Source organism: Loxodonta africana, chromosome 8 (assembly GCF_030014295.1).
Source record: "Loxodonta africana isolate mLoxAfr1 chromosome 8, mLoxAfr1.hap2, whole genome shotgun sequence".
Taxonomy (NCBI): domain Eukaryota; kingdom Metazoa; phylum Chordata; class Mammalia; order Proboscidea; family Elephantidae; genus Loxodonta; species Loxodonta africana.
In genome coordinates, this window is record NC_087349.1 from 118285875 (window position 1) to 118357963 (window position 72089).

The window sequence follows — 72089 nt, forward strand, 5'->3', positions numbered from 1 at the left end:
TCTCTTTTGTTGCAATTTTCAATTTCAAAACTGTCTCTTTACAGGTGTTGTTAGTTGCCGTCAAGTCGATTCCAACTCATGATGACCCCATATGTGCAGAGTAGAACTGCTCAATAGGTTTTTCAAGGCTGTGACCTTTTGGAAAGAAATCTCCAGGCCAGTCTTCCAAGGCACCTCTGGGTGCATTTGAAACACCAATCTTTCAGCTAGTAGTTGTGTGCTTAACTGTTTGCACCACCCAGAGGCTCCAAGTCTCTTGACACTGTCTCTGAGATGAACCCTGACGCTGTGAATGGGATGTGCCCACAGTGGTGAGACTGAGAGAGTGGTCTCCTAGGCAGACAGCCTTAGCCATGGTCCTGGCCTCACCACTTACTATCTCTTTAGCCAAGTGGAGTTATTTAACCTCTGGGCACCTTAGTTTCCATATATGTAAGATGATTCTGTGGCTGTTTAGAGTTGTCATCAAGTTAGCCCTGATTCATGGTCATCCATTTACAACTGTCCTGCACCATCTTCAATATTGATATGCTCCAGTCCATTGTTGTAGCCACTTGGTATTTCAAGTACCTCCAACCTAGTAACTCATCTTCTAAATAGTCTGTTGTGATCCATAGGGTTTTCACTGGCTAATTTTCAGAAGTAGATTTCCAGGCCTTTCTTACAGTCTGTCTTAGTCTGGAAGCTCTACTGAAACCTAGCGTGAGTGAGCTGGTATTTGAAATACCGATGGGATAGCCTCCAGTATCATAGCAACATGCAAGCCACCACAGTGAGATAAACTACGGATGGGCAGTATATGTGTAAAATATGGATGATAATAATAGTCACTCACTTCAAAAGGTTGTTATGAGGATTAAATGGATTCACACATGTAAAACATTAAAAACACTAAACATTTGCTATGGTAATGATATTAATGGTTAATATCAGTCCACTGGACTAGAAGTATTTTATTTCTCCTCCAAGTATAATAGTGTTTTCATACAGAATCAGTACAGCAAGGAGAAGTGCCAAGGAGAAATGTGAGCTTGGGAGGATTCCTGGATTAGCTGGGAGAATGGATTAGATTCTCCATTGACTTCCTCTATTTTTTATTATATTAATTAGATTCTTTAATTTATTTGAAAATATACTGCATTCCTAATGTACGTACCATCATCTGTCAGAAGGACAGGCATTCAGGGAGTTATAGCATGGTCCAGGGTACTGGCAGCTACTTCACCTCTTGCCACAGAAAGACCGTTTTTGGAGAGTATGGGAGAGTCCATCACGGTCTCTTGGGGGCAAAAGAGGCTACACTTGAATTCATCCCTGCTTGTTAAGTGCTTTCTAAGTGTTTGTCACACACTGAGCTAGGGGCAGTTTACAAGAGAAAGCAAACCCAGACAGTTCTCATTTGAATGGGAGAGGCATATGCTAAGAAAAAAATCACACGTAAATGCTAAATGACAACTGTGAAAGGGCAATGGAGGAAAGGAACTCAACTCTCCTGGGGCATGACTAAGAAGTCTGGCCTTGTCAGGGACATGGGAGCCAAAAACTAGAGGGTCAAGTTGGGTTGATTGGGAGAGAGAGGCCAGAGTTGGAGAAAGGAAGTGATTGGGGGCTATTGTTTGCACTGAGAGAGGAAGGTGAACTAGGGGTTCTCATGAGGCCACAAGGGAAAATGAACTTCATGCAGAGGAAACATCATATGCATGAAAAGGCAAGGAGATGAGAGGCTAAAACAGGATCTTCCTAGTAAACTTCCTGGACCTGCTAGTTCCCAGCCCTGCTGATGTGTGTGTAGCTTGTGATTGTGCAGAAGGTTTCACAAAGTACCCTAGGCACTGCTCTGAGCCTGAGAGTAACTGACAAACTCAGCAATTCAGTGATTAAATAGTCATCCATAAAGGACCATTTTATCCTCTCCACATACTTTTTCCACAACAGAAAATCAACTTGAGCTGCCACTTGCAGCATCACACTGTAAATTAAACTCAAGAGTCAGGCAAATTGCTGGCCTAGGGTCTTCAAGCAGAGAGGAGGGACTGATGTTGCAGTCGTTCTGAAAGCTGGAGTCTTACATTATGCAAGGCAAACTAGCTGGAGACTGTCACATGAATGGGTCTTTGTCTCCATTGTAAGCTCTGGTTCCAGGCCATTCATCAACTCAGCAAATGAGGAAAGGTAGAAGAGATGAGCCTATTTGTGGATAAATCCTAATTACCTGTGGGCACAAAGGTCCCTTTTCTACAATCCTCTTACGTAAGGTGACTCAGTTGGCTAGAGAAGCACCCACACATTCACAAGAAGTTCAGATAACAAGAGCCGCTCAGTAAATGGCCCTCTGATTGGGAAACAATGTGCTGGAGATGTAATTTTTAAAGAAGACATTTGAATGTGATTAGAAATCAGTTGTTCTGTTCCAGACAGCATCTTTTCTCTGCAGCTATGTAGAGCAGATAGCCTTTTTCTGACTCAAGTCCCAGCAGCCCTTTGTCTCACAGCTTGTCACTCTCTTTGCAAATCTCCAAAGGCCTGTCTCACACACATTCAAATAAAAACCGAGGCCTACTCTTGAAAGGAGGATTACCAGCCGGAGTGCCATTTGACTCCTGTCACTATAACTTTGAGCTCCAATAATTTTCCCTCTAGGATCAGACTCTCTCTCTCTCTCTCTCTCTCTCTCTCTCTCTGCCTTGGGGAAGGAATTTATGGAAGACTTATTTGAGTCTTTTCTCACAGAAAAGCCAAGAAACCTTTCTCCTTCCTCTGGAATAAAAATCTACTGTTCACTTCGAAGTTACAGGTCTAGGGTTGTCCTGGGATGGAGGCACATTGGAAAAGGTTAGCAGTGGAGTGTGTGGAAGACAGGGGAACGTGCTTGGTTAAAAGCTGTACAACATCACTTACTAGTAAAGGAACTTGGGTGAAATCCATAACCTCTGTGAACCTCGTTTCTTCATTTATGCATGGACATGTAAATGCCTTACAGGACATTCGTGAGGGTTACACTAGATCTGAAATAAAAGATGTGATAAAAAATATTGCTGTTACTTAATACAGTGACATAACATCAAATAAACTTTCAACCTTTTAAAAGCACAGAACCAAGAACCTGCCAAAATAAAATTAAGCCTGTTTAGGAATGCAGCATTGAAGGATGAACACCATCTCTAGGAGACATAAGGAGAGATAGATCTATTTAATAAAAAAGATACAGGCTTTTTCCTGAGGTAAAGAAAAAAGCACCTTTTTAAAGAAAAAATTTTCATAAGTATTCGCTGAGCCTGGTCTTTGGGTCAGCCTGTGTGGAAGAGCAGACCTCTTCTCTTAAGGTATCAGGTGAATGCCTGTGCATAGAGCTAAGGAAGTCACCAGGGTGCATCTGGTCCTGGGGGAGGCTCACAGAAGGAAACTCTGGGAGTTAAAGAAAGAAAATTCTGGGAAGATGGAGGTACAAACGAATTTATTGAAACTCTCCTCCACAGATACAATAAGGAAATTGTGCTTGGCTTTGAGGAACTCTGAATCAGGGAGCAGAGGAAAGCAGTGGGAGACTGCAGGCAGACAAGAATCAACAAAGTGAGTCACACATGGTAGGAAAATTGATTCTCCCACTGTTCCTGTCCATCCCCGAGACATGTGGGCTGCAGGCTGCTGTGAACTGGGATAGTGACCCCAGAAGAAGAGCCTGCTTCCTTAACCACCTGCCCATACGAAGAGGCAGGACACCAAGCTCCTGCTCTAAAGTCAGCAAGGCAGACCTACCTGGGGGTTCATTTGGAGTATGCCAGCACCTCCTCTACCCAGACACTGTTGGTTATAAACCTACTGGGAATTGTTACAGAGGCTCATGCAGTGGAGTCTGCTTTCATAGTCAATGCTCTACCTGTCTCCACAGCATGACACCCCCTCCTCCACCTGGTAATTGTTGGTTGCCAGGCTGTTGCAAACTGCTGCATAAGATCCCCGCAGTAGTGTCTGCTCCCATAATCAACACTCTATCTGCTTCCCTGTGGACCCCATAGTCTCTGAAACCAACAGGATAGATCTCCCTGGGGATTTGTTTTGGTCTGTCTGTTATCCCTTACAGTCAGTGCTGGGGACTGCTAATTGAGGCTGCTGTGCTAGGAAGCAGGCACCTTGAGTGGAGGCTACTGCCAGAGCCAACATACTATGGGATGGACTCTGATAATAACAAGGCAGAACTCCCTGGGGATCCATTCAGTGTCTGACTACCCCTCCCCTAGCCGTTGTCAGCTGCTGGACTGATACAAACTCCAACAGAAAGTTCCCTACAGTGGAATCAGGAGGTGGGTCACCTAAGTGGAGACTGCTTAACTAGTAGAAAAGGTCTGCCTTGAACATTATGCTTTTTTACCATCTATCTGTACGGGATCAAATTGACAAGAGCAACTCAAAAAATTAGATGAAACACTTAGAGGGCAGTGAGTTTATGTTAATGAGAGAGGAACACCTTAGAAAAGGAGGGTGAGAATGGTTGCACAATTCAAAGAATGTAATAAATATCACTAAATTATAGATGTAGAACTGTTGAATTGGTGTATGATTTGCTGTGTATAATCTCAACAAGAACACAATAAATAAAATTTAGGAAAAAATGAACTGAGAAAAAAATATGAACATAAGAAATTAGCCAAGAAACTTAAGTAATTTATATAAATATTGAAAAAGAAATTGCTGCTATGATTATATATTAGAAAAATGTCAATAGAAACATTCTGATTTAATAAAATAATTTGGCAAAATGGCTATATTAAAATTAACTTTAGAAAAGCCAAGCATTTTTCTTTATGCTTGCAACCAGTATCTAGAAGTGGAAAAGGTGAAAAATATTCGATTTACAATAGCAACAAAAATTGGAATATGCCTCCTAAGGAAATTGCAGAAAACTACAAAGCCTTATGGAAGGATATGAACTAACAATTGAACACTGGAAAGACATAAAATTGTAAATCCTCCCAAAATAAACCCATAAATTAAAAAAAAAAAAAAAAGTATGAGAAGAAAATCCATGGAAGGATGAGGTGTTGTGTCAGTTTGTGACAAAAGAGTATAGAAAATACATCCTATTAGGGAAGGACACTGAACACATGATTGAGAGAGCAGGGGCCAGGTCCACAGCAGGTAACAGTAGCCATCATCTGGGATGGATCCCTTCAGCAGTCTGGGATGGAGTGCTGGGGAGGGGTCTGCCCAAAAGTCTCCTCTCTTCTCTCGGCCCTGCACATTTAGGTACAACTTGTCCCCCCTCAGTACCTTGGGAGCTTTGTGGTGTATCAATGGTAACATAAGAAGAAAGAAACAATTTTGGTCACCAAGCCATATCATTTTGTTTTATTTTCATGTTCTAGCTGTTTATATGATGGAAAAAAAGATCAGTTGAATTTGTTTTCTGAGGACCCGGATTCGCACCTCAGGGGATAGGAGGCAGTGTTTGCACAGCAGGCTGACTGCTACAGGCAAGCACGGTATGTGGTCATGGAACACTGGGCCAATGGGCCTGGAAGGAAGCTTCTGGCAGGCCCCCTTCCCACTCCTACATCTGCATCCCCCACAACTGTGTGTTACCTTTCCACGCCAGACCCCGGGATGGAATGTCCTCTACTTAAACCAGGAAACACAAGATGGAAACACAAACCTATACAGCCTGGGAAAAAACAAAACCTCTCAGCTCCATCCAATTCTTTCTGAAACTGATACAACCTTTCCCAATTCATTTATTTTTATTTCCATAGCATTTCCTGGCGATGGCCAAGAATTTATACCAAAATGTTGGAAGACGGTTTCTGTTGGATTCTTGGTATGTCTGGGCCTGACTTTTGGGAAGATGCATCAGTTGGAAACCCCCAGGGTCCTGCTGCTGGGGCAGAGCTGGGGCAAATAATGATGATTGTACAGAGCTTTGATTCCCTTTATTTGCCTTGACATACACCTTTAGAAGTGACATTCGGATAAACTCTCTGTACGTATTAGATTACATTGGATTGATGTACCTCGGGCAACATGTTGAGGGGAAGAAAGGGAGGGTGACTCTGCTGGAGGGAGGACAGGGAGCTGTCACAGAGAAGTGTAAAGAATGTCCTAAAGGATAAGTAGTTCTCCAAACAGAAAGGGAAAAAGAAGTCACGGGGGAGGAAGAGGTCAGCTTGTCCAAGTCATGGAGGTATGATAAGGCATGGCTTTTGAGGAAAGAAAAGCTGATTGGAAGGAGCCATGGTGGTGCAAAAGTTAGGGGCTCAGCTGCCAGCCTAAAAGCTAGTGATTCAAACACACCCAGTGGCTTCACCAGAGAAAGATCTTGCAACCTGCTTCCACATAGATTGTTGTAGTTGTTAGGTGCCATCAAGTCAGCTACGACTCATAACATTCTCACGTGTAACAGAATGAAAATTGGTCCTGTACCATCCTCACAATCAGGGGTGTATTAACCAGAAAGCACGGTATGTATTGTCTTACAGTAAGCAATGTGTGCATGGGCTTAATTGTGTTTACTTACTAATCTGTAGTAAACAATTTCACCTGGGTTTCACCTGCTCATAATCGTTGCTATATTTGAGCCCATTGTTGCAGCCACTGTGCCAATCCATCTTGTTGAGAGTCTTCCTCTTTTTTTGCTCACTGTCTACTTTACCAAGCATGATGTCCTTTTCCAGGGGCTGGTGCCTCCTGATAACGTGTCCAAAGTACATGGGATGAAGTCTCACCACCCTTGCTTCTAAGGAGCGTTCTGGCTGTACATCTTCCAAGACACATTTGTTTGTTTGGCACTACAAAGTATATTCAATATTCTTTGTCAACACCATAATTCAAAGGCATCAATTCTTCAGTCTTCCTTATTCATTGTCAACCTTTCATATGCATATGAGGCAACTGAAAATATCATGGTTTGGGTTAGGCTCACCTTAGTCCTCAAAGTGACATCTTTGTTTTTCAACACTTTAAAGAGGTCTTCTGCAGCAGATTTGCTCAATGCAATACATCATTTGATTTTTTTATTCTTTTTTTTCCAATTTTTATTGTGCTTTAAGTAAAAGTTTACAAATCAAGTCAGTCTCACACAAAAACATGCACACCTTGCTACACACTCCCAGTTGCTCTCCCCCTAATAAGACAGCCCGCTCCCTCCCTCCATTCTCTCTTTTCATGTCCCTTTTACCAGCTTCTAACCCCCTCTACCTTCTCATCTCCCCTCCAGGCAAGAGATGCCAACATAGTCTCAAGTGTCCACTTGATCCAAGAAGCTCACTACTCTCCAGCATCCCTCTCCAGCCCATCGTCCAGTCCAATCCTTGTCTGAAGAGCTGGGCTTGGTAATTGTTCCTGTCCTGAGCCAACAGAAGGCCTGGGGGCCATGACCACCAGGGTCCTTCTAGTCTCAGTCAGACCATGAAGTCTGGTCTTTTTACAAGAATTTGGGGTCTGCATCCCACTGCTCTCCTGCTCCCTCAGGGGTTCTCTGTTGTGTTCCCTGTCAGGGCAGTCATCCGTTGTAGCCAGGCACCGTCTAGTTCTTCTGGTCTCAGGCTGATGTAGTCTCTGGTTTACGTGGTCCTTTCTGTCTCATGGGCTCATAATTACCTTGTGTCCTTGGTGTTCTTCATTCTCCTTTGATCCAGGCGGGTTGAGACCAATTGATGCATCTTAGATGGCCGCTTGCTAGCATTTAAGACTCCAGACGCCACTCTCCAAAGTGGGATGCAGAATGTTTTCTTGATAGATTTTATTATGCCAGTTGACTTCAATGTCCCCAGAAACCATGGTCTCCAAAACCCTGCCCCTGCTACGCTGACCTTCGAAGCATTCAGTTTATTCAGGAAGCTTATTTGCTTTGCAGTTGTGCTGACCTTGCCTGTATTGTGCGTTGTCTTTCCCGTCACATGAAGTAGTTCTTATCTACTATCTAATTAGTGAATACCGCTCTCCCACTCTGCCAACCTCCCCCCACTCAAACCATCAAAAAATATTTTCTTCTCTGTTTTAACTATTTCTTGAAATCTTATAATAGTGGTCTTATAAAATATTCGTCCTTTTGCAACTGACTAATTTCACTCAGCATAAAGCCTTCCAGATTCCTCCATGTTGTGAAATGTTTCACAGATTCCTCACTGTTCTTTACCGATGGGTAGTATTCCATTGTGTGAATATACCATAATTTATTTATCCATTCATCTGTTGATAGGCACCTTGGTTGCTTCCATCTTTTTGCTATTGTAAACAGTGCTGCAGTGAACATGGGTGTGCATATATCTGTTCGTGTAAGGCTCTTATTTCTCTCGGATATATTCCAAGGAGTGGGATTCCTGGATTATATAGTAGTTCTATCTCTAGCTTTTTAAGGAAGTGCCAAATTGATTTCCAAAGTGGCTGTACCATTTTACATTCACACCAGCAGTGTATAAGTGTTCCAATCTCTCCACAGACTCTCCAACATTTATTATTTTGTGTTTTTTGGATTCATGCCAGCCTTGTTGGAGTGAGATGAAATCTCATTGTAGTTTTGATTTGCATTTCTCTGGTAAGCATTTCCTCATGTATCTGTTAGCTGCCTGAATGCCTTCTTTAGTGAAGTGTCTGTTCATATCTTTTGCCCATTTTTTAATTGGGTTATTTGTCTTTTTGTAGTTGAGTTTTTACAGTATCATGTAGATTTTAGAGATCAGATGCTGATTGGAAATGTCATAGCTAAAAACTTTTTCCCAGTCTGTAGATAATCTTTTTACTCTTTTGGTGAAGCCTTTGGATGAGCATAGGTGTTTGATTTTTAGGAGCTCCCAGATATCTAGTTTTTCTTCTGCATTGTTAATAATGTTTCGTATACTGTTTATGCCATGTATTAGGGCTCCTAACGTTGTCTCTATTTTTTGTTCCATGATCTTTATCGTTTTAGATTTTATATGTAGGTCTTTGATCCATTTTGAACTCGTTTTTCTGCATGGTGTGAGGTATGGGTATGGGTATGGGTCTTGTTTCATTTTTTTGGAGATGGATATCCAGTTATGCCAGCACCATTTGTTAAAAAGACCGTTTTTCACCATTTAACTGTTTGGTAGCTTTGCCAAATATCTGCTACTCTTATGTGGATAGTTTTATGTCTGGAATCTCAATTCTATTCCATTGGTCTATGTATCTGTTGTTGTACCAGTCTGTTTTGACTACTGGGGTAGCATAATAGGTTTTAAAATCAGGTAGAGTCAGGCCTCCCATTTTGTTTTTTTCAGTAATGCTTTACTTATCCAGGGCCTCTTTCCCTTCCACATGAAGTTGGTGATTTGTTTCTCCATCTCATTAAAAAATGTAGTTGGAATTTGGACCGGTTTTGCATTAAATCTATAGATAGCTTTTGGTAGAATAGATATTCTTATAACACTAAGCCTTCCTATCCATGAGCAAGGTATGTTTTTCCACTTATGTAGGTGTCTTGGTTTCATGCAGAAGTGTTTTGTAGTTTTCTTTGTATAAGTCTTTTTCATCTCTGGTGATTTCCTCTTCGATGTTCTTTTTGTTGGTGTAGAGGAATCCAACCGATTTTTGTATATTTATCTTGTATCCCGACACTTTGCTAAGCTCTTCTATTAGTTTCAGTAGTTTTCTGGAGGATTCCTTAGGGTTTTCTGTGTATAAGATCATGTAATCTGCAAATAGAGATACTTTTCCTTCTTCCTTACCAATCTGGATGCCCTTTATTTCTTTATCTTTCCTAATTTCTCTGACTAGGACCTCCAGCGCAATGTTGAATAAGAGCAGTGATAAAAGGCATCCTTGTCTAGTTCCCAATCTCAAGGGGAATGCTTTCAGGCTCTCGCCACTTAGGATGATGTTGGCTGTTGGCTTTGTATAAATGCCCTTTATTATGTTGAGGAATTTTCCTTCTATTCCTATTTTGCTGAGAGTTTTTATCATGAATGGGTGTTGAACTTTGTCAAATGCCTTTTCTGCATCAATTGATAAAATCATGTGACTCTTTTATTTATAGATTACGTTAATTGTTTTTCTAATGTTGAATCGTCCCTGCATATCTGGCGTGAATCCCACTTGGTCATGGTGAATTATTTTTTTGATACGTGGTTGAATTCTATTAGCTAGACTTTTGTTGAGGATTTTTGCATCTAAGTTCATGAGGGATATAGGCCTGTAATTTTTTCTTTTCTTTTCTTTTCTTTTCTTTTTGATGTCTTTACCTGGTTTTGGTATCAGGGATATGGTGGCTACAAAGAATCAGTTTGGGAGTATTCCATCCTTTTCTATGCTCTGAAATACCTTTAGTAGTAGTGGTGTTAACTCTTCTCTGAAAGTTTGGTTGAACTTTCCACTGAAACCCTCTGGGCCAGGGCTTTTATTCTTTGGGAGTTTTTTTTATTTCCTTTTCAATATCTTCTTTTGTCATGGGTCTATTTAGTTGTTCTACCTCTGTTTGTGTTAGTTTAGGAAGGTCGTATGTTTCTAGGAATTCATCCATTTCTTCCAGGTTTTCATATTTGTTGAGTACTATTTTTCATAGTAATCTGATATGATTCTTTTAATTTCAGTTGGGTCTGTTGTAATATCGCCCCCTATCTCATTTCTTATTGGGTTATTTCCTTCCTCTCCTATTTTTCTTTTGTCAGGTTGGCCAATGGTTTATCAATTTTGTTGATTTCTTCAGAGAACCAGCTTTTGATATTGTTAATTCTTCCAATTGTTTTTCTGTTTTCTATTTCATTTAGTTCTGCTCTAATTTTTATTATTTGTTTTCTTCTGGTGCCTGAGGGTTTCTTTTGTTGCTCTCTATTTGTTCAAGTTGTAGGGATAATTCCTTGATTTTGGCCCTTTCTTCTTTTTGTATGTGTGCATTTATTGATATAAATTGACCTCTGAGCACTGCTTTCACTGTGTCCCAAAGGTTCTGATAGGAGGTGTTTTTGTTATCATTGGATTCTCTGAATTTCTTTATTCCATCCTTAATGTCTTCTATAATCCAGTCTTTTTTGAGCTGGGTATTGTTCAGTTTCCAAGAGTTTTATTTCTTTTCCCTGCTTTTACTGTTATTGATTTTCACTTTTATGGCCTTATGGTCAGAGAAGATGGTTTGTGATATTTCAATGTTTTGGATTCTGCTAAGTCTTGCTTTATGACCTAGTATGTGGTCTATTCTAGAGAATGTTCCATGTGCACTAGAAAAGAAAGTATACTTGGGTAGAGTGTTCTATATATGTCTATGAGGTTATGTTGGTTGATTGTGACATTTAGATCTTCCGTGTCTTTATTGAGCTTCTTTCTGGATGTCCTGTCCTTCACCGAAAGTGGCGTGTTGAAGTGTCCTACAAGTATTTGGGAGCTGTCTCACTTTTCAGTTCTGTTAAAGTTTGTTTTCTGTATCTTGCAGCCCTGTCATTCCCAATGACATATTTAATATGGTTATATCTTCTTGGTGTATTGTCCCTTTAATCATTATATAGTGTCCTTCCTTATCCTTTATGATGGATTTAACTTTAAAGTCTATTTTCTCAGGAATTAATATTGCCACTCCTGCTCTTTTTTGATTGTTGTTTGCTTAATATATTTTTTTCCATCCTTTGAGTTTTAGTTTGTTTGTGTCTCTGAGTCCAAGGTATGTCTCTTGTAGGCAGCATATAGACAGATTATGTTTTTTAATCAATTCTGCCACTCTCTGTCTCTTTATTGGTGGGTTTATTCCATTCGCATTCAGCATAATTATGGATAGGTATGAATTGGTGCTATCATTTTGATGTCTTTTTGGTATGTTGTTGACAGTTTTTTTCCCACTCAATTTTATGTGCTGAATAGATTATCTTTATATATTGTGCTTTCCTCATATCCATTGTTGATTTTGTTTCTGCTGAGTCACTATTTTTTTCTTGTATTTTATTTCGTTGTGTAGGATAGTTTGTCTCCACCTTATTATTTACCCCTATTTTTCTAAATTTAAACCTAATTTTTATTTCTTTGTATCATCTTATCTTCCTTTCCGTATGGAAGATCTGTGACTACATTTCTTAGTCCTCCTTTATTGTTTTAATGTTGTCTTCTTTTACACAATAACATTGCTGTTAACCTGTTTAAAGCTTTTTTTTTTTTTTAATCTTGATTTATTTTTTTGATTCCCCTGTCTGGGTTGACTTCTGATTGCTCTGCCAAGTGTTATAGTCTTGGGTTGATACCTGATATTATTGATTTTCTAACCAAAGAACTCCCTTCAGTATTTCTTATAGTTTTGGTTTGGTTTGTACAAATTCCCTAAACTTGTGTTTATCTGGAAATGTCCTGAATTCGCCTTCATATTTAAGAACAGTTTTGCTGGATATATGATTCTTGGCTGGCAATTTTTTCCTCCAATGCTTTATATAAGTCATCCCATTGACTTCTTGCCTTTGTGGTTTCTGCCAAGTAGTCCAAGATTATTCTTATTGGCTCTCCTTTGTAGGTGACTTTTCATTTTTCCCTAGCTGCTCTTAAAATTCTCTTTATCTTCAGTTTTGGCAAGTTTGAGTATAATATGTCTTGGTGACTTTTTTTTAACATCTACATTATGCAAATTTCAATGAGCATCTTGGATATCTTCTCATCTTTGACGATATCAGAGAAGTTTTCTAACAACCAATCTTCAACAATTCTCTCTGTATTTTCTGTTATCCCTCCCTGTTCTGGTATCCCAATCACTCATAGGTTATTTCTTTCGATAGAGTCACACATGATTCTTAAGGTTTTTTTTTTTTTTTTTTTTAATTCTTTTATCTGATTTTTTTTCAAATATATTAGTGCCAAGTGCTTTATCCTCAAGTTCAGAAATTCTGCCTTCTACTTGCTCAGTTCTGCTCCTCTTTCTACTGAGTTGTCTAATTTTGTAATTTTATTTTTAATCTTCTGAATTTCTGATTGCTGTCTGTCTACAGATTTTTCCAGCTTACTAAACTTTTCATTATGTTCCTGAATAACCTTTTTAATTTCTTCAACTGCTTTACCTGTGTGTTCCTTGGCTTGTTCTGCATTTTGCCGCATGTCTTTCCTGATGTCTTGAAGATTAACCTTTTGTATTCTGCCTCTCGCAATTCAGGGATGCACTTTCATCTAAAAGATCCCTTGATTCTTTGTTTTGAGAGCTTTTTGAGGAGATCATGTTCTGTTTCTTTACGTGACTTGATATTGACTGTTATCTCCAAGCCGTCTATAAGTTATGGTATTAGTTTATGCTTGCTTACTGTGTCATAGCTGCTTGCTTCATTTTGTTTTGGTATGCCCCTATGGGTTGCTTGAGTGAGCTAGCTTGATTATTTTCACCTTTGGAGCTCTGACGTCCTGTCCGCAGATGACTAGAGCTGTTATCAGGTATATCAGTCCAGGAGTTCATTTACTTTTCTTGTATGAATTCAGCTCAGGTATCCAGGTAGCTGATCATCAAGTGTGTGGTACAGGCTCTGTCTTACAGTCTTAGAGGGGCAGAGGTGATTGGTGTAGATACTGGTATCTGGTTGCAGCAGGGGGTCACACTCTGAACAAGGCAGGGGGCTGAGAATCACTCCCCACGTGTCTCTAAGGAAAGTGTGTCCCTGATCCCTAGAGTGTAAAGGTGGATGTATTCTGCAGACTGACCATGGGCACCCAATGTTTGTGGTTGTAAGGACTGGGAGGTACCAGTTATCTTTGGACCCCTTTCATGTGTGGCTGGGTCACCTGAGTGGAGCTACCAGTCCTTAGGCCCCTTAATTGGATAGGTGAGGACCCTGTTTAACAGGCAAAGTAATGTCTAACATCAAACACCCACTTCTCCACTGCACAGCTGAAATGGTTGGAGCCTGCCAACAAGGGCCTATTCTCCTGAAACAGGCCCACACAGGTCCATGTAGAGGGGAAAGATACTCAAAGTCCACAGACCATTTATGCCTGGACAGGAGCCACTTCTGTCCTGAGCTCCCCTGGTTAGTGGAGCTGGCAAATTATCTTTTCCCCAATTGAAAATTTATTCCTTCTCCAGGAGGATGGCTCTAGATGCTCAACAGGGCCTATCTCAGGCCCAGGGAAGTCAGCTGCTGAAGCCCGCTTGGGAGCAGGGGGGACGTGGTAAAATATTTGCAAGTACTTAGCTTTTGCCAAGAGGGTAGTTCTTCTCTGGTTCGGGAGATGTGAGTAGGCTGTGTGGCTGGCTGCTTCTCTCTGAGGAAACTGCGGCCGAATGCTAGTACCAGCCCACCACCACTGCTCCCGGGAATGGTGCCTGATGGCTCCCTGCGATTCAGGTCCGGTGACTCCTATCTGCTTCTGAACTGTCTCTTTCTCCCCCTGCCCCTCAGTTTGTTTTCCTAGTTTGCCTTTGATGCTCAGGGCTCCTAGTTTGTCATGAATACACTTGTTTCACTTGTTTTTTCAGGTCTTTTTTGTAAAGAGGACTTGCCGGAAGCCTCTGTCTATCCCGCCATCTTGTTTCCACCCCTCATTTGATGTCTTGACTGCTGCTTCCATGGCCATTGATTGTGGATCCAAGTAAAATGAAATCCTTGACAATTTCCATATTTTCTGCATTTATCATGATGTTGTTTATTGGACCCGTTGTAAGGTTTTTTTTCTGTATATTGAGGTGTAATCTATACGGAAGGCTGTAGTCCTTGATCTTCAGTAGTCAGTGCTGCAAGTAGTCCTCTTCCTTACACCAACAAGGTTGTGTCATTGCATATCGTAGGTTCTTGATGAGTCTTCCTCCATTCCTGATTTGGGTTATTTTCCCAGCATATGGATAAAGATTACAGCCAAGAAAATCTGTTCTACTCTGTCACATGGGACCACTATGAATCAGAAATCAACCAGATGCCACCCAACCACAAGCCACTTTGTGTGTCTTAAGCGACCACTGCTGAGAAAGGAGAGAGGCCCAGGACAGAGGGCAGAGGATGGGGCTGCCAATTATTCACAGCATGGAAGAGAGAGAGGGCAAGGTAACAGTCCAGGAGCCAGGAAAGGACTGTTGTTCCTCTCCCATGGTTTGTGTTGGCCACCTGGGTGAGCTGAGCAGGACCCAAATTTCCTGTCATTCAATGAGGTGCCCATGTCCCTCTCCAGCTGTGGTCTCCTAAAAGATCATTTCTAAATTTTCCTGGGATCCAGAGAGTTTTGTTAAAGTTGAACTTGAGTTACATGGATACACGTGGTAATATTTCTCTCCAGGGCAGTGGGCACTGTGGTTGAAACTAGGAATTTGAACAGTTATTTCCAGTTTGAAACCCTACTGAGGATTTGCATTTCCACTCCCAGATATACTGAATCAGAATCTACATTTTAACAAGATCCCCAGGTGATTCTTATGTATAACTTCCTGACAACTTGGTAAAGGACAAATTCTCAGCAGGGAACTTGTTAGAAATGAAATTTCTCAGCAGAAGTTCAGAACAAACAGGTTTGAAGCCCTGGTTGGAACACAGCAGAATTAAAGCCACTCTCAAGAAAAGGCTGAGCACAGCAAAATGAAGAGGAGATGGCATGAGAAATTATTTTAGCTGGCCCTTACATGGATTAAATGAAAAGACCTGCTTCCCCTTTAAAATGTCAGTTTGTTGGTAGCGGATTTCTTGCTTGCCTATCCCAGGAAACGACCAAGCTGAGAGAGAAGATAGTGTGCCACTGGGCAGAGTGATAATAAGGCACATCCAACCCACTTTGCAGACAGGGAAGAACCACAGATGAGTCCCATTCACTTGCTGGTCGCTCCTTTTTCACTAAACACATACCTCCGCCTTCCTGGTGCTGACCTCTAAGGATGCACCCATCGTGAAACAGCACTGCAGAGTTGGCTTTGCAGGAGCTTGGAGTCTATAAGGGCAGATAGTCAGAAGGTGACACCACCACTGAGTAGTATGGTGAAGTGGGACACAGAGCAAAACCTCCTAGTTTATTCCGAAGGGCAAGAGCTGGAAACACTTCCTGAAGGAAATACTTTTAACTAAATTCTGAAAAGACAAGGCTCAAAGGAGAGGGCAGAATTGTGGGTGGACATCTTCAAAAGTAAGGTAGAGCTGAGCTTCTGGGGATTAACGAGGGCATAGCCCACACTGTCAACAAAGGGACAGAGCACCCTTCACCACAGAAGTTAATCAGCTAGCCTTGTGCTGTGATGACTTCTGGATGCCCCACCAATGCACTGTAACCTGTGACTTCCTGGGTGGGGTGCAGTTTTCTCATCACTAAACACGGCTATTCAAGTGGGAGATTTCTGAGGCCTCCAGATGCACAGGTGAAAGCTACGCCATCAGCATGGGCCTAGGCCCCCCTCACACCCATTCCCATGCTACACCAGTGCAAAAATACACTCCTGGATGTGTGCCAACTCACTGTGGCAAACAAGGTGACTTGGCCAACAGCCCTGTGAGGCCCTTCTTCCTTGCCAGAAGAATCACAGCTTTGTCCACATCTCAGCAGTCTTCTCAGCCCAGTCTCGGGCATGATCATTCCGTTTCCTTTACTAATGTCCATTAGTAATGGACACATAACAGAATTCTGGCTTCTCAAACAAGAGGGGAGTTCTTCTGTTTGAAGATTATTCTCTCCTCAGTTTTTGCAAGCAGGGTTTTGATGACAGGGATTTTGGAAAAACTGATACTGTCCCATAACCATGAGGAGAGGAGCAGTGTGACAAACCCAACATGTTCATAGTATGGAAAAACTCTGGTCGTTGGTGATCCCTGAGGGCCCACAAGACCCAAATCTATAACCTCACATTGAATAAGACAATACATCATCTTTATGTGTTATATGAGCTCTGGGTTTCCTGTCACCTGCAGATGAAAACATCTGGACCAGCACGATTTTATGGGCTGAGAGCTTCTTGGAAGCATATATCATGTCTTTTTCATTCATTCTGTACTCTATGACTATTCACAATATACACATTTGATAAATTAAATAAATGAATAAAACATGCACAGCTCCTTTCCTGCTCCAGATTTCTGGGTGGTGTTGAGATGTAGAAAGAGCCATGTGAGGGCAGGCCTGGGCTCCATTGCTACTCCTACTCTGCCCAGACAGTCCTGGAGTCCATCCCTGCTTGGCCCTGCAGAGAAAGTCCTGGGGTTCATACTTGCCCTGACCCTGTAAGAGAAGGCCTGGGGTCCATCCCTGCCCTGACCCTGTGTTTGGGCAACACCCTTGACTGGTCTGAGCCTCAGCTTTTTTCAAATTGTTAAACGAACTAGTTGAACAAGATTATCTCTGTTTCCTTCTAACTCAAATTCTCTAAGTTTTATAGTAATTTAATGTAAACACTGTAGTCCTTGTGGTGGCTTACATTTGATCTACCGGGAAATGGATTGAGAAACCTATGCTTGATTTGAATTACAGAACCCACAATTTTCAAACATAAATACTTGTTACAAATGCATACATATTCCTCAGTAGTATAGGACATTTCTTGATTTGCACTGTCTCACTTGCCCCCCCAACATCTAGTGCAATGGGTACTGTCATTGTTCCCACGTTTCTGATGGTCACTTGACGTCCAAATACTTTAGGGGATTGCCCAGGGTAATGCAGCCAAGAAGGGGCAGAGTCAAAATTAGAAATCAGCTCAATTTGGTCACGTTTCTTGAAGAGTCATACCCAAGAGGGTAGTATTTTATGTTTTATGGTTTTGAAATACTCTTTGGAGTGGTATTATTTAAGTTGTGACATGCTTAATGGATGTTAATAGTGGTAGTAATGCGTGTACTTGTGCCCCAAGGCCTGGTTACCAGGGAAGCAGGTTAAGAAACAAACAAAGCAAGCAGTGTTGCACTAGAGTCAGGAAGGTGGAGAAAAAGAAAGGCATTTAGCGTCAAGGGGAATTCCAAAGCTTGAGTTAAATGGCCACACAAAGGCACCAAGGAAATAATTGAAACGGTACTGAATGGTGGCTTGTTAATAGCCTTAACTTGAACATGTTTAAACGAATCTACAGGAGCAAGGGTCTTGGGGAGCACAGATCTCTATTTTTAATTCAAATAAAAGACAGGGCTTGAATGGCCTCTGGCTTCCTCCCAGTCTGCAATGTGGGGCAGTGGGAGAGCCAAAGCATCCACCACCAGGTGGCCAGGGCTCCTCGGGGACAATGTGAACACAGGCTTGGAGGTCAGATATGCCTAAATAAATAGCTTCTCTCCTCCTTGAGGGTCGGAGAACCCACTGGGCCCGGAAGGCTGGGCAGACCTCAGTGAGGTGCAGACCTGGCATCCCCTGCTTAGAACTGCTGCTCCAGGAGCCCTTCTATTTGTTCTCCTGGCCCTCCACTTATAAACACATCTGCTATCTCTCATGTCCCTGCTCAAGAATCGCAAAAGTCTTCAGCATTTCATGCCTCACCTTGGGCCCCTTCTCTTTCCAGCTCCACTATCCTCTAAATAAAGTGTCCTTGTTCACAACCTCTGCTTTTGCTCAGAAGCTTGCTTCTGGTCTCCTTGCTCCCACTCAGAGGTTCACTTTCTCTCAGAAGCTTTCTTGGATGCAACCAGTCATTCCTTGACTCTTTTACTTATTTAATAAGCATCCAACATGTACCAGGCACTATTGTATTCTAGATAATGGGTGTACAGGCAAGGTTCATCGAGGTTTTGTGAGGAACATGTAATTTGGGGATGAGGGCTGTTTTTAGGAAAAAGACACCATTTATGAATACAGAATTAGGTGCAGGGTCCTGTAAGGGGCCATACCAGTGAAGGACAATCAGCCATGAATCATGAGCTTCATTAGCATCCGGGTCCACCCATCTCTGGAACAGCACTGGACAAAGCAAGGCCCTGCTCTCAGGCAAGTACCCTCCAGTGGGGGAGAACAAGTCAATATGTACTGTCTGGGATAATAAGTGCTAAGGACGGGAAAAGCAAGGAAACAAAAATAGGGGTTCTAGAACTGATTCCTATTTTATAGTGGTCAGGGGAGACTGATAAGCAGACACCTGAGAAATGGCTTGAATTAAATAGGAGTGTGTCATACAGGCAAGTTGGAACACCTGGAAGTAGAAGCAAGCTTGGTGTGCCTGGGCTGACCAAGGAGACCATTGAGGCTGGAGTGAGTCAGGTAGAAGGGTGAGTGGAAGGATGGGAGGGTGTAGAAGTTTGTGGGGCAGGGGTGGGTGAGGCTGGGGGTAGCAGAGCTGAGACATTAGGTCTTGGGACCATGAGGACTTTGGCATACACTTTGAGTGGGATGGAGAGGCAGTGGCACTGATTAAGCACTGGCATATCAGACTTAGTGTTTTTTTTGTTTTTTCTTCCTTTTTTAAAAAATTTTATTTATTTTGTTGATGTCGCTGAGAATATACACAGAAAAAAATACACCAATTCAACAATTTCTACATATACAATTTAGTGACAGTGATTATATTCGAGTTGTTCAACCCTTCTCTCCCTCCTATTCTGAGTTGTTCCTCCCCCATTAACATAAATTCACTGCCTCCTAAAGTTCCTATCTAATCTTTCAAGTTGCTGTTGTCAATTTGATTCCATATAGATAGTGCTACAAAAAGTATAATGCTCAAGGTAGACTTTTTTTACTAGTTAAAATAAAACATTGTTTGGTTTTAAGAAGACTTCAGGGGGTATTTTTCGTTTAAGGTTTAAAGAATATTTCAGGGCAATAGTTTCAGGGTTCATCCAGCCTCTGTGGCCCTAGAAAGTCTGTCCAGAAGTTCATGAGAATTTGAAATACCGTTCTGCATTTTATCCCTCTGACCAGGATTCTTCTATAGGATCTTTGATCAAAATGTTCAATAAGGAAGGTGGGGCCAACATGCATCTTGCCTTCCTTCTACAGCAAAGACCCTAAAAGCTAAGTAAAACAGATACAAACATCATCCTGGAACCCTAAGCATCAAACAAAAGGTTAAAGAACTAGATCAAACACTGAATGGAGGAAGAAACTGAAGGAAAACAGAGAACAAGAAGAGATACAGAGAAGAGGTCCCTGCCAACTAACACGGCACAGTGTCACCACCTTGGAGCACAACCAGCCATGAACTCAGACAGGGAGTATGGGAAGGTAACTCTGCAGAGCTCCCAACAGGAGACAGAACACGTGTTAGCCAGAGAAACATGCTTTCCCACCCCTCACCCTTCTGCCCTGTACACTACCTCCACCCCTTCCCCACAGGCCACGCCAACCTGCCTTGGCTAGAGAGCCACCAGCCCTCTGTGACCCCAGGTCTGCCCCGCCCCTACCCGCTGGCTCCCAATATGCCATTTTTTTCCCCATTCTCCTTTTTCTTCCTCCCTCCCATCTAGCCCCATATGCCACTTCTATTCTTTCCGACCAGGCCATGCCACATTGCCATGGCTCGAGAGCCACTGGCCCACCACCACCCTGGGCCCACACAATTCCCACCTGTTGGTTCCTGTCACACCATTTTTCCCCTTCTTTCATCCTCCCACCTAGCCCCGTATGCTGCCTTCACTCCTTCCCAGTGGACCATGCAGCAATCTCATGGCTAGAGAACCACAGGCCTGCTGCCACCCCAGGTCTGCTCCACCCCCACCCACCAACTCCTGTGACATAATATTTTTATCTTATTTTTTTTCTTTTTGTCCCTTTCTTCCTTGTCTTTCTCCCTCCTTCCTAGTCCCATATGCCACTTCCGCTCCTTCCCACCAACCCCTGCCACACAGCCACCACAGCTGAAGAGCCACTGACCCACCACCATCCTGGATCCACACCATCCTCACCCTCTGGCTCCCATCATGCTGATTTTCTGCCTTTCTTCCTTTCTTGCAACCTCCCGCCTACACCCACCTCCCCCCAAACTCCATCCAAGAAGCTCAACAAACTGCATATAGGATAGACTACAAAAGAAAGTCAACAAGTCACATCATAATCACACTTGCCAAAACCAAAAACAAATAAAGATTCCTGAGAGCTGCTCAAGAAATTGAAAATTCACTTACAAAGGGGAAACAATAATATTAAGTTCTGATTACTTAGTAGAAAATATAAAGGCAAGAACACAGTGGGATGACATATATAAAACCTTAAAAGAAAAAAATACTGCCAAACAAGAATAATATATCCTGCAAAATTCTCTCTCAAATATGATGGTGAAATTAGAACATTTCCAGAGAAACAGAAATTAAGAGAATGCATAAAAACAAAATCAAATATACAAGAAATATTAAAGGGAGTCCCTTGGTTAGATAACTAACAACATAAGACAACAACCAAGTTTTAGGACACAGGACAGCATCAGCCAGATACCAACTTAGGTAAAGAACTCTCAATAATAAAACAAAGTTGAAAGACTTTAAACAGGGAATCAGAGATGTCAAACTGTAAATGATAACATCAAAACAATAAAAAGAGGAATAAATGGTGTCAGTATGATACTTTCAAATGAACAGAAAGTTAAGGCAATATCAAATAATAAAAGACTGATTTAAAAATAGGAAGATAAGGGTCAATTCCAAAGTAACAACAAACAAAATTAGCAAAACTACATATCAGAATAAAAAAGAAGAAAAACATAGTTTCATTAATAAATTTCATTATAAAATCTATAATAACAGAAGACAAGAAAATTGACAAACAAAAGGAACGCAGCACAGGAAAGCAAGAGGAACAGAGAAAATGTCAGCCCACCAAAAAAATCACAACAGTATGACAGCAATAAACTCATACCTATTGATAATCACACTGAATGTAAATGGCTTAAATGCATCTATAAAGAGACAAAGAGTGGGAGGATGGATTAAAAAAAAAAAGCGTGACTCACTAATATGCTGTTGCCAAGAAATACTCCTTAGACACAAAGACATAAATATATTAAAAAATCGAGGGACGGAAAAAAATTATCAAGCGAACAATAACCAAAAAGGGCAGGAGTGGCAATACCAATCTCAGATAAATAGACTTTAAGGCAAAATCACCCATAAAAGACAAAGAAGGACATTATATAATGATTAAAGGAACAATCCAACAGCATGACGTTACCTTAATAAATATCTATGCACCCGATGATAGTGCTTCAAAATACATAAAACAAGCTTTAACACCACTGAAAAGAGAAATAGACAGTTCCACAATAATAGTTGGAGACTTCAACACACCACTCTTGGTAAAGGGCAGAACACCCAGAAAGAAACTCAACAAAGGTAGAGAATACCTACAGGCTGAGATCAATGAACTAGTCTTCATAGATATATATAGAAAATTCCATCCAACAACAGCAAAATACGCATTTTTTTCCAACACACATGAAACCTTCTCCAGAATAGACCACATTTTAAGCCCACAAAGATACCTCAAAAAATCCAAAACTTCAAAATAACACAAAGCATTCTCTCTGATTGCAACACCATAAAAGTAGAACTCAATAACAGGAAGACAAAGGAAAAAAATAAAATACATGGAAACTGAATAACACCTTGCTTAAAAACAACCAAATAATAGAAGAAGTCAAAGAGGAAATTTAAAAAATACCTAGAATCAAATGAGAATTAAAAAAAAAAAATCTTTGGGACACAGCAAAGGCAGTGTTCAGAGGTCAAATTATAGTAAAAAGCGCACACATCAAAAAAGAAAAATGGGCCAAAATCAAAACATTACTCCTACAACTCGAACAAATAGAGAACAGCCAAAGAAGCCCACAGGCACCAGATGAAGGGAAATAATAAAGATTAGAGCAGAATTAAATGACATAGAGAAAGGAAAACCAATAGAAAGAATCAACAAGACCAAAAGTTGGTTCTTTGAAAAGATCAACAAAATTGACAAATCAATGGCCAAACTGACCACAGAAAAACAGGAGAGGAAGCAAATAACCTAAATAAGAAGGGAGACAGGGGACATTGCAACAGACTCAACTGAAATAAAAAGGATCATAACAGAATGTTATGAAAAATTGTACTCCAACAAATTTGAGAACCTAAGGATATGGACAAATTTCAAGAAACACACTACCTACCTAAAGTAACACAAACTCAGATGGAAAATCTGAACAGACCCACAAGAGAAGAGATTGAAGAGGTAATAAAAAAAAAACTCCCAACAAAAAATGTCCTGGCACTGACAGCTTTACTGCCTAATTCTACCAAACATTCAGAGAAGAGCTCGCACCAATACTACTCAAACGGTTTCAGAACATAGAAAAGAAAGGAATGCTCAAGAATTATTTCTATGAAGCCAGTATAACCTTGATACCAAAGTCAGGTAGAGATAGCACAAAAAAAGAAAATTACAGACCAATATATCTCATGAATACAATTGAAAAATTCTCAAAATTCTAGCCAATAGAATTCAGGATCATATAAAAAAATAATAATAATACACAAAACCAAGTGGGATTCATACCAGGTATGATTAGAAAATCAATCAATGTAACTCGCCACATAAATAGAAAAAAAGAATCACTTGATCATCTCAATCAATACAGAAAAGGCATTTGATAAAGACTGACACTCATTCCTGATAAAAACTCTGAAAAAAATAGGAATAGAAGGGAAATTCCTCAATATAATAAAGGGCATATGCACACCCATGTTCATTGAACCATTATTCACAATACCAAAAAGATGGAAAAAACCTAAGTGCCCATCAACAGATGAATGGATACACAAATTATGGTACATACAATGGAATACTACACTATGATGATGAATAATGATGAATCCTCAAAACATCTCACAACATGGATGAATCTGGACAGCGTTACACTGAGCAAAATAAGTCAATCACAAAAGGACAAATATTGTATGAGACCACTGTTATGAAAACCCAAGAAAAGGCTTAAACACAGGTGGTTACAAGGGAGTGGAAGGGTGAGGAGGGGAAATCACTAACTAGACAGTAGACAAATGTTGACTTTGATGAAGGGAAAGACAACACACAACATAGGGAAAGTTAGCACAACTTGACCAAGGCAGTCATAGAAGCTTCCTAGATACATCGGAACACCTTGAGGGATGGAGTTACTGGGCTGAGGGCTGGGGAACATGGTCTCACTCAACATCTAGGTCAACAAGCATAACATAGTTCATAAAGAAAATGTTCTATTTTGGTAAGTAGTATCTAGGGTCTTAAAAGCTTGCAAGTGACGATCTAAGATACTCCTCTTGGCCCCATCACATTCAAGCAAAGGAGACCGAAGAAAACCAATGACACAAGGAAAATATATTCCAAAGTACTAATGAACCACAGCCTCCACCAGCCTGAGCCCAGAAAACCAGATAGTACCTGTGTACCACCACCAACAACTCTGACAGGGATCAATCACAATGGAGGGTACTGGACAGAGAGCGAGAAAAATGTAGAACAAAATTCAATTTCACAAAAATTGACCAGGCTTTGTGGACTGACAGAGACTGAAGGAATCCTCTAGACATGGTCCCCAGACACCCTGCTAATTCAGAATTAAAACCACTCTCAAATTCCATCTTTCAGCCAAAGATTAAACAGGCTTATAAAACAAACAATAACACACATGAGGAACATGCTTCTTAGTTCAATCAAGTATAGGAGACCAAATGGGGAACACGCACCCAAAAGCAAAGACAAGAAGGCAGGAAGGAACAGGAAAACTGGACGAATGAACACAAAGAACCCAGGGTGGAAAGGGAAAGAAGCAGAGTGTTGACACACTGCAGAATTGCAACCAAAGTCACAGAGCAATTTGTGTGCAAATTTTTGAATGAGAAAGTAATTTGCGTTGTAAACTTTCACCTAAAATGTAATTTTTTTTTTTTTTTTTAACGTTCGGTAATATTAGCCTGGCACCATCCAGTTCTTCTGGTCTCATGGCAAAGGAGGCAGTTGTTCATGGAGGCATCTAGCCACACATTCTATTTCCTCCTCCTGTACCTGACTGCCCTTCCGCTGTTGCTCCTGGCAAATAGAGACCAAGTGTTGTGCCTTGCAAGCTTTTAATACACCAGGAACTTTACAATAAACTAGGAGGTAGAACAGAAGCGCTAAACACATTATTAGTCCAATAAACTGTGCTATCCCATGAAACCATGACCCTAAACCTCCAAACCAGGGAGCCAAATCAAGCAGCCTCAGAAGCTATTTCCCTTTTTTTAATTTTTTTTCATTGTTATAAATATGTCAATCACACAGCTTTGCCAATTGAGCTTTTTACGAGTGTACAACTTATGGACAGCACTTAAAATAATCGACTTTGCAACTGTATCTTTAATCAATGTGATTTTTTCCATCAGCATAAATCAATACTCGTTACTCCATAAGCAATAACGCTTCCTTCCCGCTCCCCCCACCCTCTGGTAACCACTAGTAAATTTTGGTCTCTAACTATTTCCTATACTTACCTTGTTATATAAGTGAGGGCATTCAGTAGTTGTCCTTTTGTGACTGACTTATTTCACTCAGCATAGTATCTTCAAGCTCCATCCATATTGTAGCATGTATCAAGACTTTATTTCTCTTACTGGCTGAGTAGTATTCTTTCATACGTATGTACCACACATCGTTTATCCATTCATCTGTTGATGGGTATTTAGTTTGTTTCCACCTTTTGTATTGTGAAAAGTGTTGCAATGAACATTGGTGTACAAGTCTCTTTTTAAGTCTGCTTTCAAGTTTTTTGAGCATATACCTAGGAGTGGAATTGCTGGGTCATATGGTGGTTCGATTTTTACTGTGTGTGTGTGGAAACCCTGGTGGCATAGTGGTTAAGTGCTACAGCTGCTAACCAAGAGGTTGGCAGTTCAAATCCACCAGGCGCCCCTTGGAAGCTCTATGGGGCAGTTCTACTCTGTCCTATAGGTTCTCTACGGGTCAGAATCGACTAGACGGCAGTGGGTTTGGGTACGTGTATATGTGGAAATGCCACAGTGGCTGTACCATTTTGCATTCCCACCAGCAACAGATAAGGGTTCCAATTTCTCTACATCCTCACCAACACTTTTGATTTTCTGGTTTTTTGTTTGTTTGTTTTTATTTTTGTCTTTTTGTTTTTTAATTTTTAGCCATGCTAGTGTGAGTAAAATGAAATTTTGTTGTTTTGATTTACATCTCTCTGATGGTATGACATTAAGCATTTTTTCATGTGTTTGGTGGCCATTTGAATGTCGTCTCTGGTAAAAGGTCTATTCAAATCCTTTGCCCGTTTTACAATTGGGTAATTTGTCTTATTGCTGTTGTCAAAGTTTTATGTATATCTTGGTTATTAGATTCTTGTTGGATATATGGTTTCCAAAGGTATTCTCCTAAGCAGTAGCTTGTCTTTTCACTTTCTTGGTAAATTCTTTTGATGGACAAAAGTTAATTTTTATGTTGTTGTTGTTGCTTTTAGGTGCCGTCAAGTCAGTTCCGACTCATAGCAACCCATGCACAACAGAACGAAACACTGCCCGGTCCTGAGTCGTCCTTACAATCGTTGTTATGCTTGAGCTCATTGTTGCAGCCACTGTGTCAGTCCACCTCGTTGAGGGTCTTCCTCTTTTCCACTGACCCTGTACTCTGCCAAGCATGATGTCCTTCTCCAGGGACTGATCCCTCCTGACAGCATGTCCAAGTATGTAAGACGCAGTCTCGCCATCCTTGCCTCTAAGGAGCACTCTGGCTGTACTTCTAAGACAGATTTGTTCGTTCTTTTGGCAGTCCATGGTATATTCAATATTCCTTGCAAATACCACAGTTCAAAGGCATCAGTTCTTCTTCGGTCTTCCTTTTTCATTGTCTAGCTCTCACATGCATATGATGCGATCGAAAATACCATGGCTTGGGTCAGGCACACCTTAGTCTCCAAGGTGACATCTTTGCTCTTCAACACTTTAAAGAGGTCCTTTTCATCAGATTTACCCAACGCAACGTGCCTTTTGATTTCTTGACTGCTACTTCTATGGCTTTTGATTGTGGATCCAAGTAAAATTAAATCCTTGACAACTTCAATCTTTTCTCCGTTGATCATGATGTTGCTCACTGGTCCAGTTGTGAGAATTTTTGTTTTCTTTATGTTGAGGTGCAATCCATACTGAAGGCTGTGGTCTTTGATCTTCATTAGTAAGTGTTTCAAGTCCTCTTCACTTTCAGCAAGCAAGGTTGTGTCATCTGCATAACGCAGGTTGTTAATAAGTCTTCCTCCAATCTTGATGCCCCATTCCTCTTCATATAGTCCAGCTTCTAGGATTATTTGCTCAGCATGCAGACTGAATAGGTATGGTGAAAGAATACAACCCTGACGCATACCTTTCCTGACTTTAAACCAATTGGTATCCCCTTGCTCTGTCCCAACAACTGCCTCTTGATCTATGTAAAGGTTCCTCATGAGCACAATTAAGTGTTCTGGAATGCTCATTCTTCGCAACGTTATCCATAATTTGTTATGATCCACACAGTTGAATGCCTTTGCATAGGCAATGAAACACAGGTAAACCTCCTTCTGGTATTCTCTGCATTCAGCCAGGATCCATCTGACATCAGCAATGATATTCCTGGTTCCACATCCTCTTCTGAAACTGGCTTGAATTTCTGGCAGTTCCCTGTCAATATACTGCTGCAGCAGTTTTTGAATGATCTTCAGCAAAATTTTGCTTGCATGCGATATTAATGATATTGTTCTATAATTTCCACATTCGGTTGGACCACCTTTCTTGGGAACAGGCATAAATACGGATCTCTTCCACTCAGTTGGCCAGGAAGCCGTCTTCCATAATTCTTGGCATAGACGAGTGAGCACTTCCAGCACTGCATCTGTTTGTTGAGGTCTAATTAATTTATTTATTTTGGCTTTTGTTGTTTGTGCTTTGTTACTATACTAGATAATTCATTGTTGAAAGCTAGGCCAGACAGCATTGCCCCTGCTTGTTGTTCTACAAATTTTATGGTTTTAGTTTGTATATTTAGGTCCTTAATCCATTTTCAAAGAAGCCCTGGTGGTGCAGTGGTTAAAGCGCTCAACTGTTAACCATAAAGCTGGTGGTTCAAACCCACCAGCTGCTCTGCTGGAGAAAGATGTGACAGTCTGCTTCGATAAAGATTTACAGCCTTGGAAAGCCTATGGGGGAGTTCTACTCTGTCCTATAGGTTTTCTATGAGTAGAAATCAACTTGAAGGCAGTAGGTAATCCATTTTGAATTTGTTTTTGTGTATAATGTGAAACGTGGGTACTGTTTTATTTTCCTGCATGTGGAAATCCAATTTTCCCAGCACCATTTATTAAACAGGCTCTTCTTTCTCCATCAAATGGAGTTAGCACTCTTGTCAAAAACCAGTTGACCCTAGATGAGCGAGTTTATTTCTGGATTCTATTCTGTTGGTCTATGTGTCTATTGTCATGCCAGTACCAGACTGTTTTGATTACTATATCCATATATTTTAAAATCAGGAAGTATGAGTCTTCCTACTTTGTTTTTCTTTTTCAACATTGTTTTAGCTCTTCAGGGCCTCCTGCCATTCCATATAAAGTTGAGGATTGGTTTTTCCATTTCTGTAAAGAAATGTGTTGGGACTTTGATTGGGATTGTGCTGAATTTATAGATCGCTCAAGTTTGTATTGACTTCTTAACAATATTAAGTCTATTAAGTGTTCCAATCCATGAATATGAAACCATCTTTCCATTTATTTAAGTCTTCTTTAATCTCTTTCTGCAGTGTTTTATAATTTTTATTGTATAAGCCTTTCACATCCCCGGTTAAGTGTATTTGCTATTGTTGTTGTTTGGTGTTGTTGAGTCAGTTTCGACTCATAGCATCCCTATGTACGACAGAATGAAACAGTGCCCAGTCCTGCACCATACTGAAACAATCATTGCTACATTGAGACTATTGTTGCCACCACTGTGTCAATCCATCTCCTTGAGTGTCTTCTTTTTCACTGACACTCTACCTTTCCAACATGATGCTCTCCAGGGACTGGTCTCTCCTGATAACATGTTCAAAGTACCTGAGATGACGTCTCACCATCCTCACTTCTAAGGCAGTCTGGCTGTACTTCTTCTAAGACTTGTTTGTTCTTCTGGCAATCAATGGTAACACCATAATTCAAAGGCATCAATTCTTCTTCAGTCTTCCTTATTCACTGTTCACCTTTCACAGGCATATGAAACCAAAAAAGAAACCAAACCCATTGCCTTCCAGTTGATTTCAACTCATAGTAACCCTATAGGACAGAGTAGAACTGCCCCATAGGGTTTCCAAGGAGCACCTGGTGGATTCGAACTCCCAATCTTTTGGTTAGCAGCTGAGCTCTTCTTAACCACTGTACCGCCAGGGCTCCACATGCATATGAGGAGATTGAAAATACCATGGCTTGAGTCAGGCACACCTTAGTCTTCAAACTGACATCTTTGATTTTCAACAGTTTAAAGAGGTCTTTTGGAGAAGATTTGTCCAATGCAATACATCGTTTGATTTCTTGACTGCTGCTTCCATGGGTGTTCATTGTGGATCCAAGTAAAATGAAATCCTTGACAACTTCAATCTTTTCTCCATTTATCATGATGTTGCTTATTGGTTCAATTGTGAGGATTTTTGCTTTACTTATTTTGAGGTGTAATCCATACCGAAGGCTGTGGTCTTTGATCTTCATCAGTAAGTGCTTCAAGTCCTTTTCACTTTCAGCAAGCAAGGTAGTATAATCTGCTTATTACAGTCTTGTTGCCACATTCTTCTTTTTATAGTCCAGCTTCTTGTTTTATTTGCTCAGCATACACATTGAGTAAGTATGGTGAAAGGATACAACTGACACACACCTTTCCTGACTTGAAACCATGCTGTTTCCCCTTGTTCTGTTCAAACAACTGCCTCTTTGTCTATGCTCAGGTTCCTCAGGAGCACAATTAAGTGTTCTGGCATTCCCACTCTTCATAATGTCATCCATGATTTTTTATAATCCACACAGTCAAATGCCTTTGCATAATGCATAACCAATAAAACACAGGTAAATATCTTTCATTATTCTCTGCTTTCAGCCAAGATCCACCTGACATCAGCAGTGATATCCCTCGTTCCATGTCCTCTTTTGAATCTGATTTGACTTTCTGGGCATTCCCTGTCAATATACTGCTGTAACATTTCTTTAAAATACCTTCAGCAAAATTTTACTTGCACATAATATTAATGATATCATTCAATAATTTCTGCATTCTGTTGGCATACTTTGAGTAGGCAGCTCTTCCCCATTAGTATTTTGAGTGCCTTCCAACATGAGGGGCTCATCTTCTGGCACTATACCAGACAATGTTCTGCTGCTATTCATAAGCTGTTCACTGGCCAATTTTTTCATAAGTAGACTGCCAGGTCCTTCTTCCAACCCTGTCTTAGTCTGAAAGCTCCACTGAAGCCTGTCTACAATAGGTAACCCTGCTGATATACTGGTGGCATAGCTTCCAGCATCACGGCAACACAAAATCCACCACTGTACAACAAACTGACAAAGGCATGATGGCTAATCATATTACTAGGTATTTTATCCCTAGTGATGAGTGGATCAGTTTTACGTGGAGTTCGATGAGCATCTTGGATAGATATCATCTCATCTTTCACGATGTAAGGAAGTTTTCTAACAACAAATCTTCAACAATTCTCTCTGTATTTTCTGTTATCACTCCCTGTTCTGGTACCCCCAATCACTTGTAGGTTATTTCTTTTGATAGAGTCCTGCATGATTCTTAAGGTTTCTTCATTTTTTTAAATTCTTTTATCGATTTTTCTTCAAATATATTGGTGCCAAGTGCTTTATCTTCAAGTTCACAAATTCTATCTTCCTCTTGTTCAATTCTGCTCCTCTGACTTTCTATTCAGTTTTCTAATTCTGTAATTTTATTGTTAATCTTCTGAATTTCTGATTGCTGTCTGTCTATGGATTTTTCCAGCTTATTAAATTTTTCATTATGTTCCTGAATAATCTTTTTAATTTGTTCAACTGCTTTATCTGTGTGTTCCTTGGCTTGTTCTGCATATTGCCTCATTTCCTTCCTGACGTCTTGAAGGGTTCTGTGAATTAATCTTTTGTATTCTGCATCTAGTAATTCCAGGAAGGCACTTTCACCTAGAAGATCCCTGGATTCTTTGTTTTGAGTGCTTGTTGAGGCAATCATGGTCTGTTTCTTTACGCAGCTTGATATTGACTGTCATCTCTGAGCTATCTATAAGTTATTGCATTAGTTTATCTTATTTTTGCTTACTGTGTTGTAGCTTCTTGTTTTGTTTTGCTATGATATGCCCAAATGGGTTGCTTGAGTGAGCTAGCTTGATTATTTTCACCTTTGGAGCTCTGACGTCCTGTCCCCAGATGGCTAGAGCTGTTATCAGGTATATCAGTGTCGGAGTCTATTCACTTTTCTTGTATGAATTCAGCTCAGGAGTCCAGGTACCTGATCATCAAGTGTGTGGTACAGGCTCTGTCCTACAGTGTTAGAGGGTCAGGGGTGATTGGTGTATGTACTGGTATCTGGTTGCAGCAGGGGGTCATGCTCTGAACAAGGCAGGGGGCTGAGAATCATCCCCCAAGTGTCTCTGAGGAAAGCATATCCCTGTTCCCTAGAGCTTACAAGTGGGTGGGTTCTGCAGCCAGATCACGGGCACCCAATGTTTTTAGTTGTAAGGACTGGGAGGTACTAGTTATCCCTGGACCCCTGTAATGGGTGGCTGGATGACCTGAGTGGAGCTACCAGTCCTTAGGCCCCTTATATGGGTAGGTGAGGACCCTGTTTAATAGGCAAAGTAATGTCAAACATCAAACACCCACCTCTCCACCACACAGCTGAAACAGTAGGAGTTTGCCAACAAGGGCCTGTTCTCCTGAAATAGGCCCACACAGGTCCATGCAAGGGGGAAAGGTACTCAAAGTTCATGGACCTTTTATGCCTGGACAGGAGCTGCTTCTGTCCTGAGCTCCCCCGGTCAGTGGAGCTGGCAAATTATCTTTTCCCCGATTGAAATTTTTTTCCTTCTCCAAGGCCAGAAGGATGTCTCCAAGTGCTCAACAGGGCCTATCTCAGGCCCATGGAAATCAACAGCCACTGCAGCTGGCTTGGGGGCAGGGAGGGCGATTAAATATACCCAAGTACTTAGCTTTTGCCAAGAGCGCTGTTCTTCTCTGGTTCCGGAGATGCGAGTAGGCTGTGTGGCTGGCTGCTTCTCCCGGAGAAAACTGCGGCCAAACACTAGTATCAGCCCGCTTCAGCTGCTCCCGGGAATGGTGCCTGAGGACTCCCGGCAAATCAGGTCCGGTAACTCCTCTCCGCTTCTGAGCCATCTCTTCCTCCCCCTGCTGCTCAGTTTGTTTTCTAACTTTGCCTTTTAAGTTCAGGGCTCCTACCTTGTCATAAATACACTTGTTTTGCTTGTTTTTTTCATGTCTTTGTTGTAAAAGGGCTCACTGGAAGAGTCTGTCTTTTCCACCATCTTGGCCCTGCCTCAAGATGGATCAGTTTTATATGGCCTTTCTTGCCATGGTCTTGTAACTTTCACCAAATAACTGGGTGGATCTATGCAAATAAGGTTCTTGTGGCCCAGCAAGGGGACTGGGCAGCTTGTTAATAATGCAAATAAGGTGCATGGCACCCTTTTGGGGGGTAGGACCATGGAAATAAAGTATACAGAGCCATAACGAGGGAATTGGTCAGTTTTGCCATCCTGCTTGGCTTAAAATGAGCCATCCCAGAGATGTAAAGTGAGGGCCTCACTAACGCCAAGAAGGAAGAGATAGGAGGCAGAGCTCATCCACTGCACTGAGAACTTCCTAGACCCAGGATACAGGGAGAGAGGGCTCAAGACGACGAGGAGCAGCAGCAGAAAAATGGTGACGGCAGAACAAGGACAATGGTGTGAGAGGGCTCTGTGGGCTTCCCAGCCCATGGACTAAGGCAGTTACAGTGAGTGTGCCTACCCATGAAGCCAGAGCTGAGAGCCTTCAGGCAGGAGGCTTCCTTGTTCAGTGGGGTGCCTCCGTGAACTTGTTGGTGGAGCTAGGCTTGCCGACTTGTGCAGCGAGGGAGTTGAGCACCTTGGGGCTGAGGCTAGCTGGAGGAGTGGAATGCCCCCGGGGCATTTATTGGTGGAACTGAAGAGCTTTGTAACACTTGCTTGAGCCGAGCAGAGGCTAGGCCAAGGGTCCAAGTGGCAAAAGGCCAGAAAGAGTCCTGCCTGTGGGCACAGCTCTCCTGATCGAAGAGCTGTATCCTGAGTCATTCCTAATACTAAATTGTAACCCGTTACTTCCCTAATAAACCCCATAACTGTGAGTATGGTCTGTGAGTTCTGTATGCCCATTGCAACAAATTATCAAACGTAGCAGACAAATGCTGTTGAAGGGAAGCCTTGTGTCAGAGTTGGTAAAAAGTTTAGAGAGAGGAGGGATATCTGACCTCCACCTCATAGAAATTAGCTTTGGGCTGTTGATCTTGATTCTCCTTCCCCCTTGTAAAGTTAGAGGAGGTCAGATACCACCACACCATTTTTGTACAGACTTTGGTTTTAAAATCCTCATATCCATTCTCCTCCCTCATGATCCACCATTTGTATGTCATTCATCACACGCCATTTCCATAATTTGTGTATGTGGCCAAATCCCCAATGGATTGAAAATTCCTTTAAGGGGCAGCAAACCAAGTCACTTAAATGTTCTATTCCCTTACACTTAAATCAACCACCCCCACCCCCTGCCCCAACTCTGGCAAAATGCTTATCACATCTCAAGTGTTCCTAAAAAACAATAGAAAATGTAAAAGGACCGTTCTGAAGCCCTTCTCTTCTTTTAAAATGTACATAAAAACCTTTTCTTTTGGAACATATTTCTGCAAGCAGTTTTATGGTATGAAAATTGGTAGAGATATTTAAGGTATCATCTCCTCACCCTTCGAAGGGGAGGGCATGAAGTCTCCAAGTGGATTCCACTTGCTCATGCTTACACGGAGAATATGAAATCCACCAGCCAGGCTGCATTTATCAACCAGTAACTTCATCTGGCATCTTTCTAGATAAATGTGTAAATTCTCAGGATACAGCAAGAGCAGCATGGCTGGAGGGGCGTGGAGTAAGGTTGCTCCCCTGAGGTAAGGCTCTTGAAGCTGAGATGCATGTCAGGACACACTTGGATGGGGAGAGTATAGCAAGAGATGACCTTGTTCCCTAAGAGAACTGACTGAGACAAAAATAATAATTTAACCTTTCTACTTTCAAAGTTCAGTAAGAGCTCTCTGATTCATGAAATGTTTTTTTTTTTCTCAAACCCAAAGATGTGGCTTAGAATGTAAAGGGCCCAAGAAAAGGAAAAAAAGGAGGTCACAAGCATGTGGCATGAGCCATGACTGTGCAAGGGGCAGACACCCTTCACAAGGACAAAGCTATCAGAGCAGGGGTGGGGGTGCTCACAGGTTTTGGGCAGAGAGGTCTCAGAGGACCTGTGGCAGGATGTATAAAAGATGTGAGATTTCTTTTCCCAAGGAGCTTAGCTGTGAAGGAAAAGAGAGAAAGCAAGCCAGGTGTGTAATAGGAAGAGGATGTGGGACCTGGCTGGTATGAGTGTATGTGTGTGCATGTATGTGCATATAAGCACATATGGGTGCATGAGGGTGTGTATGTGTGTCTGTGTGTGTGTGCGTGCATGTGTGTGAATTTTAAGATGAGGGAGCTGGAGCATGCTTTTCTATTCTTGGTAAAGGCACAACAAAAAGGGCAGCAGCAGACGAACATATTTGAGAGAGAAAAGGTTGGACTTCACTTGTGAAATGAATGTCCACTTCTGTTGTCTGTCTAAACTCCATTGACATGATTGAAAATATATTTTCAAGAATAGATTTATATCAGAACAAGGGAAAAAAGGAGCAGCACTATTTGTGAAGCAGTACTAAGAGGATTCCTGGAGGACGTTGAGCAGATGGAACCTAACTGATGGAGAAACCTCAGCCAAGGGATTTCAGCTATAGGTGCACAGGAGAGAGCCACTGCAGCAGGAAACTGTATCTTCCAGGGAAAAAGAACATTCAATTAAATACACACTTGGAAGGGATGAGGTCCTTCATAAAGGTGACAGCTAGCTGCAGGAAATTTCTGGAAATGTGCCCGCCTTGGAGAAGCAGGGCAGCCAGGAGTGCGCAGATGCCAGGGGATGTGTTGTCCAGCTATCTATACTCTATCTTGAGCTGCAGAACCAGCCCAGCTGAGACTACGGCCTAATCTGGACCCTCCACACAAGAGTGACAGGTACCAAACGTCACTGCAATTTTGTGGAAACCAACACTATGAAGGAATGACAACCAAATTAACAAAACAAGTAACTCCTCAGGAAACAGAAAGGCATTTTGAAATAAGTAAGAATAAATTTGAACTAAGATTAATATCTTCAAAGAGATTTGAGAGGCTGCTATTACAAGAAAAATAGTGTTCTTGCAAATTAAAAAAGATGCTTTAAAAATCATTACATGGGCTGAAAAACAGAATGGATTTGGCTAAAATAGCAACAACAACAAAAACAAAAATAAACTGAAAGGTCAAAGAAGAGAGTTTTTCTAAAAGTCAAAACTAAAGACCAGAGAAATGAAAAGTACAACAAAAACAAGAAAAGTAAAAAAGAAATTAAATACAGAAGTTCCAAAAGACAAAAATGTCTCAGACTAGAGGAATGTGGGAGTCTCAGGTTGATGCAAACAGTTAATGTGCTCAGCTGCTAACCAAAAGGTTGGAGGTTTGAGCCCACTGAGAAGTGCCTCAGAAGAAAGGCTGGGTGATCTACTTCCCAAAAATCAGCTAGTGAAGAGTCTACGGAGCACATTTCTACTCTGGCACCCATGGGAGCTCCATGAGTCAGAATCAACTAGATGGTAATTGGTTTAAGATTAAGAGAGCATCCTGAATGCCAGGCAAGATTAATTTTAAAGATGAACGCTGTGGTAGGCACCAAGAAGCCAAGCCAGGTCACACTTTCTGAAAGGAGCTGCTGCCCAACTGCAGGGTAAGCCATCCACAGGTGCCTCCAGTTGTCAGCCCTTGCAGGTGGCCTCTTCTGCAGAGAACCCTGCCCCATCTAAGACTACACCTTTCCTGGAGCAGCCAACATCAAATAGCTGAGCAAAGTTAGGGGACAAAGGCCCCTGTTTCAACACCAGGCAACACAACCCTGTGGGTAACATTTGCTCCAGAACTCTCTCCAGGTTGGCAAGGCTGTGTCAGGCCTGTGGTGCAGCTCAACTACTTCCTCTGCCCCATCCTTTTCCTCCCCTTCTTTTACAAGTGTTGATTCCTAATAAGGATCTTGCACCCCTAACTCCATCTCTGCATCTGCTTCCGAAGATTCCATGCCTAGACGGAAAGTTAGCCCATAGTTTCAGGTATAAAGAGCCACTTTCAAAGGCCTCTGGGAGGCATGGGAAATTTACATTATCTACAAAAGAATGAGAATAAAATTGACTTAGCAGCCCACGACACCATATACTATAAGAGAGTAGAGCAATGCCATCAAGGAAGATGATTTTGAATTAATATTCTTTACGCAAACTGGCCCGCATGCCTGAAAATGGAAGAGGAAGAGGTTGAGGAGAAGCAGGTAGTCAAAAAGGAAAAAAATGAGGGGAAAAAGTTTCATACTTGCAGACTCAGAAAATTTACCAAATACTGGAACTTTCTGAAAGAATTATTTATGACCATAGTACAATAAAATGGAAAGTAAATTTGAAAAGGAGATAGCATTGGCTAGAGAAAACAATGGCGGACAGACGAATGAAACCTACAGTTATCTCTACACAATTATTACACGATGCAAAAGAGAATCTGAAACTAAGTTCTCAGATCATTTCAATTTGTAACTTTGAAACTCCTAAACCAAAATGCAGGAAGCAAGAGCTGGGGAGGAAGGGCTGAAAGAAACAAGAAATGAAAGAAACAAGAAATAAAAGTAAAAGTAAGAAAGAGGTAAAAGAGATCAGAACAGTTACATAGAAACCAGGCAATAAAATGAAAGCGCATAGTCTCAGGTACCAGGGAGATAGAGGAAGTGGCTGATAGAGCAAGTCTCTGAGGTCATGGTTGGCATGGATTCAAGGGCAAAGAGAAGGAGAGGGGAGGGGCACCTTTTCCAGAGTCATGAGTTCGGGGAGACATTAGCAAGAAAGAGCCCTGCAAGAAGTAGAACATGCCCTCATCCTCTCCCTTGCCTGTTGGGCAAGGTCATGCACAGGGTCCAGGCATGAGAAAGACACTAGGTGGGGAAAAGAATGAGAGGAAGGGCTGCCTAAAGACACATGGAGCAATGGTCTTTCCAGGTCTGTCATCACCTCCTGTATCAGCCCATTGCCCAGAGGGGCAGTGATGTCCAGGTCAAGGGAGAACTCCCAGGCAGCCCCAGGTATGGGGTACAACTTGAATCTCCTCCAAAGTAGAGGGCTTCTCAGGTCAGTCTCTCCCATGTGATGCATTTTAGCTTGCTCTCCTCCAAGAATGAAGGTAAATGGAACCTAATTTACCTTTCCCAGAGTAGAGTTGCACTCACAATGATAGCCATTCCTCCTTAGCCACTGATGGTGCCTTCTGTATTCCCTCCCTGTTGAGATGTAATGTTACCATTCTTACAGGCCTGAAATTAATTACAAGGAGCCATAATCATTCAGGATGAGGGGCAGCTTTAGAATTTTCTGCCATTCCCTTTCTCTGCTGAGGTCTTCAGCACTGAGTCCTGTAAATTAACCCGCCACTTCTCGGCATCGTGTTGAATTTACTGGCTTTTTGGTAAACATGAGAACACTGAAGAGGGCCACGCTCTCCTGAGAAAGGACAGCACCAGAAATGCTCCCTTGGCTTTGAGAGGCAAAGATTTCGGGAAGAGAATGGGCACAGTGAATTAGTTTTAAATGTCTTCTTGCAGGTTTTTCTTTCGCAACCAGGCTTGGATCAGAACGATTCCTGACACCCTCAGAATATTAACCAGTTGCCCCCAAGCTGATTCCGACTCAGGGGAGCCCCATGTGTGTCAGAGTGTAACTGTGCTTCATAGGGTTTTCAATGACTGATTTTTTTGAAAGTGAATCACCAGGCTTGTCTTCAGAGGTGCCTCTGGGTGGAGTCAAACCTTCAACCTTTGAGTTAGCAGCCAAGTACGTGAACCTTTGGCACCATATTAGTTGTGTATTCGGCTGAAACTGGTTTAGGCGTCATACTGACATCCTGGGTAAACTTTTATCTTCAGTACCTTATACATAGTAACTTCGCTACCCTTCCTGCACCTGAGTGGCATGATTAAGAACGTTGTTGATGTGATTTACATGATCTCCTTGCTCATGAGCCCTATAAAATCGACCTCCCTAACAGTCTTGGAGACACCAGCCCTGACTGCTCCTTTCCTTGTACAACGAAATAAAACTGCCTTTCTGATCTCCCACCTCGGCCTCTTGTTTTTTGGCTGTGACAAGTCAAGCCAAACAGTGTCTGAAGGTTCTGCCAACACTAGAAGCCTCATGTTTTATTTCAAAATTTCATGGGGGTAGCAAAACTGACTGAAAGCAAGGACTCTGATCCTGACAGCCTAAGGCACACTCAGGAGAGACCCTGGGGAAGTGAGTTAATGTCTCCTGCCTCCATTTCCTTAACTGGAGAATGGGAATAACAACAGTGATGCCTTCCTTCTCATAGGGTTTGGTAAGGATTACCATACATGACTGAACAGTTGTGGCGTGTTGAGAACAGGGCATGGCATAAAACAAGTTGTATTGTGTAGATATCTGTTAAACAATCCAAAACGTGAATTTTGCATTTAGTTTTGTAATATAAAAATTTTAAGTTTCTTAGTTTAACCATACCGCTATTCTATTCCGGAAACTCTGGTAGCACAGTGGTTAAGAGCTATGGCTGGTAATCAAAAGGTTGGCAGTTTGAATCCATCAGGCACTCCTTGGAACCGTATGGGGCAGTTCTACTCTGTCCTATCGGGCTGCCATGAGTCACAATGGAGTCGACAGCAACAGGTTTTTGTTGTTGTTGTTTTATTTTCTTTTATTTTATCCTATGCCTACCTTCCTTACCCCACATCTTTGAGAAATTTCATCCCACTATACTCCCAGAAATAAGCATAGCAATGGATGAGAAGTGGCTCTGCTTACATTTTCATGGACAAAATATGGGCAAGATTATGGGAGGCCAAAAGCAATTCTTGAAAAAAATGGTAAAGCAAAATTAAATAAGTTACTTACAGTAGAATTCTTTAGAGCTCTTAATAGACTAATGTGCATTGTAATTCTCCTAGAGATGATAAATCATTCAATTTGGGGGTGATTTATTTGACAATGGACCCTCTATTCTGCCTAAGAACATAGAAAACTCTCCCTTATAATGCCTCTGTGTCTCCAAACACAGCCTGTTAAAAGTGGATCTCCATGCTGTAAGTAGTCAGAAAGGCCAGGTGTTCAGATGGGACTGGTGAGGACAGAAGGAGTAGTTGTTAATAAGAATTTCTTAACCTAAATCTTGAAAATTTAGAGTTTGCTAAATACAGAAACTGAGAGGCACTTGGGAAGCGGAAACAAAGCGGGCACCAGAATTTTTGGGTCACCTGCTAGAGCTGGGTTGGTTATGCAATATTTGACCCATCATCCTCTGTTCCCACATTTGCTCTCCTGCTCAGTGACCTGATTCCCTCCCATGACTGTGGCAAACTCCAGCCTGGCTCTTGGGGCTTTCTTGCCTGACGCCCATGGAAGAAATTGAGCTGTGCTCACATCCCACCCTGCTCTTGGGTACAGCCCACGCCTTGTGCTGTCCAGCAGGAGGCACCTTCCAAAACTGCCCCAGGCCACAGTTCCCACAGCCTCAAGTGTCACGGCTATCCTAGCATCCTTACGGCATGTAAAATATGTCATTTTTTCTTTCTTTCTTTCTTCCTTTCTTTCTTTCTTTCTTTCTCTCTCTCTCTCTCTCTCTCTTTCTTTCTCTCTTTCTCTCTCCCTTCCTTCCTTCCTTCCTTCTTTCCTTTCCTTCCTTCCTTCCTTCCTTCCTTCCTTCCTTCCTTCCTTCCTTCCTTCCTTCCTTCCTTCCTTCCTTCCTTCCTTCCTTCCTTTTTCTTTTCTTTCTTTCTTAAAGTGTAAGCATCTTCTGAACACAAATATGCCCCATTTGCCTGGTATCCCCCCAGGACAAGACTGGCTCTTAGATAACAACAAATGAATACTGAAGGTACATAATAAGTAAGTGAATCAGGCACAGACAGGACTTGCAAACACATGGAGTACATCAGAATTAACATACCCAGCTTGATGTTCTGATCACTGACAGATTGAGTGTCCAACAGCTCTCCTGTGAAACATTACCATATTCATCATCTCAAACCAGAGCTGCGACATTAATTGCTGGATTAGTTGCTCATGTCAGTCACTGCATTCTGCTTCACACAAATAAGATGAATTATATTTAGGACTGGGGCTTAACAATGGTGGCCACCTAAATTCTTGAATCAAAGGTTACCTTTGAAAGGGGACAGAAAGGCAGAATTAGAACAAGATTGTCTTTAGTTAACCTTGCTCCTGTAGACGCAAGAATGTGTCTGCTGGGATCCTTCACTGCCACATCACAGCCACCCTTCTTCCTTTCTGACTACTGATCCTGGAGATACAGCCTCTTCTAAGAACCTTGCTTTGATCCAAACCCCAATCCTAGACTAGGTGAGTTCCTTGGAAACATGTTCCTTTTAAACCTTGTGTTGCTCCTTTATAACATTTGTGGCAATCATAATGAAAGGCAAATTGTGAATTATTGTTTAATAGTCTGCAGCCTCTGCTAGGATGCTTGTTCAGTGAGGCCCAGCACTAGGCACACTGGCTCTCAGTGCTACGTCCAGCACCAAGCATGTTATCTGCAGTTAAATAGTTCAGTTAAGTATTTGTTAAATAGATTTAAAAAAAAAAAAAGATTAAAAATAAACAGAAAGCATTCAGAGCTTTTTCTCTGAACACCGCTGTCATGGATTGAATTATGTCTCCCTCCCTCCAAAATGTGTGTATCAACTTGGTTAGGCCATGATTCCCCTGTATTCTATGGTTGTCCTCCATTTTGTGATTGTAATTTTATGTCAAAGAGAATTAGGGTGGGATTGTAATACCACCCTCACCCAGGTAGCATCCCTGATCCAATGTAAAGGGAGTTTCCCTGGGGTGTGGCCTGCACCACCTTTTATCTGTCAAAGGATAAAAAGGAAACGGAAGCGATCAGAGAGGGGGGACCTATACTACCAAGAAAGCAGTGCTGGGAGCAGAGCGTGCCTTTTGGGCCAGGGGTCCCTGTGCAGAGAAGCTCCTAGCCGGGGGAAGATTGATGAGAAGGACAGCAGAGAGAGAAAGCCTTCACCTGGTGCTGACACCCTGAATTTGGACTTTTAATCTACTTTACTGGGAGAAAATAATCTTCTCTTTGTTAAAGCCATCCACGTGTGGTATTTCTGTTATAGCAGCACTAGATAACTAAGACAACCACAAATAAAATTCAAATTCATTGATTTGTGTCAATAAAGTCCAAAACTCCTGATATGGGTAGCAAACCTTGCATCCTCACCAAAAAGGAGACATATTCAGAGGAATATGAGGTCCCTGTGAGTCAGAATTGACTTGACAGCTATCGGTTTGGTTTGATTTGGTTTATTCAGAGGGGTGAAGGCTTTCACTTTAAACTAAGGATTTAAAAAAAAAATGCACAGAAATGATCTTTCTCTCTCACATTATGAACCTACAGTACTTTCTTCATCAGATTAAATGCACTAAGGCTGGGTATGCCTGTTTGTAATATGAAATAATAGAAAATTTCCAACTCTCAAAAATGTTGGCCTTTGGTGATCAAAGAAGGCTATATGAAACCAAGTAAGTGTATGGAATGAGCTGTGCTTGCAACTCCAGGTGGACACTCCCAAGAGTGGTTGGGGTGGGTGTGTCTGTGTCTGCTTTCCATGCCCAGCCAAGCCTGCCCCTCACACATCAAGCTTTTATGTCCACTAAAGGACAGGTGTTGTTCTGTGACTCTGCTCTTACAAGCAAGCATGATGACGTCCTAAAGGATACTGAGCCTTATATTCTCCAGCAATTCAGGTACAAGTGCCCTGAAAGCAGGATTCGTGTTTGATTGTTTTTGTATCATTTCCAGCAAGTAATATACTGCCCCCATGCAAAATGTGTATCTAATTATTTCAGCTGACTAAAGAAAGAGATTTCAGGAAACCAAGTGTGAGTGCTCAGAGATAATTATGTTTATGGAATACTGACTGAGGTAAGACCACAAAGTGTGGAAGATTTCCTTGTATTCCATATTTCCTGTCCTTGTTTTGAGTCTTGTAGAACATGAGACTGTAACTCAAAATCCTAGAAAATTGTATATACTTAGCAATTTACCATACAAATAACTTTTAGCACAAGAAGAAATTTTTTTGAATCCTTTCAAATGGTTTCTAAAGAAAGCTAGTATGTAATGTCACCTTTAAACTTTTCCAACAAGTAAGCATACCCCTTATTTAAAAACTGAACACAGCAGGAAAACAAGACATTATATACAAACATACTATGCAAAATTTGCCTGGTCAGCAAGCCTTTAGGTTCAGAGTGTTCCATAAAACAAAAAACAAACATAATACGGCATTGAGTAATACCAGTTTTTGCTACCATCACTGCTATTGTTGGTTTCGTTGCTGTATTTTGTGTTGGTAGTGGGGTTTTTTTTTTTTTTAATCTGAACGAAACAGCTAGCTAGCTCTTCCTATGTGTGAGCTTGTTTTATAGTTCTATCATAATCTCCTCAATACTTCTGAAAGAATTAATTTATTATTCTTCATTTTCTGGTAAATAAAGCAAAGTTTGGAGAGTTGAAGACTTGGAATAATACAGCAGGAAGTGACAGAACCTTTTGGTTGAAAGGTTGGTGCCTTGGAAGAGAAGCCTGGAGATCTGCCTCCCAAAGGTCATAGCCATGAAAACCCTATGGAGCATAGTTCTACTCTGCACACATGGAGTCACCATGAATCTGAATGAACTCAATGGTAACTGGGTTTTATGGGCATCCCTGAGTGGCACAAAAGGTTAATGCACTTCTCTACTAACTGAAAGGTTGGTGGTTCAAGTCCACCCAGACGTGCCTCAGAAGAAAAGCTTGGTGATCTGCTTCCAAAAGATCACAGCCTTGAAAACCCTATGGAGCACAGTTCTACTTTCACACACAGGGGGTCACCATGAGTCAGAATCAACTTGATCACAAATGTTTGTTTGTTTTGCAGTGACAGAGCCAGGATTCAAATGACAATCTCTCAAGAAGCAAAGTTTTGCCCCCTCCACTTTTACATGCTGTTATTGTTCGTTAGTGAACACCAGTCAAAATAGCATTTTAAACACAAAAGCTATCAGAATTTCAATGGAGAGACAACGGCAATGTCTCTTGGTATAGCTGATTAGGCCCAATGATGTTAAGTCAGGCACAAAACTAGGAAAACCAGATATTCTGCTTGTATCAGTGTGAAGTCAGAGTAGTCTCATCAGATAATCACAGTAATTTACCCATGAGCGTGTTTGTAGAGGTGAGGAAAATTTCATTAACGCATTCTGCTCCATGGATATTATTAGCATATTTACCGGGAGGAAGGTGGGTACTAGGGGTCACTGCAAAGGCTGAGACAAGTATGGAAGCATTGAGATGGGATGAAGAGGAATTTCAAACATTCGTCATAAAATTTCACAACTGGTATACCTGATCTTTGATTGGAAAATACTGGGAAGACCAACCACGTGGACATAACTTCGGAGAATGGCGGCTAACAGTCAAGGCAGGGCAGGGGTCAAGGACTGGGGGAAGGATAAAATATTCTCTCTGAGAGGGGATGGCTGCTTTTCTGTAGCAAATGGAGTGGGGGAGGAGAAGGGGAGTGATTTTGAGTGAAGGAAAGGAAAACCTTAATTATTAAAAAACAGTTAAAAGAGGGTTAAGTCATTAACTTAGTCATTCTTTTACTCAACAAATCCAGAAATGCATGGAAACAAGCCAGACATCATCCTTTTCTACACTGAAATTATGGTCTAACCCCACTTGGCTTGAGAGTTAGAGAACAGAAGGGGAGGGGTAACAGCAAAGAGCTGACACCATCCCATCACTATTGTAGGAGTATGAACATGGTCCAGGAACCTGAGGGATGCTAGTGGAACAATGGCAGTGGGGTGGCCAGCCCTAAGTCCCTGAACTTTGTTAGTTTGTACTATTACATCTTTTTTTTTTTTTTTTATTAAGCTTCAAGTGAACATTTACCATTCCAATCAGTCTGTCACATGTAGGTTTACATACATCTTACTCCCTTCTCCCACTTGCTCTCCCCCTATTGAGTCAGCCCTTTCAGTCTCTCGTTTCGTGCCAATTTTGCCATCTTCCCTCTCTCTCTATCTTCCCATCCCCCCTCCAGTCAAGAGTTGCCAACACACTCTCCAGTGTCCACCTAATTTAATTGGCTCACTCTTCATCAGCATCTCTCTCCCCCACCTCCGCTGACCAGTCCTTTTCATGCCTGATGAGTTGTCTTGGGGGATGGTTCCTGTCCTGTGCCATCAGAAGTTCTGGGGAGCATTGTCTCTGGGATTCCTCTAGTCGCAATCATACCATTAGGTGTGGTCTTTTAGTGAGAATTTGGGGTCTGTATCCCATTGGTCTCCTGCTCCCTCAGGAGTTGTCTGTTGTGCTCCCTGACAGGACAGACATCGATTGTGGCTGGGCACCAACTAGTTCTTCTGGTCTCAGGATATTGTAGGTCTCTGGTTCATGTGGCCCTTTCTGTCTCTTGGGTTCTTAGTTGTCGTGTGACCTTGGTGTTCTTCCTTTGCCTTTGCTCCCGGTGGGTTGAGACCAATTAATGTATTTTAGATGGCCGCTTGTTGGCATTTAGGACCCCAGGCGCCACAATTCAAAGTGGGATGCAGAGTGTTTTCATAATAGAATTGTTTTGCCCATTGACTTAGAAGTCCCCTCAAACCAAGTTCCCCAGACCCCAGCCCCTGCTTCGCTGACCTTTGAAGCTTTCATTTTATCCCGGAAACCTCTTTATTTTTAATCCAGTCCAATTAGGCTGACCTTCCTTGTTTTGAGTGTTGTCTTTCCCTTCACCCAAAGCAGTTCTTATCTAAAGATTGATCAATAAAAAGCCCTCTCCCTCCTTCCCCCCTTTGTAACCACAAAAGTATGTGTTCTTTTCCGTTTTTTCTATTTCTCAAGATCTTATAATAGTGGTCTTATACAATATTTGTCCTTTTGCAACTGACTCATTTCGCTCAGCATAATGCCTTCCAGATTCCTCCATGTTATGAAATGTTTCAGAGATTCGTCACTGTTCTTTATCGATGCGTAGTATTCCATTGTGTGAATATACCACAATTTATTTACCCATTCGTCCGTTGATGGACATCTTGGTTGCTTCCAGCTTTTTGCTATTGTAAACAGAGCTGCAATAAACATGGGTGTGCATATATCTGTTTGTGTGAAGGCTCTTGTATCTTTAGGGTATATTCCGAGGAGTGGGATTTCTGGGTTGTATGGTAGTTCTATTTCTAACTGTTTAAGATAACGCCAGATGGATTTCCAAAGTGGTTGTACCATTTTACAATCCCACCAGCAGTGTATGAGAGTTCCAATCTCTCCGCAGCCTCTCCAACATTTATTACTTTGTGTTTTTTGAATTAATGCCAGTCTAGTTGGTGTGAGATGGAATCTCATCGTAGTTTTAATTTACATTTCTCTAATGGCTAATGATCGAGAGCATTTTCTCATGTACCTGTTAGCTGCCTGAATATCTTCTTTAGTGAAGTGTGTATTCATATCCTTTGCCCACTTCTTGATTGGGTTGTTTGTCTTTTTGTGGTTGAGTTTTGACAGAATCATGTCGATTTTAGAGATCAGGCGCTGGTCTGAGATGTCATAGCTGAATATTCTTTCCCAGTCTGTAGGTGGTCTTTTTACTCTTTTGGTGAAGTCTTTAGATGAGCATAGGTGTTTGATTTTTAGGAGCTCCCAGTTATCTGGTTTCTTTTCAACATCTTTGATAATGTTTTGTATTCTGTTTATGCCCTGTATTAGGGCTCCTAGGGTAGATCCTGTTTTTTCTTCCATGATTTTTATCGTTTTAGTCTTTATGTTTAGGTCTTTGATCCACTTGGAGTTAGTTTTTGTGCATGGTGTGAGGTATGGGTCCTGTTTCATTCTTTTGCAAATGGATATCCAGGTATGCCAGCACCATTTGTTAAAAAGACTATTATTTCCCCAATTGACTGACACTGGTCCTTTGTCAAATATCAGCTGCTCATACGTGGATGGATTTATATCTGGATTCTCAATTCTGTTCCATTGGTCTATGTGCCTGTTGTTGTACCAGTACCAGGCTGTTTTGACTACTGTAGCTATATAATAGGTTCTGAAATCAGGTATGGTGAGGCCTCCCACTTTCTTCTTCTTTTTCAGTAATGTTTTGCTTATCGGGGGGTTCTTTCCTTTCCATATGAAATTAGTGATTTGTTTCTCTATCCCCTTAAAGTATGACATTGGTATTTGGATTGGAAGTGAGTTATATGTATAAATGGCTTTTGGTAGAATAGACATTTTTACTATGTTAAGTCTTCCTATCCATGAACAGGGTATGTTTTTCCACTTAAGTATGTCCTTTTGAATTTCTTGTAGCAGAGTTTTATAGTTTTCTTTGTATAGGTCTTTTACATCCTTGATAAGATTTATTCCTAAGTATTTTATCTTCTTGGGGGCTACTCTGAATGGTATTGATTTGGTGATTTCCTCTTCGGTGTTCTTTTTGTTGATGTAGAGGAATCCAAGTGATTTTTGTATGTTTATTTTATATCCTGAGACTCTTCCAAACTCTTCTATTAGTTTCAGTAGTTTTCTGGAGGATTCCTTAGGGTTTTCCATGTATACGATCATGTCATCTGCAAATAGTGATAGCTTTACTTCCTCCTTACCAATCTGGATACCCTTTATTTCTTTGTCTAGCCTAATTGCCCTGGCTAGGACTTCAAGTACGATGTTGAATAAGAGCGGTGATAAAGGGCATCCTTGTCTGGTTTCCGTTCTCAAGGGAAATGCTTTCAGGTTCTCTCCATTTAGAGTGATATTGGCCGTTGGCTTTGCATATATGCCCTTTATTATGTTGAGGAATTTTCCTTCAATTCCTATTTTGGTTAGAGTTTTTATCATAAATGGGTGTTGAACTTTGTCAAATGCTTTTTCTGCATCAATTGATAAGATCATGTGGTTTTTATCTTTTGTTTTATTTATGTGATGGATTACATTAATGGTTTTTCTAATATTAAACCAGCCTTGCATACCTGGTATAAATCCTACTTGGTCGTGGTGAATTATTTTTTTGATATGTTGTTGAATTCTATTGGCTAGAATTTTGTTGAGGATTTTTGCATCTATGTTCATGAGGGATGTAGGTCTAAAATTTTCTTTTTTTGTAATGTCTTTACCTGGTTTTGGTATCAGGGAGATGGTAGCTTCATAGAATGAGTTGGGTAGTATTCCGTCTTTTTCTATACTTTGAAATACCTTCAATAGTAATGGTGTTAAGTCTTCTCTGAAGGTTTCGTAGAACTCTGCAGTGAAGCCATCTGGGCCAGGACTTTTTTTTGTTGGAAGTTTTTTGATTACCGTTTCAATCTCTTTTTTTGTTATGGGTCGATTTAGTTGTTCTACTTCTGAATGTGTTAGTTTAGGTAGGTAGTATTGTTCCAAGAATTTATCCATTTCTTCTAGGTTTTCAAATTTGTTAGAGTACAATTTTATGTAGTAATCTGATATGATTCTTTTGATTTCATTTGGTTCTGTTGTGATGTGGTCCTTCTCGTTTCTTATTTGGGTTATTTGTTTCCTTTCCTGTTTTTCTTTAGTCAGTCTAGCCAGTGGTTTATCAATTTTGTTAATTTTTTCAAAGCACCAGCTTTTGGCTTTGTTAATTCTTTCAATTGTTTTTCTGTTCTCTAATTCATTTAGTTCAGCTCTAATTTTTATTATTTGTTTTCTTCTGGTGCCTGATGGGTTCTTTTGTTGCTCACTTTCTATTTGTTCAAGTTGTCGGGACAGTTCTCTGATTTTGGCTCTTTCTTCTTTTTGTATGTGTGCATTTGTCGATATAAATTGGCCTCTGAGCACTGCTTTTGCTGTGTCCCAGAGGTTTTGATAGGAAGTATTTTCATTCTCGTTGCTTTCTAAGAATTTCCTTATTCCCTCCTTGATGTCTTCTATAACCCAGTCTTTTTTCAGGAGGGTATTGTTCAGTTTCCACGTATTTGATTTCTTTTCCCTAGTTTTTCTGTTATTGATTTCTAGCTTCATTGCCTTGTGGTCTGAGAAGATGCTTTGTAATATTTTGATGTTTTGGATTCTGGAAAGATTTGTTTTATGACCTAATATGTGGTCTATTCTAGAGAATGTTCCATGTGCACTAGAAAAAAAAGTATACTTTGCAGCAATTGGGTGGAGAGTTCTGTATAAGTCAATGAGGTCAAGTTGGTTGATTGTTGTAAGTAGGTCTTCCGTGTCTCTATTGAGCTTCTTACCGGATGTCCTGTCCTTCTCCGAAAGTGGTGTGTTGAAGTCTCCTACTATAAATGTGGAGGTGCCTATCTCACTTTTCAATTCTGTTAAAATTTGATTTATGTATCTTGCAGCCCTGTCATTAGGTGCGTAAATATTTAATATGGTTATGTCTTCCTGATCAATTGTCCCTTTTATCATTATATAGTGTCCGTCTTTATCCTTTGTGGCGGATTTAAGTCTAAAGTCTATTTTGTCAGAAATTAATATTGCTACTCCTCTTCTTTTTTGCTTATTGTTTGCTTGATATATTTTTTTCCATCCTTTGAGTTTTAGTTTGTTTGTGTCTCTAAGTCTAAGGTGTGTCTCTTGTAGGCAGCATATAGATGGATCGTGTTTTTTTATCCAGTCCGTGACTCTCTGTCTCTTTATTGGTGCATTTAGTCCATTTACATTCAGCGTAATTATAGATAAGTAAGTTTTTAGTGCTGTCATTTTGATGCCTTTTCATGTGTGTTGTTGGCCATTTCATTTTTCCACATGCTTTTTTGTGCTGAGACGTTTTTCTTAGTAGCTTGTGAGATCCTCATTTTCATAATGTTTAACTTTGTGTTTATTGAGTCGTTACGTTTTTCTTGGCTTTTTTCTTGAGTTATGGAATTGATATTCCTTTTTGTGGTTACCTTTTTATTTACCCCTATTTTTCTAAGTAAAAACCTAACTTGTATCCTTCTATATCGCCTTGTATCACTCTCCATCTGGCAGTTCAATGCCTCCTATATTTAGTCCCTCTTTTTGATTATTGTGATCGTTTATCTATTGATTTCCATGATTTCCTGTTGTGTGTATTATTTTGTTTATTTATTTATTTTTTAGAATTAGTCTTAATTTGTTTGTTTTTGTGCTTTCCCTATTTGAGTTGCGTTGATATCAGGATGTTCTGTTTTGTGACCTTGTATTGTGCTGGTACCTGATATTATTGGTCATCCGGCCAAACAATCTCCTTTAGCATTTCTTGCAGTCTTGGTTTAGTTTTTGCAAATTCTCTAAACTTGTGTTTATCTGTAAATATCTTAACTTCTCCTTCATATTTCAGAGAGAGTTTTGCTGGATATATGATCCTTGGTTGGCAGTTTTTCTCGTTCAGTGCTCTGTATACGTCGTCCCATTCCCTTCTTGCCTGCATTGTTTCTGCTGAGTAGTCTGAACTTATTCTTATTGATTCTCCCTTGAAGGAAACCTTTCTTTTCTCCCTGGCTGCTTTTAAAATTTTCTGTTTGTCTTTGTTTTTGGCAAGTTTGATGATAATATGTCTTGGTGTTTTTCTTTTTGGATCAATCTTAAATGGGGTTCGATGAGCATCTTGGATAGATATCCTTTCGTCTTTCATGATGTCAGGGAAGTTTTGTGTCAGGATTTCTTGAACTATTTTCTCTGTGTTTTCTGTCCCCCCTCCCTGTTCTGGGACTCCAATCACCTGCAAGTTATCCTTCTTGATAGAGTCCCACATGATTCTTAGGGTTTCTTCATTTTTTTTAATTCTTTTATCTGATTTTTTTTCAGCTATGTTGGTGTTGTTTCCCTGGTCCTCCAGAAGTCCCAGTCTACATTCTAATTGCTCGAGTCTGCTCCTCTGACTTCCTATTGTGTTGTCAAATTCTGTAATTTTATTGTTAATCTTTTGGATTTCTACATGCCGTCTCTCTATGGATTCTTGCAACTTGTTAATTTTTCCACTATGTTCTTGAATAATCTTTTTGAGTTCTTCAACAGTTTTATCAGTGTGTTCCTTGGCTTTTTCTGCATTTATCCTAATTTCATTTGTGATATCTTGAAGCATTCTGTAAATTAGTTTTTTATATTCTGTATCTGATAATTCCAGGATTGTATCTTCATTTGGGAAAGATTTTGATTCTTTTGTTTGGGGGGTTGGAGAAGCTGTCATGGTCTGTTTCTTTATGTGGTTTGATATGGACTGTTGTCTCCGAGCCATCACTGGGAAACTAGATTTTCCAAGTAGTCGGCTGGTACACTGGCTCCTGGTTCTGAAAACGGTCGCTGTCTGCCCGTATTTGTTCGTCTTCCGTCTCTAAGTCTGTGCTTGTTGTTCAGAGTTCGTAGATTGTTATGTATGTGATCGATTCCCTTGTTTTTCCGAGTCTTTGTTGCAAGAGGGATCCGCGGTAGCGTCCACCTAGTCCGCCATCTTGGCCCTGCTCTCTTTTTTTTTTTTAATAATTTTTATTGTGCTTTAAGTCAAAGTTTACAAATCAAGTCAGTCTCTCACACAAAAACCCATATACATCTTGCTACACACTCCCAATTACTCTCTCCCTAATGAGACAGCCTGATCTCTCCCTCCACTCTCTCTTTTCATGTCCTTTTCACCAGCTTCTAACCCCCTCCACCTTCTCATCTCCCCTCCAGACAGGAGATGCCAACATAGTCTCAAGTGTCCACCTGATCCAAGAAGCTCACTCCTCACCAGCATCCGTCTCCAACCCATTGTTCAGTCCAATCCATGTCTGAAGAGTTGGCTTCAGGAATGGTTCCTGTCCTGGGGCAACAGAAGGTCTGGGGGCCATGACCAGCGGAGTTCTTCCAGTCCCAGTCAGACCATTAAGTCTGGTCTTATGAGAATTTGGGGTCTGCATCCCACTGCTCTCCTGCTCTCTCAGGGGTTCTCTGTTGTGTTCCCTGTCAGGGCAGTCATCTGTTGTAGCTGGGCACCATCTAGTTCTTCTGGTCTCAGGATGATGAAGTTGCTGGTTCATGTGGCCCTTTCTGTCTCTTCAGTTCGTAATCACCTTGTGTCCTTGGTGTTCTTCTTTCTCCTTTGATCCAGGTGGGTTGAAACCAATTGATGCATCTTAGATGGCTGCTTGCTAGCGTTTAAAACCCCAGATTCCACTCTTCAAAGTGGGATGCAGAATGTTTTCTTAATAGATATTATTATGCCAATTGACTTAGATGTCCCCTGAAACCATGGTCCCCAGACCCCTGCCCCCGCTACACTGGCCCTTGAAGCGTTCAATTCATTCACGAAACTTCTTTGCTTTTGGTTTAGTCCAATTGTGCTGACCTCACCTGTGCTGTATGCTGTCCTTCCCTTCACCCAAAGTAGTTCTTATCTAATATCTAATTAGTGAATACCCCTCTCCCACCCCCCTCCCTCCCCCCTCTCGTAACCACAAAAGAATGTTTTCTTCTCAGTTTAAACTATTTCTCAAGTTCTTATAATAGTGGTCTTATATAATATTTGTCCTTTTGCAACTGACTAATTTCACTCAGCATAATGCCTTCCAGGTTCCTCCATGTTATGAAATGTTTCACAGATTCCTCACTGTTTTTTATCGATGTGTAGTATTCCATTGTGTGAATATACCATAATTTATTTATCCATTCATCCATTGATTGGCACCTTGGTTGCTTCCATCTTTTTGCTATTGTAAACAGTGCTGCAATAAACATGGGTGTGCATATATCTGTTCATGTAAAGGCTCTTATCTCTCTAGGATATACTCCAAGGAATGGGATTGCTAGATCCTATGATAGTTCTATTTCTAACTTTTTAAGAAAGTGCCAACTCCATTTCCAAAGTAGTTGTACCATTTGACATTCCCACCAACAGTGTAGAAGAGTTCCAGTCTCTCCACAGCCTTTCCAACATTTATTATTTTGTGTTTTTTGTATTCATGGCAGCCTTGATGGAGTGAGATGAAATCGCATTGTAGTTTTGATCTGTATTTCTCTAATGGCTAATGATCGTGAACATTTCCTCATATATCTCTTAGATACCTGAATGTCTTCTTTAGTGAAGTGTCTATTCATATCTCCTTTTTTTAATTGAGTTATTTGTCTTTTTGCAGTTGAGTTTTTGCAGTATTATGTAGATTTTAGAGATCATGCGCTGATCAGAAATGTCATAGCTAAAAACTTTTTCCCAGTATGTAGGTGGTCTTTTTACTCTTTTGGTGAAATCTTTGGATGAGCATAAGTGTTTGATTTTTAGGAGCCCCCAGTTATCTAGTTACTCTTCTACGTTCTTCGTAATGTTTTCTATACTGTTTATGCCATGTGTTAGGGCTCCTAACATTGTCCCTATTTTTTCTTCCATGATCTTTATCATTTTAGATTTTATATTAAGGTCTTTGATCCATTTTGAGTTAGTTTTTGTGCATGGAGTGAAGTATGGGTCTTGTTTCATTTTTTTGCAGATGGATATCCAGTTACGCCAGCACCATTTCTTAAAAAGACTGTCTTTTCCCCATTTAACTGTTTTGGGGCCTTTGTCACATATCAGCTGCTCCTATGTGGATGGATTTATGTCTGGATTCTCAATTCTGTTTCATTGGTCCATGTATCTATTGTTGTACCAGTACCAGGCTGTCTTGACTACTGTGGGGGTACAATAGGTTCTAAAATCAGGGAAAGTAACGCCTCCCACATTGTTCTTCTTTTTCAGTAATGTCTTATTTATCTGGAGCCTCTTTCCCTTCCATATGAAATTGGTGGTTTGTTTCTCCGCCTCATTAAAGAATGTCGTTGGGATTTGGATTGGAATTGCATTAAATGTATAGACTGCTTTCAGTAGAATAAAAACCTAGAATAGACATTTTTATAATGTTAAGTCTTCCTATCCATGAGCATGGTATGTTCTTCCACTTATGTAAGTCTCTTTTGGTTTCTTACAAAAGTGTACTGTAGTTTTCTTTGTATAAGTCTTTTACATCTCTGGTAAGATTTATTCCTAAGTATTTTATCTTCTTGGGGGCTACTGTAAATGGCATTGATTTGGTGATTTCCTCTATGATGTTATTTTTGTTGGTGTAGAGGAATCCAACTGATTTTTGTACGTTTATCTTATATCCCGATACTCTGCTGAACTCTTCTATTAGTTTCAGTAGTTTCCTTGAGGATTCCTTAGGGTTTTCTGTGTATAAGATCAAGTCATCTGCAAATAGAGCTACTTTTACTTCTTCCTTGCCAATCTGGATGCCCTTTATTTCTTTATCTAGCTTAATTGCTCTGGCTAGGACTTCCAGCACAATGTTGAATAAGAGTGCTGATAAAGGGCATCCTTGTCTGGTTCCCGATCTCAATGGGAATGTGTTCAGGCTCTCTCCATTTTTTGGCTGTATATATAACGCCCTTTATTATGTTGATAAATTTTCCTTCTATTCCTATTTTGCTGAGAGTTTTTATCATGAATGAGTGTTGAACTTTGTCAAATGCCTTTTCTGCATCAATTGATAAAATCATGTGATTCTTGTCTTTTGTTTTATTCCTGTGGTGGATTACGTTAATTGTTTTTCTAATGTTGAACCATCCCTGCATGCCTGGTATGAATCCCACTTGGTCATGGTGAATTCTTTTTTTGATACGTTGGTGAATTCTCTTGGCTAGAATTTTGTTGAGGTTTTTTGCATCTACATTCATGAGGGATATAGGTCTAAAATTTTCTTTTCTTGTGGTGTCTTTACCTGGTTTTGGTATCAGGGATATGGTGGCTTCATAGAATGAATTTGGTAGTATTCCATCCTTTTCTATGCTCTGAAGTACCTTTAGTAGTAGTGGTGTTAACTCTTCTCTGAAAGTTTGGTAGAACTCTGCAGTGAAGCCATTCAGACCAGGGCTTTTTTTTTTTGTTATGAGTTTTTGATTACCTTTTCAATCTCTTCTTTTGTTATGGGTCTATTTAGTTGTTCTACCTCTGTTTGTGTTAGTTTAGGTAGGTAGTACATTTCTAGGAATTCATCCATTTCTTCTAGGTTTTCAAATTTGTTTGAGTATAGTTTTTCATAGTAGTCTCATATGATTCTTTTAATTTCAGTTGAGTCTGTTGTAATATCGCCCATCTCATTTCTTATTTGGGTATTTGCTTCCTCTCCTGCTTTTTTTTTTTTTTTTTGGTCAGTTTGGCCAATGGTTAATCAATTTTGTTGAGTTTTTCAGAAAACCAGCTTTTGGTCTTGTTAATTCTTTTAATTGTTTTTCTGTTTTCTATTTCATTTAGTTCAGCTCTAGTTTTTATTATTTGTTTTCTAATGGTGCCTGTGGGTTTCTTTTTTTTTTTTTTTTGGTCTCTTTCTATTTGTTCAAGTTGTAGGGATAGTTCTTTGATTTTGGCCCTTTCTTCTTTTTGAATGTGTGTATTTATTGATATAAACTGCCCTCTGAGCACCACTTTTGCTGTGTCCCAAGGTTTCTGATAGGAAGTGTTTTCATTATCATTAGATTCTCTGAATTTCTTTATTCCGTCCTTAATGTCTTCTATAATCCAGTCTTTTTTGAGCAGGGTATTGTTCAGTTTCCAAGTCTTTGATTTCTTTTCCCTGCTTTTCCTATTATTGATTTCCACTTTTATGGCCTTATGATCAGAGAAGATGCTTTGTAATATTTCAGTGTTTTGGATTCTGCTAAGGCTTGCTTTATGACCTAATATGTGGTCTATTCTAGACAATGTTCCATGTGCACTAGAAAAGAAAGTATAGTTGGTTGCTGTTGGGTGGAGTGTTCTGTATATGTCTATGAGGTCAAGTTGGTGGATTGTGGCATTTAGATTTTCCGTGTCTTTATTGAGCTTCTTTCTGGATGTCCTGTCCTTCACTGAAAGTTGTGTTTTGAAGTCTCCTACTATTATTGTGGAGCTGTCTATCTCACTTTTCAAGGCTGATAGAATTTGTTTTATGTATCTTGCAGCCCTGTCATTGGGTGCATAAATATTTAATATGGTTATATCTTCTTGATGTATTGTCCCTTTAATCATTATATAGTGTCCTTCCTTATCCTTTCTGATGGATTTAACTTTAAAGTCTATTTTGTCAGAAATTAATATTTCCACTCCTGCTTTTTTGATTGTTGTTTGCTTAACATATTTTTTCCATCCTTTGAGTTTTAGTTTGTTTGTGTCTCTAAGACTAAGGTGTGTCTCTTGTAGGCAGCATATAGACAGATCTTGTTTTTTAATCCATTCTGCCACTCTCTGTCTCTTTATTGGTGCATTTAGTCCATTGACATTCAGGGTAATTATGGATAGGTATGAATTTAGTGCTATCATTTTGATGTCTTTTTTTGTGTGTTGACAGCTTCTTTCTCCCACTTGATTTTATGTGCTGAGTAGATTTTCTTTATATATTGTCCTTTCCTCACATTTGTTGCCATTGATTTTGTTTCTGCTGAGTCTGTATTTTTCCCTTGTATTTTATCTTGATGAGTAGGATAGTTTGTCTCCTTTGTGGTTACCTTATTATTTACCCTTATTTTTCTAAATTTATAACTAACTTTTATTTCTGTGTATTGCCGTATCTTCCTCTCCATATGGAAGGTGTATGATTACATTTCTTAGTCCCTCTTTATTATTTTTATGTTGTCTTCTTTTATATAATAACATCACCGTTACACTGTGTTGGGCTTTTTTTTAATCTTGCTTTGTTTTTTTGTTTTTGTTTTGTTTTTTGGATTTCCCTGTCTGGGTTGACTTCTGGTTGCTCTGCCCAGTGTTCTAGTTTGGGTCAATACCTCATATTATTGATTTTCTAAGCAAAGAACTCCCTTTAGTATTTCTTGTAGTTTTGGTTTGGTTTTTATGAATTCCCTCAACTTGTGTTTATCTGGAAATGTCTTAATTTCACCTTCATATTTAGGAGACATTTTTGCTGGATATATGATTCTTGGCAGGCAATTTTTTTCCTTCAATTTTTTAAATATGTCATCCCATTGCCTTCTTGCCTGCATGGTTTCTGCCGAGTAGTCCGAGCTTATTCTTATTGGCTCTCCCTTGTAGGTGACTTTTCTTTTATCCCTCACTGCTCTTATAATTGTCCCCTTATCTTTGGTTTTGGCAAGCTTGATTATAATATGTCTTGGTGACTTTCTTTTAAGGTCTACCTTATGTAGAGTTTGATGAGTCTCTTGGATAGATATCTTCTCATCTTTCACAATATCAGAGAAATTTTCTGGCAACAAATCCTCAACAATTTTCTCTGTATTTTCTGTTATCCCTCCCTGTTCTGGTACTCCAATCACTCGTAGGTTATTTCTCTTGATAGAGTCCCACATGATTCTTAAGGTTTCTTCATTTTTTTTAATTCTTTTATTTGATTTTTCTGCAAATATATTAACACCAAGTGATTTTTCTTTGAGTTCAGAAATTCTAGCTTCTACTTGCTCAATTCTGCTTCTCTGACTTTTTATTGAGTTATCTAATTCTGTAATTTTCTTGTTAATCTTCTGAATTTCTGATTGCTGTCTGTCTATGGATTTTTCCAGCTTATTAAGCTTTTTGTTATGTTCCTAAATAATCTTTCTGAGTTCTTCATTTGCTTTATCTGTGTGTTTCTTGGCTCATTCTGCGTATTGCCTCATTTCCTTCCTGATGTCTTGAAGGGTTCTGTATATTAAACTTTTGTATTCTGCATCTGATAATTCCAGGAATGCACTTTCATCTAAAAGATCCCTGGATTCTTTGTTTTGAGAGCTTGTTGAGGTGATCATGGCCTGTTTCTTTTTGTGACTTGATATTGACTGTTGTCTCTGAGCCATCTAGAAGTTATTGTATTAGTTTATGCTTGCTTACTGTGTCATAGCTGCTTGCTTTGTTTTCTTTTGGTATACCCCTATGGGTTGCTTGAGTGAGCTAGCTTGATTATTTTCACCTTTGGAGCTCTGGTGTCCTGTCCCCAGCTGGCTAGAGCTGTTATGAGGTATATCAGTCTAGGAGTCCATTCAGTTTTCTTGTATGAATTAAGCTCAGGTTTCTAGGTAGCTGATATCAAGTGTGTGGTATAGGCTCTGTCCTACAGTCTTAGAGGGGAAGGGGTGATTGGCGTATATACCGGTATCTGATTGCAGCAGGGGGTCATGCTCTGAACAAGGCAGGGGGCTGAGAGCCAACTCCCAAGTGTCTCTGAGGAAAACGCATCTCTGTTCCCTAGAGCGTGCTGGTGGGTGGGTTCTGCAGAGAGACCATGGGCACCCAAAGATTTTGTTGTAAGGACTGGGAGGTACCAGTTATCCCTGGGCCCCTGTTGCGGGTGGCTGGGCAACCCAAGTCAAGCCACCAGTCCTTAGGTCCCTGTTGTGGGTAGGTGAGGATCTTGTTTAATAGGCAAAACAATGTCAAACATCAAACACCCACCTCTCCACCATATAGCTGAAATGGTTGGAGTTTGCCAACAAGGTCCTACTCTCCCAAAATAGGCCCACACAGGTCCATGCAGAAGGGAAAGGTGCTCAAGGTCCATGGACAGTTTATGCCTGGACAGGAGCAGCTTCTGTCCTGAGCTCCCCTATTAATGGAGCTAGCAAATTATCTTTTCCTCCCAGTTGCAAATTTTTTCCTTCCCCAAGGCCAGGAGGACAGCTCCAGGTGCTCACCAGGGTCTATCTCAGGCCTAGGGACTCAGCCGCTGAAGCTGGCTTGGGGGTGGGGTGGGGTGCTGTAAAATACACGCAAGTACTTAGCTTTTGCTGAGAACGACCTTCTGCTCAGTTTCCGAAGGTGTGAGTGGGTTGTGTGGCTGGCTACTTCTCCCTGAGGAAACTGCAGCCAAATGCTAGGACCAGCCCACTGCCGCTGCTGCCACTCCGGGAATGGTGCTTGAGGGCTCCCTGCGATTCAGGTCCGGCAACTCCTGTCTGCTTCTGAACAGTCTCTTGCTCCCCCTACCCCTCAGTTCCTTGTCCGAGCCTGCCTTTGATGCTCAGGGCTCCCAGCTTGTCACAAATATACTCGTTTCACCTGTTTTTTCAGGTCTTTGTTGTAAAGAGGGCTTGATGGAAGCGTCTGTCTATTCCTCCATCTTGGCTCCACCCCCTGTACTATTACATCTTTAGAAATGTATTGCTTAGTTCATACACCGTCTCATATTTATTCATTGCACCTGCTGTGGGCTAGACCTTTCTCCAGGCCCAGGGCATGAGGCCATAATGAGGCAACTCTTCCCCTTGTGAAGATCTATCTAATCAGATAAATACATTTAAAGCAATGTTTACAGTGTAAGGGCTACTTGCTGTGATGGAGGTGTGCAGGGGGCAAAAGGCTTCCAGGAAGATATAACAAATATTTAGGGTGAGTCTTGAAAGGCAAGTAGGAATTTGGTGAGGACACTGAAATTCTACTTGCACAGAATTCAGGTCTGTCAAATGTGGTGCAGATGCATATGTGACTCAATTTAAGTATATTGAATCGAATGAGACACTGGATCGTTCCCTGACTACTTCAAGTACTCCAAAACAGCAGGGAGAAACTGTTATTCCTCAGAATGCCTCTTTATTTCTTGGGAATGAATCACTTGATTTTCCGCTTAACTTGAGGTTAAGATGCCAAGGATATTCTCAGGGTATAAAAGATTACCAGTGTTAAAAACAAAATTTCCGCAAGATTAAATTTGTGTACAAACTCATAACATTTATTTACAGTTCATGAATTGAGGAATGTCTGGTCAGGAAGTCATACAAGTGCTCCGAAGAGCTGTACAAAGCAAAAGGGTTTTCATAGGCACAGACACACAAGAACAAGGAAGATATAGTGGGCAAATTTCAGATTGGGTGGCAGGCATTTTCTTTCCTTATTTGGGATTACGGGAAAATTTTGAACTAGGTTAAACTGACCAGGCAAGTCCTAACTGGCTATCATAAGTTTTCATTTCAATTGATTGACTTAGGTTTTGGCTCCTGAGAAAGTCAGGCATTTACCGGAAATAGAAACTAGCTAGGTTTCAGTTTGCTGACATTGCACTTACCATAACCAAAAAAACCCCAAAGCCATTGGCATCTCTGACCCATAGCAACCCTATAGGATAGAGTAGAACTGCCCTATAGAGTGCTGAAGGAGCATCTGGTGGATTTGAACTGCCAATATTTTTGTTCATAGCCAAGCTCTTAACAACTGCTCCACCAGGGCTCTGAACTTAGCATAAGTGACTCCATTTTGGCCCTAGTTTAATCTGTTAAATCCATTGTGCGGGGAGAGGAAGGAAGAAAAGAGCACAGTGTGGCCTGGAGACAGAACATTCAAGTCAAGATGACTTCTTTCTCTTACGCTGAGATTTCCAGACTCAGCCTCAGGAAGAGAGATATGTGTGATTGGGTGTGCTAAGAGAAGCACAGGAACACCGTAAATGGCCAAGGGAGTTATGTTCCACAGGTTCCTCCTCAGCTCCCACCAAATTCTCAATAAGTGTGAAGAGGATTTTGGATTCCCAGAGGTTATGGAGTTGTGGGTACAATCCGAGTTTACTCTCTGAAGGGTGGATTTGAGCCCCTGCTGACATCCAAAAGATGTATTCTTTGGGCTATATTGATGTGTGGGCTTGCAATGGCCCAGCTGTATTCCTTTAGGAAGTTTTGAATTCCAGGTGGAAAGGAGTGACCCTTTGAGTAGGTTGATATAGCCAGTTCACAAGTACTTTTCTTTTCCAGAGTTCACCAAGTGACCACAGCCAATGTGTACACCAGAACCTTCTGGAAAGCTTAAAAAATACCCACTATAGGTTCACTGGAGGAGCCCTGGTGGCACAATGGTTAAGCACTCAGCTCTTAACCGAAAGGTCTGAGGTTTGAACCCACCAGCTGCTTCATGGGAGAAGGATGTGCCAATCTGCTTCCATAAATATTACAGCCTTGGGAACCCTATGGGGCAGTTCTACTCTGTCCTACAGGGTCACTAGGAGTTTAAATCAACTTGATGGCGACAGGTTTGGTTTTTTATAGGGTCACTATGAGTTGGAGTCAACTCAACAGTACACAATAACAACATCAGACCCAACTTCAGATATTGTGATTCAGTAGGTCTAGAATGAGGCCCAAAAATCTGTATGTTTAAAAACTGCTGCATAGCGAGAAGAAGGACTCACTGCCCCAAAACACTTATTTTATAAATGAAATAAGCAGGATGAGAGATGTTCAATGATTTGTCTTTATTTAGAATTATCTGTATATAAACAGGAAACCCTGGTGGCGTAGTGGTTAAGTGCTACGGCTGCTAACCAAAGGGTCAGCAGTTCAAATCCGCCAGGCGCTCCTTGGAAACTCTATGGAGCAGTTCTACTCTGTCCTATAGGGTTGCTATGAGTTGGAATCAACTCAACGGCACTGGGTTTTCTGGGTATATAAATAGCCTTTTTTGTTCCAAAGAACCGTAATAAATTGGGCAGGAAGAATAAGAGGGAGGAATAGACTGGTCATGTGCTTAAAGCCAGAATAAGGTACAGTGGAGTCCAAAGCCTATCTTTATGTGAACTGTGCATTTTTATTTTTTTAATTACGAAAATAAAGACGACACATGTAAAGTGACTACTACAGACTTCGTGTTTACAAAGTTGTTGTTCTCTCTGGTCCTTGATCCAAGACAGGCTAGAATTGATCATTATAATGAAAAATATATATTTTAGGTATTAGATACTTAGATACTTACTGAACGGTCACAGGAAGACATTTTGTCATAAATATGGTTTCTTTTCCCCCATCATTAAATGCTTTTACTACAGATTAAGCTAAGTGTGATAGGTTTCTTGATGTTTTATTTTTAAACTGCTGTAATTGAAATGATAGCTTCTATATGTATTCCTGTAATTAGTATTGGTTCAGCCAGCTACCATTGCGGTGGCTGTCTTAGTTATATAGTGCTGCTATAACAGAAATACCACAAGTGGATGGCTTTAACAAAGAAAAATTTATCCTCTCACAGTGTAGGATGCTAGAAGCCCAAATTCAGGACCCAGCCCCTGGGGAAGGCTTTCTCTCTCTGTTGGCTCTAGGGAAACATCCTTGTCAGGACCTTCATTCTTGGTGGTTGGAGGTCCCCACTTCTCTGCTTGCTTCTCTTGTTTATATCTCAAAAGAGGCTGACTCAAGATACAGTTTAATCTTGTAGATTGAGTCCTGCCTCATTAACATAACTGCCTCTAATCCTGCCCCATTAACATCATAGAGATAAAATTTACAATATGTAGGAAAACCACATCAGATCACAAAATGGTAGACTATCACACAATACTGGGAATCATGGCCTAGCCAAGTTGATACACATTTTGGGGGGATACAATTCAATCCATAAATGTGGCAAATTGAAACAAAACCAAAAAATGAAAATTGGCAATCAGGAGTTCTGGTTTTAGGCCAAATGTCATCATTAGCCTGCTCTATGGCCTTGAGTAGGCAATTTTTTTCATCTCTGGGCTGTTTTCCTCTCTGGAAGACAATGGACAATGACCCTGAGGTTGCTCTATGTCTGTTCTCTAGGCCATGGTCCTGAAGTTCAGCTGAAATCCTTGTAATGCAGAACTTTCATGATGGAAATGAATTTAGTTGCCAGAGGCCAAAAGTAGACATGGCGGCAAAATGGGTTCTGATTTGGACCTGGAGCAAGATGGAGCTGAGCAGCATCTCGTACCTGAAAGTGCTGGCCTTGCACCATGGCCATCTGCTTGCCATGTGCTGGGAGGCTGTCCAATCCTCCTAGATTAACGTTCTCCAAGCATGATTGGATTCCACTGGAACAAAAGCTGCAAGAGTCCAGAGAACCACCCACATGCACAAAAAATGTCATGAAGAAAAAAATACATCCTTTTTTTTTTCTAATATAAGGAAACCCACTTTAAAGTAAATGGATTTTCCTAACCAAATTATTACAGGATATATCATGGCTGAAAGCAGAGACTACCAGAAAGATGTTTATCTGTGTTTTATTGACTATGTAAAGGCATTTGACTGTGTGGATCATAACAAATTATGGATAACACTCTGAAGAATGCAAATTCCACAACACCTAATTGTGCTCATGACGAACCTGTATATAGATCAATAGGCAATTGTTCAAACAGAACAAGGGGATACTGCATGGTGCAAAGTCAGGAAAGGTGTGCATCAGCATGGTCTTCTTTCACCATAGCTATTCAATCTGTATGCTGAGCAAATAATCCAAGAAGCTGGACTGTATGAAGAAAAACAGGGCATCATGATTAAAGGAAGACTCATTTACAACCTGCATTATAAAGATGACACAACCTTGCTTGCTGAAAGTGAAAAGGACTTGAAGCACTTACTGATGAAGATCAAAGACCTCAGCCTTCAGTATGGATTGTACCTCAACATAAAGAAAACAAAAATCCTCACAGCTGGACCAATAAGCAACATCATGATAAATGGAGAAAAGATTGAAGTTGTCAAGGATTTCATTTTACTTGCATCCACAATCAACACCCATGGAAGCAGCAGTCAAGAACTCAAATGATGCATTGCATTAGGCAAATCTGCTGCAAAAGACCTCTTTAAAATGTTAAAAAGCAAAGATGTTACCTTGAACAATAAGGCATGCCTGACTCAAGCCATGGTGTTTTCAATAGCCTCTTATGCATGGGAAAGCTGGGAAATAAATAAGGCCGAAGAAGCATTGACATCTTTGAATTATGCTGTTGGTGAAGAATATTGAATATACTATGGACTGCCAAAAAAATTAACGAATCTGCTTGGAAGAAGTACAACCAGAATGCTCCTTAGAAACAAGGATGGCGAGATCACATCTCACATGCTTTGGACACATTGTCAGGAGGGATCCATCCCTGGAGAAGGACATCATGCTTGGTAAAAAACAGGGTCAGCAAAAAAGAGGAAGACCCTCAACCAGATAGATTGACACAGTGGCTGCAACAGTGGTCTCAAGCATAATAACGATTGTGAGGGTGGCGCAGGACCACGCAGTGTTTCATTCTGTTGTACACAGGGTTGCTATCAGTCAGAACAGACTCAACAGCACCTAATAACAACAACAACATATCAAAGCAGGTTACTACATAAATTGAATCTCACAGCACTAGAGATACAAAGGAAAAATTAAAGCAAGTCCATACATACACCATAAGAGGCATGGCCACATGAAACATGTAGTTTCAAGTAATAGCCAAAGGCTGCATTAAATGTGTGTTGAAAGAGCGAGTGCGGATCTCTTACTAATACTCAGCATGAAAGAGCAGAGGACCTCAAATCCCACTCACCACTGGAGTAGAAGAGTACTCTAATGCATTATCCTCATCTGAGTTCCTACTTCCTTAAGCTTCAAGCAAATGCAAAGTTAGTTGCATAAACCTTCACCACATCTTCACTGAATGCTCCCTAGGTGTCAGGTAGGTCAAATAATGAAGGTTAAAGTTGGACTGACATGGAGCCTCTTCTCAAACGTGACTTGACTAGGGGTAAAAATCAATCCATGGACACAAGCACCTAGAGCACTCTAAAGTTCTGCCTGCTCTGAGGGACCAGAACATATGAGAGAATGTGGAGAAGGAGGACATAGTGGGCTGCAGGCAGATACTTTCAAGTGGACTACTGAATCTGAACATAACCTTCCAATGATGGGCTCCACTAAAACTTTTAAGTAGGTGGATTCTCTGTTCAGAGATGTCTCTGTAAATGGTCACTCTGATGATGTAGGAAAGACGGAGTGGAGAGCATAGCCAGGACAAAGATTAGGAAGTCTCAGAGAGTTCAGGGGAAAAAATGATAATGAAATGAAATGACAGCATGGAACAAGGACAGTCTAGAAGGGCCCCAGGGGTGGGGGAGTAGAGTAATTTCCAGACAGAGGAATCAGAGGGGTGAAAAGGGCCTCAAATTTGGGAGATTTGGTGATAAGGAGCCAGCTGTCCTTATGGCTGCCTAGTATATAGCCCTTAACCACATGATTAACTCTCTTCCACCAGTGAGGTCTTCCCCACCCAGAGGGCTCTCTCTCTCTCTCCCTCCTCTTAAGGCAGGTGAACAAAAACATAGGAGAAAAGAATACTGTGGGCACCTGCAGGACCTGACTCAGAAAGCCACCTCCTTCCTGGTAGGAGCCATAGCTTAGCTTTGGTGTCATTTCAGCCAGAGTTGACTGATCACAAACTCCAGTCAGGTCTGGAGGGCAGAAGACATGAAACCAAGGAGAACTACTAATGACAGTAATATATCTATTCATTTATCTGCAGGTGCCATGTGCCAAGTGTCGGCAAGGCACAGAGGAACGTGCTCCTAGAGTTACGGGTCCATCAGAAAACTTTCTCCTCTCAAAGAGCCAGTGGTCCAATAGAGACACCAGGAATGCCCCAAAATTTCTATAGCCCACATTTATAATCATCCCAGAAAGGGATAAGCATTGTGCTGTAGGGATTTCAACACTGGAAATTGGAAATTCTGGCCTGTGTCAGGATAGAATTGGACTAATGGAAATGGAATCAGAGTGAATGGTAGGTAAGAGGAGCTGCTGAATGAGGCGATGAGGCAAGAATGTACAAAATTTAATGCAGGGAGAGCCAAGACATCTATGTGTTTGGGGTGCAGGGTGGGGAAAGAAAAGGAGCAGTGGAATGCAGTTTAGAACTAGCTGGCAGGGACTATGCTGAAGAGAGCATTTTCTGGGGAAGAATATGCTGTGCTTGACCCAGCCATGCCCTCCAGAAGCTGACCATGTTTTTATCATGCAAATAACAGTGATTCATTCAAGACTTTCCTCTCCAAAATTGCCTTCCCGCCCGACCTCCCACATGCATAAGTGTAAAGATTTCCTGATTTGGAGTAAGTCCCAACTCTACCTCCTATAAACTGTAAGACTTAAATCACTCTGAAGGTTGGAATACTTACCTGGAAATGAAAAAATGATTTTAATAATGCAAGTAAGTTACGCATATGGACATTTAACTTCAGAGGTGGAATTACCAATCAATAAATGTACAGGCAGTGTATAAATAAGCTAAACTTTAGAAGAAAAGGTAGCAGAATATATATATGAAGAATACATGACTTCGGTGTAAAGCAGGATTTCTTAGACAACACACACAGAGTATGCACTATAGGAAAAATCTGATAAATTCAACCCATTAAAAGGAAGGCCTTTTACAGGAAAAACAGAGAGTAAGAGAGAGAGGCATCTTAAATCAAATATAAAGACTAAGCACAAACTGGGAGAAAGTATTTGCAGCAAAGCACATTATTAGTAATAATACCCAAAGTATAATGTAAAAATTGATTTCATACCAGAGGGTATGAAAGTGTATTTTCCCAAAGAGGAAAACCCAAATAGCCAAAAAAGTAAGTAGGAAGGCTCAACCTTCCCATTAGCAGGGAAATGCACATTTACCAAAACATGTTGACTCTTTGGGATCCTATAGGACAGAAGAAATTGCCCCACAGGGTTTCCAAGGAGGGACTGGTGGGCTTGAACCACTGATCTTTTGGTTAGTAGCCATCACTGTTAACCACTGCACCACCAGGGATCCTTGATGGAGGAGGAGACCACGTCCAGAGAAGAAAGGACTGTCCCAGGTCCATGGCTGGTCAGCCACAGCAGTGACACTAAGTCCCACATCTCCATGATTATCATTCACTATCAACCATTTCCACTGAAAGTACTATCAGTGAGAATTTTATCATTGTTCCTATTAAAGTACCTGTACACTATACAAATGCAAACTTTGCCTCGATGATTTTTACCTCTATATGCCTAACTGAAGAACTCAGCACTGGATTGCATGGAAACCGTGCTGGATTAATTGACTTCTTGGAGAGTCAGGGAGGGTATTTTGGTGTTGGATTCTTCTTTTTTTTAATCCAAAGATGGATTTCTTGGAATCATAACAACACTCGGGAATTTTTTTTTTTTTTCCAAATACTTTGCAATCTAAGTGGGGCTGAGTTATGTAAAGGGTCACTTCCATGAGACTAAGGTCTTATCACCTGCTTTCCCTTGTCCTTTCCCACAGCATGTAGTTGGAGACCAGCCCACAGGAAGAGAGCTCTGCAAGTCTAGATCCCAATCCAGTTCTCTCATTTACTTGGAGGATGATTTTGGACAACTAATTAACATCTCTGGATGTTGGTTTTCTCATCTCTCCAGTGCAATCCTACTCTCTAATGCCCATTCAATAATTCACTCAAAAATATGAGTCAAGCACTGTGTATTGGGAATATAATTGTGCAAAACAAAGAACTAGCTCTTACAGTCTTGGAACTTAATTTCTATCATGAGCAACAGGCTTACAGAAATTAGTTTTAAAATTATTTACTTCCTTATTGTGTTGATAAATGCTGTAATGGAGAAGTGTAAGGTACTGTGAGAGTAAAATGCATGGAGGTACTCAACAAGGAAAACCTTCTTGAGGAAACTGAAAGGTAGTGAGAAATTAACTACAGTAAGGAGGTTGGAGACATAGGCAAAAGAAAAAGAAGGCTACTGTAACTGGATACAGAAAGAAAAAGGAGAATGGTGCAAGATGAGCCTGCCAAGAAAAGCAAGGCCAGATCAAGCAAGACCTGAAGGCCACAGTAAGAATTCTGATTCTGATTAGAAGCCATCACAGATTTGTAAAGAAGTGTATGATCAGATTCATGTTTTTAAGAGAGTGCTCTTGGTATGCTCTGTAGAACAGCTCACAGTTTCCGTTCTCGGTTTATGTGAACATCTCTGAAGAATGTATTCTCATAATCCATGAGCTCCTTTTTAGGGAAAAACATCCCTCCTCATGATGGAAAATAGGGGTCTAGGAGAGTAGCTCAGCCACACATGTGCATTTCAAACCCTATATGTATTTAAAAACCCTACGTAGAGAGGCAGACTGACATACCCATTATTAAACATGGTCCAAATGGCATGGAAGTGGGTGGGCTTAAGGAGGAGGAGTGAGGACTGAGAAGGGCCTCTAGAGCCTACAAATTGTTCCCATAGAACCTCTTCTTCAGGTTCTTTTTTTTGCTATACAATAGATTCCTCTGGAATCCTAACTGTGTGACCAGGGTATCCCACCCCATCACCTCTCTTACACTGATCTGCTTTTAGATGGAGCTCAAAACGGGGCTCGAAAAACTGAAGTGGCTCCCACATCCTGGAAGACAAAGGACAGCTACGCAGCAGGACATTTTGAGTCCTCTCAACCCCAACGAATTACATTCAACCTAACTTTCCAGACTTAACTGCCCTGTTTCTCCCCACGGCTTAAGTTACAGCTCAAAGCTCACTTTCTCAGCACAAAACCATCGTTTTTCTTTTCCTATACCCTTTTACACTTCTACATAGTTGTTTATCTCTCTCTTTTTGTTTTAATCTCAGCTAAAATATCTGTTCCAGAATCCCATTTATGCATATCTTTAGCAGTCAATCATCAGTTCAAATACTACCTCATCTAAAAATCATTCGGAGATCCCAACAACTGAATAATAATCTTTTTCTTTTTATGACTCCCTTGCATTTCAGCAGTTCTTCTTGTTTATCATTTCCTACCTTGTGGAAGGATGTTTACCGTAGGTCTGTGTCTTTTGCCGGGGCAGAAGTTCTTTGCAGCCCAACTCTGTTAATGTTCAATAAAGTTACCTGAATGAATAAATAAATGAGGGAATTGAATTTTCTTTGGTAATGCCACACACACCTCTTACTCCTTTCTGATCCCACTTGCATTAATGTAATCTCTAATTCTTTCTTATCTTTCCTAAAGCAACAGCCTGCTAACTGGTAAAGACCCTGCGTCAGTATCTCCCTCTTCAGCCATTTGCCTGATACCTTGATCTGATCTGATCAGCGACCTGCTAAAAATGTGCAATCCCTCCCAGACTCTAAACCTGGCATGCATAATTCCATGGGCTATGGGATGCCTTTGGGCCACTCTGCTCACAAGTTTGTACTCTGCATTCTGCGCTGAAACCAAGCTTGAGAGTTGTCAAAGAATTCTTATTTCAAAAATGTTGCTTATATCTCCTCCCTCTGGAAAGCTTCCCTTAGCTGAGCCTGTTGCTATCCTACCCACCTTTCAAGGTTCAAGTTAAAGGCTTTCTGTTCATTAAAGCCCCGATTCCAAGTCAAGGTTAATCATGCCCTCCACCAGGCCCCAGTAGCCTTCTCTTTCCCCTCTGGGTTAGCTGTTTGTCTCACACTGTCTTGCAATCAATAGCTTATGTCTCTCTCACCTCTCCTCATGCATGTGGCCTTGAGGGAGGATGAGGGAAAGGTGGAGAGACCACAGGCCCCACCACTTACTAGCTGTGCAATCTTGGACAAGATTCTGAACTTCTCTGGTCTATATTCCCTCATCAGAACTTTTGGCAATGGTGCCCTCTTTTTTTGAGCAATGGTGCCCTCTTTTTTTGAGGATAAAATTAAATAGTCTATGAAAAATGGCTGGTATACTCCTGTATCCTAATAAATGAGTGTTTTCCCTACACATCTACATGAGTCATCTCCTTGAAAAGACTATCATTTAATCCCTAAAAGTTCTATGTGTTTTGCTCAGAGAGAAACTTAACAACAACAACAAAAAAAAAACCGCACAGCTATTATTTAATAGAATGTTAGAGATCATTGTGATTCAGTTAAAACATAGAAAAACTAAATGTTGGAAAAGAAGATCTAACATTATCACCACTTTTCAGACAACATGACATCATAATGAGTACATACAAAGAAATGAGCAAAGAGGAAAAATGAAGGCATTCAATAACATTACTAAGTATTACATAAATCAATGAGTTCCCATAGGAATAATAATTACGTAGAAAATAGAGTAGAAAAAAGTCCATTTTGCAACAAAATATTTGAAAATTAACTAAATGTAACACACATGAGTTTTCCTTAACATTAAAAACATTAAAGTACCTGGAAAGTGTACAAACGTAAACACTGCCCTCATGATTCTACATGCCTAACTGAAGAACTCAGCGCTGGACTGCATGAAAATTGCCTTAGACTAACAGACTTCTCGAAGAGTCAGGGAGGGTATTTTGGCGTTGAATTCTTCTTCTTCTTTTTAATCCAAAGATAATGATTGATTTCTTGGAATCATGACATTTCTCAAGAATTTTTTTTTTTTCCAAATACTTTGCAATCTAAGTGGGGTTGAGTTATGTGAAGGGTCACTTCCAAAAGGTCTTCGAATTGGAACATTTAATATGTTTAAATAAAAACTCTTTCCAAGTTAATTCATGCCTTCTAGGTTCTCCCAGAAAGTTGGTAAAGTATTTCTAAAATGTCTTTGAAAAACTAGCTGTGGATGAATGTAAAAGAATATTTTGAGAAAAATCACAAGGAACATTTCTGAAAGCCACCTAGAGCCTTTGCTCACATACCCATCTGTTTCACTTGCTATTGACATATTGCTGCTGAAAAACTTAGCATGACATGGGGCTCAGGACAGTGCTTCCTCCCCCAAAATGAAACTTCACCTCTATGATGCAGTGTCCCGTCTTGTGCTCAACATGTGACATGACATTTGCATTGCAATGATGCATACCAGGCATGAGGAGGAATCGGAGGCATACGGCAGTGACTTAATTTACCCTGTTTTAACCAGTACTTACTGAGCCCCTAAGCTGAACTAGATCCTGTGACCAGCATTGCATGGTCAGAATGGAAAACCCCACAGAGCACTAGAGAAAAAAGTCAACAGCAATGGCATGGACTTCGTCCACCTCTGTGACTTAAGTACATTGCTGCCCCTTTTTAAGACTCCCTTTCTTCAACCTTAATATGGAAATCATGTTATAAAACACAAGCTTGTCGTGAGGATCAAATACATTAATGGAACTTTCATGTTGAAGGGATTTGAAAAATTTTAAAGATGGAAGTTAATATATTTAGTAAATAGTAAATTAATCAGGATTGAGATATTTTGACATACAACATACAGGAATTCATACTTTACATATATGCACACACACACCAGTAGAGCAAAGAGTTTTTGCAAAATTTCACCGATTATCTTATACTGAAGGAACTCTATCGACCTCTCCTCACAGAAAAAAAAAAAAATTTCTCTCACAAGTAAACTATCATTCTTGCCCTGTAACTTATACTAGCATGACCACTTAAAAATAACATTCTGAAAAGTTTAAATGAAAAATAATTAGAAAACATTTCAACACCTTTAGATGATAATTGGGAGCAAATCTTTCACCCAAAATAAATACTTTAAGAATGAAAAATAATCTTTGAAGGTGGGCTTTCAGGTATCGACTAAGTAAGGTCTGTTTGGGTTTGTCTATCTTTTATAAATCAATATTGCTTGTGTCTACACCTTTGGCCCACCCATTTGTCCAGTTATAATCAAAACGTGAAAATTCCCATGTTGAAAAGGATACCAAAAACCTGAAAAGTTCATTCATATTGGTCTCATTGTCCAAAGTGACCTAAAAAGCCACACATTCAACATACAAAACAAAAGTGCAAATGGAAAGCACGTGTAACTCCTTCAAATGTTTATTCAATATTTCTCATGTTGTTACAGTGCAGCACTTGGAATTCTACAGCTGAGACTCCACCTATTAACCTGCATGGCAGAAACAGAATTTAGTATCGTTTTTACCAAATTCCAATGGCCAGCCTGTCCCTAGATTTTGAGGTCAGTAGTTGAGGGAAGTGATTTTTAGAGTCAGCATCTCCCATACCTACCTGACTAAACTCCCCTCCGTGGGCTCTCCCTGACTACAAGGGTCTGGATCACAACTCTTCAGGTCTCCAAATCTAGAACACTGGTTGATTCCTACTAACCTACTAAAAAACTAACCAGAAAGTCAAGTTGTTAATGACAGTAAGGATCCACCAGCAGGTAATTTTATATTTGTTCCTGAAAACAAATTCTATTCAAAGGAATGCCATGTACATTGTACTGTCAGAGCTCCCAAGGTTAACATAAAGGGGTAGCTTAATGGATTTACTTGGATTGAAGCAGACTTTCCCAGGCCAGAACAACACTCTGACTCCCTTGTTCTTCAGCACTGTCTGCAGACACCGGTCTACAACACCATGGCCACCCACTCTAATTACCTGTAGGACAATAAGGTGGCCCTGGGCCTTTGCCCACACCAGTCCCAGAGGAGAAAGATTTTCCCAAGGACCACGGAACTTAGCAAAACCAGGATATTGCTTGGAATCAGTGATTCGCAAATTAGAACCAGACAATAGAAAGAAAGATTCTAGGGCTATCATTTAATTCTTAAGAGTCCTAAACTAAAATTTGTTTTATGATGAGTGTACAAGCTGGAGGCACACAACAGGGCTGGTACATGGTCCATCACACGGTAGAAACAAATCCAAATCTGAGGAGGGGAGTGATGTGTACATAGGATCAAAAAGACCCAAAATCCATTGCAGTTGAGTCAATTTTGACTCATAGGGACCCTACAGGACAGGGTAGAGCTGCCCCATAATGTTTCCAAGGGGCACTGGTGGATATGAACTGCCAACCTTTTGGTTAGCAGCTGAGCTCTTAACCACTATGCCACCAAGGCTCCTTACCCCCATAAAACACACAACCTTGTTAATGTGGTTTCTATAGCCCCCACCTTCCCTCACAGTCCAGTCCCCTGATTCAGTCACTCTGAGCTCCTGGTTTCCTGAACATCCCTTATCTTTGCATGCTTCTAAGTGCTTATATAATCTGTGTCTTATTTCTAAAGTGTCTTTTTACATTTTGCTTTTGGGAGTTGTCTCTGAGTTTTCATAGCAAGCTTCTCTCATGGCCCTGAGCAGTGTCAGTTGCTCTCTGCTTGGTGTTCTGTAAAGCCCTTTAGTTACCAAATTTTTATTTGTTTTTGTTTTATTTGCCTTGACGGCATGTGTTGTCAGTATTGGAATGCATGCTTACTAATTGAGTGTGTTTAAAATTTTGGTTGGCGTTAAGGATTTTGAAAAATAT